We start from the raw sequence: 72,089 nt of genomic DNA, 5'->3' as shown, positions 1-72,089 counted from the left end.
ACACACACACACACACACACACACACACACACACACACACACACACACACACACACACACACACACACACACACACACACACACACACACACAGAAGAAGTGTGAAGAAGAAGTCAAGTAAAAAATGTTTGCCTGCCATTATAGAGATTTTTCGTTAGCGTTCTTGAGGGAAAGAGCTGCCGCACGCACAATCGGCGGGGGTCACAAGCGTGATGACGAATCATAATTTTTTAAGGAAATCGTTTTTATTTTTTGTTATAATTACTGTGAAATGTATCGTGTTTTTGTCATTATTACAACAAATACACACTTGCAACTGATAACACTGGCAATGATTTTATATTTATCGACTATTGAAAAAAAGATCATGCCCCAAATAAGTGGGGGTATAGGCCTACGGCGTACCCCTGCGTCCAACGCCCACTACACCACTGGTTAACACACATACACACACACACACACACACACATACATACACGCACATACACACACACAAACACACACAAGAAAAACCTTGGTTGGTGACACTTTCATTAAGTCTGGTAATCCGTAAAGCCCCTGTCACACTGTCCCGAAATTGACACCCGATGGACACCATCCATCCATCCATCCATCTTCTCCCGCTTATCCGTGGTCGGGTCGCGGGGGTAGCAGTTCCAGCAGAGAGCCCCAAACTTTCTTTTCCCTGGCGACATCAACCAGCTCTGACTGGGGGATCCCAAGGCGCTCCCAGGCCAGCGAAGAGATATAATCCCTCCACCTGGTCCTAGGTCTACCCCTTGGTCTCTTCCCAGCTGGACGTGCCTGGAACACCTCCCTAGGGAGGCGCCCAGGTGGCATCCTAACTAGGTGCCCGAACCACCTCAACTGGCTTCTTTCGACGCGAAGGAGGAGCGGCTCAACTCCGAGTCCCTCCCTGATGACCGAACTTCTCACCTTATCTCTAAGGGAGACACCAGCCACCCGGCGGAGGAAACCCATCTCGGCCGCTTGTATCCGCGATCTCGTTCTTTCGGTCATGACCCATCCTTCATGACCATAGGTGAGGGTAGGAACGAAAATGGCCCCGTAGACAGAGAGCTTTGCCTTCCGGCTCAGCTCCCTTTTCGTCACAACGGTGCGGTAAAGCGACTGCAATACCGCTCCCGCTGCTCCGATTCTCCGGCCCATCTCACGCTCCATTGATCCCTCACTCGAGAACAAGACCCCGAGATACTTGAACTCCTTCACTTGGGGTAAGGACTCATTCCCTACTTGGAGTGGACAGTCCATCGGTCTCCTGCTGAGAACCATGGCCTCAGATTTGGAGGTGCTGATCCTCATCCCAGCCGCTTCACACTCGGTTGCGAACCGATCCAGTGAGTGCTGAAGGTCGCAGACCGATGAAGCCATCAGAACCACATCATCTGCAAAAAGCAGTGGTGCAATCCTTAGTCCACCGAACTGCAGACCCCCCCCCCCCCACGACTACGCCTCGAAATCCGATCCATGTATATTACAAACAGGATTGGTGACAAAGCGCAGCCCTGGCGGAGGCCAACCCTCACCGGAAATGGGTCCGACTTACTGCCGAGGACCCGGACACAGCTCTCGCTTTGGGAGTACAGAGATTGGATGGCCCTGAGTAGAGACCCCCTCACCCGATACTCCCGCAGCACCTCCCACAGTAACTCCCTGGGAACCCGGTCATACGCCTTCTCCAAGTCTACAAAACACATGTAGACCGGATAAGCGTACTCCCAGGCCCCCTCCAGGATCCTTGCGAGAGTAAAAAGCTGATCCGTCGTTCCACGACCAGGACGGAATCCGCATTGTTCCTCCTCAATCTGAGGTTCGACAATCGGCCTGACCCTCCTTTCGAGTACCTTGGAGTAAACTTTCCCGGGGAGGCTGAGTAGTGTGATGCCTCTGTAATTGGCACACACCCTCTGATCCCCCTTTTTGAAAAGGGGGACCACCACCCCGGTCTGCCACTCCTTCGGTACCGTTTCCGACTTCCACGCAACGTTGATGAGACGTGTCAACCATGACAGTCCCTCAACACCCAGAGCCTTCAGCATTTCCGGGCGGATCTCATCCACCCCCGGGGCTTTGCCACTGTGGAGTTGTTTGACGACCTCAGTGACCTCCCCCCGGGAGATTGGCGTTGATCCCCCGTCATACTCCAGCTCTGCCTCTAACATAGAGGGCGGAGTTGTCGGGTTCAGGAGTTCCTCAAAGTGTTCCTTCCAACGTCCCAACACTTCATCAGTTGAGGTCAACAACGTCCCATCCTTACTGTACACAGCTTGGATGGTTCCCTGCTTCCCCCTCCTGAGGTGTCGGACAGTTTTCCAGAACAACTTTGGTGCCGCCCGAAAGTCCTTCTCCATGTCTTCTCCGAACTTCTCCCACACCCGCTGCTTTGCCTCGGCCACGGATGAGGCTGCTGCCCTTCGGGCCTGTCGGTACCTTGCAACTGCTTCGGGAGTCCCCCGGGATAACAAATCCCTGAAGGCCTCCTTCTTCAGTCGGACGGCTTCCCTGACCACCGGTGTCCACCAGGAGGTTCGAGGGTTACCGCCCCTTGAGGCACCTAAGACCTTGAGACCACAGCTCCCCACCGCGGCTTCGGCAATAGAGGCTTTGAACACCGACCACTCTGGTTCAATGTCCCCAACCTCCACAGGAATGCCCGAAAAGCTCCGCCGGAGGTGTGAGTTGAAGGCCTCCTGAACTTGGGCCTCCTCCAGACGTTCCCAGTTCACCCGAACTACACGTTTGGGCTTACCAGGTCTATCCAGAGGCTTCCCCCGCCACTCGACCCAACTCACCACCAGATGGTGATCAGTTGACAACTCCGCCCCTCTCTTTACCCGAGTGTCCAAAACATACGGCCTCAGGTCCGATGATACGATAACGAAATCGATCATGGACCTTCTGCCTAGGGTGCTCTGGTACCACGTACACTTATGAGCATCCTTATGTTCGAACATGGTGTTTGTTATGGCCAATCCATGACTAGCACAGAAGTCCAGTAACAAACCACCACTCCGGTTCAGATCAGGGGGGCCGTTCCTCCCAATCACGCCCCTCCAAGTGTCTCCATCATTGCCCACATGTGCGTTGAAGTCTCCCAGCAAGACTAAGGAGTCCCCTTCAGGAGCCCCATACAGGACTCTTTCCAGGGTCTTCAAGAAGGCCGAATACTCTGAACTGCTGTTGGGTGCATAAGCACACACAACAGTCAGAGTTTTCCCCCCCATAACCCGCAGGCGTAGGGAGGCGACCCTCTCGTCCACTGGGGTAAACTCCAACAACGAAGCACCTAACCGGGGACTTGTGAGTATCCCCACACCCGCCCGGCGCCTCACACCTTGAGCAACTCCGGAGAAGAATAGAGTCCCACCCCTATCCAGAAGTAAGGTTCCAGAGCCGACGCTGTGCGTAGAGGTGAGCCCAACCAGATCCAACTGGTACCGCTCCACCTCCCGCACAAGCTCCGGCTCCTTCCCCCCCAGAGAGGTGACGTTCCACGTCCCCAAAGCCAGCTTCTGCCGCCCGGGTCTGGTCCGTCGAGACCCTCTGCTTTCACTGCCACCCGTCTGGCAGCGCACCCGACCCCATCGATGTTTCCCGTAGGTGGTGGGCCCGCGGGACAGAGAAGCGGAGGTGTTGCCCACGTTGCCTTTTCGGGCTGGGCCCGGCCGGGCTCCGTGGCAAGCCCGGCCACCAGACGCTCGCCGACAAGTCCTCCTTCTGGGCCTGGCTCCAGAAGGGGACCCCGGGCTTCCTCCGGGCCGGGTATCCTCACTTCTTGTTTTTCCTTTCATGAGGTCTTTTGAACCAATCTTAGTCTGGCCCCTTGCCTGAGACCAATTTGCCATGGGAGACCCTACCAGGAACACAAGGTTCCAGACAACACAGCCCCCAGGTTCATCAGGGCACACAAACCTCTCTACCACGGTAAGGTGCTGGTTCTTCAGAGAGGCCGATGGACACACGGATATGGAATTGTGAATTTCACACGAAGATGGCCCCGAACCACACGAAGGCAACATTTACATTACATTTAAGACATACAACTGCAACGAAAGTAACACAAACAATTATGTTACAGTACTATGATACTGCACTGATATCTTCAGACTTTGTTCTTTACTTTCTCCATCTTTATATGTAGAAAATATTACGTTTTCTCCGTAATGTTGTTTCCATAACAACAACAACTTCCTGTCAACTCTCCTTCAAAATAATATATTATATCCTTTTTAGTTTCACAGAACACAAATTGGGTTATTTACATAATATGTTCACATGATTTTGTTGTGCATCAAAACAACCCAATGGACACACGATAAAGGAAACGTTCAAATTCGGCTCTGATCGTAGCAACATCGGGCCGTTCGTGAGGGCATCTTAAGCCATCGTATGACCGCCGGCGGAGTTTCTCAGGCTCCGGCAGCAACTTCGTGAGCGGTGGCAAAATCTTTGGCATGCCAACAAATTGCCGAAGGACCTTGCGAAGGTTCATTTTCGTGTTGAATTCGTGCGTCAATTTTGCCCTTCGTAAGGCCATCGTGAGGGCATCTTGTTATCCTCGGTGCCATCGGGCATTCGCCCCGATCAGAGTGAGGGCGAATGCCCGATGGCACCGATGATAACACGAAGATGACACGAAGATGACACGAAGATGACATGACTTGACAATATGCCCTCACGAGTGCCTTACGAAGTTGCCGCTCACGAAGTTGCTGCCGGAGCCTTAGAAACTCCACCGGCGGTCATACGATGGCTTAAGATGCCCTCACGAATGGCCCGATGTTGCTACGATCAGAGGCGAATTTGAACATTTCCTTTATCGTGTGTCCATCGGGTGTCAATTTCGGGACAGTGTGACAGGGGCTTTACCATGAACATGTGATATTCGAAGAAAAAACAATTAATGATTAATTTCAAAAGCTGCAACCTAAGGGATATAATAAATACATATTAAATCAAATCATGACATTTGCGAATCTTGTCCAAACCTTTACTTAATTATCTTCTTTTTAATATCTTGTTTCAGGTTATTTTAAGCCTTGTTTCCTCACAGCTTTGTCTAATATTAAATATCTGATCCAATGCACCGGAGAGCAACCAAACCTAATTCTAACCTGACTCCTCAGAAAGGCTCTGAAGGTCTGCACCAAGGTGAGGAGCGGCCTCAATGTCCTCACACTCAGGACACTCAGACACACACCTTTACTTCACATGTACCGCTATCCCTCAGCTGACCTCAGTGGCTGCTTTGAAGGATCGATGTAGATGTAGATCTCCTCTCTTCGCTGCAGCAGAGAAAATAAAAACATATATTACATAAAGTCAACTTTGATACAAAGCAGAAATATTATTTATGGCCAAACCAAACATGTCCATGTTGGTCATGTGTGTTAGTTATTGACTGAATGTTGACAAGGGGGTCCCGACAATAGCAGCAACTTACAGACATACATAAACAAAAAGAATATCAAATTAAATATCTCATAAGTGATTTTACACCCTTTTTTCAAATGAAAACTTAATTAGTTCTTCTCCTGATTTTGTCTTGGCTGTGCTCCGGCATTTCGTGTGTGTGTTCTTAAAGCTTATCTTATTGAACCGTCAGGAAGGTTTATGAAGGTCTGTACCAAGGTGAGGATCAGCCAAACTCTCCTCACACACTAACTCAGATTGTTTACACACCTTTTCATCAGATGTGACGCTAACACTGGACTGAATTCAGTGGCTCCTCTAAAGGAACCCTAACATGGCCGTTAGTCCCGTTAGAGAAACCGTTTCCCGTGTGGATCTCCTCTTCTCCCTGCAGCAGAGACGATAAAAACATATATTACATACATCAAGAATGTGTGATTGACAGATGAACCCTGAGGACCATCAGACTCTCATCAGCAGTCTTTTATTTATACTATATTCACTTCTCATTCAGGTAGTTCTCTATTTTCACTGCTGTAAATGGATCACGCATTCAGTCGTATGGTATCATCGTTTATATATTGATGTTTGTGGGGTCAATAAATCAACCTGATGTGAACACTAACACAATGAAGCACATCTGAGAAGACGCAGAGACAACACTCTGGACACATCTGCTTTGTTGGTGTCTGCAAATGAAAAATAAATACAAATTATGTTTTGAACTCACCGTTGTTGTGGAGTATTTTGATGCACTTGCCACGTACAAGCAAAGCCTGAACTGCAGCAAGAAGTACAGCTCCCAAAACCAATGAAGTGATGCCAACAATAACCACGCCTCCTGAGCTGTAGCAGTCCTCGCTCTCTTTCTCTGAAGAACATCATCCACAAATATAAATGTAACTTTACATGTTCAGGACTGACAGCACAACATCACTAAGGACATCGACATCTTCTAAACCCAATTACACACGAAGATTTGAATCACTTCGTATCCAAACTCATCTCACCACAGATGAACACAAAGGTCTGAGCAGAGACCCGATGCTTGATGTCCTCCTGAGAGACCACACAGAGGTAGAGGTCTGTGCTGGTCACCTTAGCGCTGAGAGAGATGTGGTCGTGGTCTTCCTCTGGGTCTCGTTCCTCCTCAGCTTCCAGTCGGTTCCCATCTCCGCTCTGCCACTCTGCTCTAGTGTTCAGAGAAGCACCAGGAACCTCAACTTCATTCTCCCAAAGGGGATAGAAATGTCTTGGTCCAGGTCACAAGGAGTGTCGGAGCCATTTATGTTTATTGTTATTGTATCATTTTATTTTGTTTAGATTTATCATCATTTTGAAAACTCGCAGAATATAAATATATAATATAAATATGTTCATAGGTGACCAGAGGGAGGGCAAAGCGAGCGACAACCCTGTAAAACACACAAAAACATAGGGAAAACGACGGGAGAAAGCACAGAAACACACAACATGGGGACACACACCCGCGCACACACGTATGAATTGTGTACATCGCTACGTATCTCTAGGGTGCGACGAACCAAAAAAGCCTCTTGGCGGTGTATAAAAAGAGTCACAGAAAGTCGGCCATTTTGAATTTGGTGTGTTTCGCCCTCTGTACTTTAGCGAACTCCTCTGAGGGATTGTATCCGATCAACTCCAAATTCAGAGGGTAGCGTCTCGAGACAATGGGGGGAAGAAAGTTATCACGAAACGTAACTTTTTATCGTAGCCGTGATTTGGCGCCCAATTGCACGTTCGCTCGATGCTAGGCGATCCCTCGCCATGGAACACGATGATGTCATAACTTCAACTGACATGCTCAGAACACTAAAAACACCAGACTACGATTACCACTGCTGCCCTGAACAGCTCTACGTCAAATCTGAGGTTACATAATGTGACGTTCCCATGGCAACGCATCCCTCGACCATAAAACACAATGTTGCTGCAACTCCAATAGACACCATCCGATCATCCCCACATTTCACCTGTATATCACCGGTCCATGACTCAACAGCTCTACGTCCAAACTGAGATATCACCATATGCCGTTTCCATGGCAACGCAACCCTCGCTGTAAAACACGATATTGCTATAACTCCTATGAAAATGGTGCTCAAACTTCACGTGTGCTAACAGTACAGCCATCAAGACGTCTACGTGTCAATTTCGAGATTCCGTCAAATGCCGTTGCCATGGGAACACAATGCTCGCCATGAAACACGGTTTTCTCATAACTCCAGTTTACACGCTCCAAATTACCCAAAACGTCACATGTTTGGTAACGATGGAGCCCTCAACACATCTAAGCGTATTATGGGGCATCATCATATGCCGTTGCCATGGCGACAGATCACTTTCCATCAAACACGATGTTTATGTTACTACTGTAACTCCCATGTACGTTGTCCGATCCTCCCGGAAACTTCACACGTTTGCCAGCGGCCGAGTCCTCGACAAACCTGCGTGACCTCGACGTGCGGACAACAGCGGACCTGCACGGAGCGTCGAAGACCCGCTCATCGCTGCTCGCAGCTTTAATTCTTATTGACTTTGTACAAAGAATAAGAAGATTGATGCCATTCATGTCTGTACAAACAATAACTAATTTGAACTGAATATACAGATCTGTTTCAAAAGTTGCAGCACACACTGCTTAGAGACGTCACATGAATATTCTCCTGATCGGTCGTTAAAGTCGAGTTCTGAAAGACAAATGTTCCTTTCTTCCTGATGGTGTTTTATGTTGTAAAATGGAGAGGGGAAAACATGAGCAGAGACACAAATTCACACACGCTTCATTCCATTAGTATCTAGAAAGGCAGAATAATTAATTGGATGTTTATAGCCACAACGTTTCTTTCCACAATAAAATGAACATGACGAAGCATACGATTAGTTTTACGTTTAGTATTAAATTCTAAGAGCCGTTCAAATGCAGCGTCTTTTGCCGCTACAAAGACAAGACGCACGTTGGTCCAACTAAAGTACTCACCAACATCCAGCTCAAAGTAGAATGTCTGAGTAGGCTGCAGACGTGGAAAATAACAGGTGTAGATTCCACTGTCGGACAATTTCACGTTTCTGATGACGATGGCGGCGTTACCGTGCTTCAGTTCTGCTGGAAAATGTGAGACTCGTCCTTTGAACTGCTCACTCTGACCTTGTTGGCCGTTGTTGTAATGGAGGTCTGCATCATAGAGGAAAACCTCCTGCAGAGTTTCTCCTCCAGGACCGACTTTCCTCCAGTCAAAGAGAAGTCTTTCTCGTCGATGGATACGGGAATAAAGCCTCTCCACCTTCTAGAACAACCACTCTGACAGAACCTGGGGGATAAAGCACATTTTAATCAGTATGCGTAAATACATAAATCAGATAAAGGCAGAAAAGTGGATAAAATGTTACCATGCCACCTCAGTTTAAAAGCAAAACATTTCCCTTTGATTGAGGAAGAGAACATATTTACTTGTTTCTTAGGATCGACCCCAATAATTCAGTATGTGTTCATTCAGGTATTCAGTATTTGTTCATTCAGGTATTCAGTATTTGTTCATTCAGGTATTCAGTATTTGTTCATTCAGGTATTCAGTATTTGTTCATTCAGGTATTCAGTATGTGTTCATTCAGGTATTCAGTATTTGTTCATTCAGGTATTCAGTATTTGTTCATTCAGGTATTCAGTATTTGTTCATTCAGGTATTCAGTATTTGTTCATTCAGGTATTCAGTATTTGTTCATTCAGGTATTCAGTATTTGTTCATTCAGGTATTCAGTATTTGTTCATTCAGGTATTCAGTATTTGTTCATTCAGGTATTCAGTATGTGTTCATTCAGGTATTCAGTATTTGTTCATTCAGGTATTCAGTATTTGTTCATTCAGGTATTCAGTATTTGTTCATTCAGGTATTCAGTATTTGTTCATTCAGGTATTCAGTATTTGTTCATTCAGGTATTCAGTATTTGTTCATTCAGGTATTCAGTATTTGTTCATTCAGGTATTCAGTATGTGTTCATTCAGGTATTCAGTATTTGTTCATTCAGGTATTCAGTATTTGGGTGTAAAATAAAAAAGAAATCTGAGTGGTGGGTTCAACCCCTCAGGATAACAAATGTGCATTAATCATGCCACACCTTTTAGTAAATGTCTTATTTACACCCAACATCACAGCTGCTTTTCCTACTTTCTGCTCACGTGTTATTTTAGAGTAAACACCGTCTAACCAACCCAGCGTTTCCTCTGACTCATGCTGATGGAGTAAACTCTCTATATTCTCACACAGTGAGCAAACACTGTCTGTAGATGTATGTGCATTAATGAATAAGGCAACTCAGGCTGTGTCTCAACGCCGTGTATTCACATTAAGCAGGCAATCATACAACTGAGGTATATTCACGTGAGGCAGATATATCTATAACACAGGCACAATACGTCCACAGGGTGGAGCTGCAGCCTAGCCTCAACCACCCTGTAACATCTCCCTTCCTTTTGTTAAGTCACAACACAGGATCAATACTGCCATTAAACTGTTGACCTTCAATCAGAACATTAATCAAATGATTTCAACAACAAATAGTGCACATAGCAGAGACACTTCAATAACAGCCGGATCCGAACACATCAGCAATAAACTCAGAACAATCAATCACATTTGTTTTACAATCTCTCCACTTCCTTTTTTTTTATTTTTTTCAATCTGAGTGCGCACAGTGTGTGTGTGTGTGTGTGTGTGTGTGTGTGTGTGTGTGTGTGTGTGTGTGTGTGTGTGTGTGTGTGTGTGTGTGTGTGTGTGTGTGTGTGTGTGTGTGTGTGTGTGTGTGTGTGTGTGACCTAGAGGTCAAGTCTGTCAGGAGGTCTAATCAGCCGTCCGCTCCGGGAGATGGCCCGGCCCTGTAACTCACGGCATGGTGTTTCCCCAGTCTGCGGGGAAGAGCGCGACGACCCCGGGGGTGATGGCCTTGGAGACTCCTTGGAGACTCCTCGGGGACGCCGACGACCTCTCTGGCGCTCCCCCCACTCGCAGGCTGCTCCGGGGCCGATTCTGGGAGAACTGACGGCTGGAGAAGGGCCGCCTCTGCTGGTCGAAGATCAACCCTGTTGCGCCGATACGTGGTCCCCTCCACACCGACCAGATAGGACCGGAGTCCCAACTGCTGAAGGCACACACCTCTCCTCCATCGGCCCGTCCTGTCTCCTGGGAGTGGCTTCATCCGTATGGGCTGGCCGACGTTCAGCTCCGGCAGATCCTTGGCACATCTGTCATATGTCAGCTTTGCTGCTTGATGTTTCATTTTCAGCTCGTCAGGAACACCCATGACGACCTGAGGCACCAGTAGCTGGTTGGCCACAGGGAGAAGGGTTCTCAGTCTCCGCGACATAAGCCGCTGTGCTGGGCTGCAATGCATACCCTCAGTGGGCGTATTTCTCCAATGCAATATGGCCCTCCAGGGGTCCTCTTTGGCACGGTCTGCCCTTCTGCACAGGCTCTTTACAATTTTCACTGCTGACTCCGCTTTGCCGTTAGCTTTTGGGTGCCTCGGTGAGGACATGACATGCTCAAAACCCCACTCTCTCGCAAACGCCCGGAACTCTCCACCGGCAAACTGGCCTCCACCATCCGAAATGGCCCTGTCTGGGACACCATAGCGTGCAAACTGTGCCTTGCATCTACGGATCGTGGTGTCCACTGATAGGTCAGGGAGGAGGTCGATCCGATGCGGATGATACCGTGATGTTCTGTGCAGGTCCCTCCATTAAAGAGGCTGGTGTTAAATCACAGGCTGTTTCTAACACTACTCAGACTCAGCTCTCTGAACTAAAGCTTCTTCTAGATGTGGATCAAACCAAGGTAATGCTCTTTCTAAAGCTAAACAGACTCCAGAGCCTGTTTTAGATATTGTAACTACGCAAGGAACAAAACTTGAAGTGGTTATACAAATACCTTGGTATCTGGCTTGATGATTGTCTCTCTTTTAAACTTCAGGTCAATAACCTGCTTGGAAAGCTGAGGGTGAGGCTAGGGTTCTTCTACAGGAACACGTCCTGCTTCTCCTGGAGGCCAGGAAGAGGCTCTGTGACCTTTGACCTGTGCTGGACTCTGGGGATTTGTTGTATATGAATGCACCTGCCAATTACCTGAGCAAATTGGATGCTGCGTATCACAGTGCTCTGAGATTTGTCACTAATTGTAAAGCGCTGACTCATCACTGTACACTGTATACCAAGGCAGGTTTACCATCACTCTCTGTACGGAGGCTCAGTCACTGGTACACTTTTATCTATAAAGCTTTGTTGGGTAAACTCCCGTATTATATCTGCTCTCTGATCACACAGAGAGTTGCAAGCAGCTATTGTCTGAGGTCACATGATGTGGTCTTGTTGGATGTGCCAAGAGCAAGGACTGTCTCAGGTGAGACAGCTTTTATGTGCAGCTCCACTTGCTGGAACAATCTTCAGCAAGAATTGAAACTGAGCATCTCATTCCTCTGCATGTTTTTAAAGCTAGGCTAAATGAAATACTTGCCGATACAATGGGCACTTGTAAATGTCTATAACTATGTATCCTGTAAATATAATGTATAATGTCCTTTATTGTTTTATGTTTCATGTGGAACCTGTATGCTGCAGGTCTGCCTTGAAACAGAGATCTATGATCTCAATGGGACCAATCTGGATAAATAAAGGTTTGAAATGAAATGAAATGATCCCCCAAAAGTCAGAATAATGGTCCACCACGAGTAAGAAGTTCTGTGCTGCGTAGCTGTACAGATCCATGCTTACTAGCTGCCAGGGCGTGTGGGGAGCGGGTGTGACATCATAGTCTCTTTCTGTTGTGCGTGTGCATACTCATTGCACACAGAGCACTTTTGCACATAATCCTTGACTTCCCCTTGCATACCGGGCCAGTAAAGTGTATCACGGGCCTGCCTGTAGCACGCCTCGCCCCCCACGTGGTTGTAGTGGATCCGTCTCAGCATTTCCGGGCGCATAGCTTTTGGAATGATGACGCGCTGACTCCTGAAGAGCACGCCATCCTGGGCACTTATCTCATCTCTGAGGGCCCAGTAGTCCCTGACGGCTACAGGGGTCTCCTCGTTGTGTCCTGGCCATCCCTCCAGCACGACAGACTTAAGTGTTTGAAGACACACATCCTCCTCAGTGTGTGTCCGAATCTGTGTCAGGCGTTGGCTGCTGACATTTAAATAGTCTGCCTGCTGAATGGCCGCCGTGTGCCCCTGCTCCTGCTGCATGCTGCAGACCATCTCACGTTGGTACAGTGTGTCTGTTCTCTGTGGCTCTGCTGAGCGTGTCACTTATGTACATCTCAGGGCCTGGCTTGAATACCACCGCAAGGCAGTAGTTCTGAAGTGTGAGGAGCATGCTCTGAAGGCGCTTTGGCGCACTGAGGAGGGGCTTGGTGAAGATGGACACCAGCGGGTGGTGGTCGGTCTCTGCAGTCACATCACTCCTCCCATATAGGTAGTAGTGGAAGCGTTGGCAGGTGAATACGATGCTCAGGCACTCCTTTTCAATCTGTGCGTGATGTTGCTCTGTTTGGGTCAATGCCCGGGAGGCGAATGCGACAGGCTGTCCCCCTTGAAGCAAGCAGCAGCCCAGACCCGCCTGACTGGAGTCGCTCTGTACGGTGACTGGCTTGCGGACGTCATAGTACCTTAGGACTGGCACCGCCGTGACCAGTGCCTTGATTTCCTTCATGGCGGCATCATGTTTGGGCAGCCAGTGCCACATCACATCCTTGTCCAGCAGTCTCCTCAGCGGCTCACATACCGCTGACAAGCGTGGCATGAATCTGGACAGATAGTTCACAAATCCGACACACCGCTGGACCCCTTTTGCATCTGTGGGGTTTGGCATGTCCAGAACCGCCCTGACTTTTTCAGGGTAAGCCTTGAGGCTCTCCGCGGACAGTATGTGGCCGTGGAAGCGGACCTCCTTCACTCGGAACTGCAGCTTTTTCAGGCCCAGTCTCAGTTTTACTTCCCTGCATCTGTCCATCAGAGCGATGAGGTTTGTGTCATGGTCGCGATTGGCCTCATCCTCTGTGTCCCCACAGCCGACTATAAGGATGTCATCGGCTATGGGCTCAATCCCTGTCAAGCCGGCCAGCAGCTCATGCTGCTTCCTGTGATACAGCTCCGGGGCAACTGGCACACCGAAAGGGAGTTTCAGCCAGCGTTTCCTACCCCACGGTGTCCAGAATGTTGTCATCAGGCTGCTTTCTTCATCCAAGCGGCTCTGCAGGAATGCATCACGTGCATCCACCAGGGTGAATATACGTGCCTTTGGCAGCTTATACAACACGTCATCTAAAGTGGGCATAAGGTAGTGGGACCGTTTCAGAGCACGGTTGAGAGCCTTCGGGTCAATGCATAGTCTCAATTTGTCTGGCTTTTTCACTATGACTAGATTGCTAATCCAGTCCGTGGGTTGAGTGACTGTGGTCAAGTGTCCCTCCTCTTCATATCGATCAAGCTGAGCCTTAACAGCTGCCTTGAGGGCCACTGGAACATTCCTGGGAGCACACTGCACTGGTGCCACAGTGCTGTCCAGCTCAAAGTGAATCTCACCGGCAGAGACTCAACAAGGCTGGTGAACACGTCGTGGTAGGTCAGGGATGGGCAAATGGCGGCCCGCGGGCCGCATGCGGCCCCCACCTCCTCTTTTTGCGGCCCTCATATTCATTTATAAACAACGTAATTAATTAAAAAAAAAAAAATTTAAAAAAAGATTATTTGTTTTCCATTTGTTTTACTTGTAGTACTGATACCGTCCACTAGACTCCTAGTTACGTCGCGAGCTGCGTAGATGATTTCAAATACCGCAAAATAATCTGTGACGCATTTGTGTGTATTGTGTTTGTTTCCCGGGGCAACCCTCACAAGAAACACCGGCTGTTGTTCTGCCTGCTGTGACGTTAAGTTGCCTCTTGTAATTATGCCTTTAAGCTTCAAAGTTGTATTTATCATCTGAATTTGGCGAAAAAAGTTTAATATTCTTAAAAATACTTTGTTTATTTGAAATGAGATGAAAACAAACTGTCACGGACCCTGCCGTGTTATCTATGATTACTACGCTTTTCATTCATAATTTCAGCGGAGGGAGGGGGAGTGGTGCTGAGGAACAGCAGAGTGCGGGCGTGTTGACATTCCCCTTATTGTGGAATAAGGAGAATGCAGAGACTGGCTACAAGTGTTTTAGGTTCAAGTTAGACAACTAATGTCTGGGTTCATCTCAATACACACAATTTCCGTGCTTTCCAATACTTTAAAGTAGCTTTATTCCACTGTTTAATAACCTGTTCAATACAAACATGCCACTTGTACAAATGAAATAACATTTCTGTGAACTGATATTTGTTTATTGAGCTTATTAGAGGATGTTCCCTTGTATTGGGGATGTTCCCTTTGATTGTGAAATGTCAATGAAGATGTCAGACTTAGTATATTTGTTAATAATTACATACAACACATGGAATTTTTGTGTGTTCCAAGTGAATCTGCGGCCCCCTGGTGGCCAGTACATCAATTATGTGGCCCCCACCACCATCAAAGTTGCCCATCCCTGTGGTAGGTGCTGACCAGACACTCAGGTCAGGTCTCCCTTCCTGCAGTGCTCCACCTTATTCAGCTCCTCAGGAATGGTGAAGCGTATCAGACCAAGTCTCTCACATGTCTCCCCCGAAAGCAAGGGCCTCTGGCCAGTATGCACCATCTCAAAGTCTGTGCGTCTTACCCCTAATGACGCATTGTGTGCTGTACACCCCTAGTGAGCTCATCCACTCACGGTTGTATAGTTTTAATCTGGTGAGACTCTTCGGAAGAGGCGTTCTAGGCGCCAGTGTCGTCTTCTCCTTGATGCTCATCACATTGCAAGTGGCTCCAGAGTCGAGCTGGCGCCTCTGAACCCCTTTGCAGTGGCAGGTTGACAAACCACTTTTTACCTCGAGTGTTCACAGCCCCCACGCTCTCCGCTGTGTACACGTCTCTCTCATCGCTGTCCTCCAGTTCCCCTGGCAACGGGTCATCCACAGCATTCAACTGGCGTGCCTGCTGGCCTCTTTTCATGCATACTTTTGCAAAATGGTTAGCAGCGCCACACGAGCGGCACGATTGACCAAAAGCAGGGCACAGGTCCCGCCCACGCTTGTGCCGTGTGCCACAGTACTTGCATTCACCAGCGTCTCTCATGCTCTGTGGTTGTGCAGATGTGTTGGTGGACTCGGATGGCCTGCTGCCAGACCTCCGTCCATATGGCTGTCCCTGTGTGGCATTAATGCTGTCCCCAGGTCCGGAGCCGCCCAGTGACATGGTTTTTAACTTGCTGTCCAGGACCTCGGCTGCACGGCACATTTTAATGGCCTCGTCCAATTTAAGGTCCTTTTCCCTTAGTAAGCGACGTCTAGCACCCTCGTCAGTTATCCCGAGAACAAGCCTGTCCCTTATGAGTCCATCTTTTATAGCTCCATATTCACATGAGGCAGCCTTTCCCCTCAGCCTGGGAGCAAACGCATCCAAGAGCTCTCCATCCTCTTGTTTAAGGTTGCCAAACACGTACCTCTCAAAGATGACGTTCTTTGCGGGTGTGAAGTATTGCTCCAGTGCCACCAGTATAGCACCCGCATCTTTTTGTTGGTCCGCGGTGAGTACCAGGTTGTGTTTGTAAACATGTCGGCAGTCGTTCCCCATTAGCCTCCTGAGCGCAGCTGCTTGTACCGGATTTACTTTCTCGCTGAGCCCGGTCGCAAGCAGATAATCCTCAAATTCTGCTCGAAAGCTCACCCAGTTGCCGTGGCTGTCCCCCGCCATCTTCATAGGCTCCGGAGGTGGGATGCTGGATGCCATTGTTCCAACGTGACGCTAATGCTAACAGGCTAACTGAAACTGCTAAACCTCACCAAAAGAAATAAACGCACTCTGTCTCAGCGACGGACAGTAGCATGCAGTCCACAGCTGGGTCCTGTTTGAGCTTCTGACACCATGTCTGTAGATGTATGTGCATTAATGAATAAGGCAACTCAGGCTGTGTCTCAACGCCGTGTATTCACATTGAGCAGGCAATCATACAACTGAGGTAAATTCACGTGAGGCAGATATATCTATAACACAGGCACAATACGTCCACAGGCTGGAGCTGCAGCCTAGCCTCAACCACCCTGTAACAAACACAACATAAACACACTCGGTGTGGCAACTTTTAACGTTTTGCAAACTCCTTGTTGCAGCCAATTTGATGTACTTTAATATTTGTATTTGAAGGTGCTGTGATACTACTGAATTGACCTGGGCATAGGCGGGTACAGCCTACGATTTGGGGAGGACACAGGTGCACAGCATGAGGGATTGGGAATCACCAGAGGGAAGCCACAGTTTTTCAACCGTGCGTGTTTTCGCTTATTTTCTGTTTGTTTTGAGTGAATTTCGGTTTATTTCTTTATCACAGTTAGTTGTTTAGTTATCAGTTAAACACCCGGCTCTTGTTTTGCTGTCATCGTCCTGCGATCCAAATAAACATCTTAAATGCACTCAAAGAGAAGACCTGATTTGCTGTCGACACCACGCGTCTGGAAAAGCTTCACACCATATCCCTCACTGGCAAATAGTTGTTGTTCGGTTGCCTTTACATTTGTTGAAAAACTTGCTTCCAAAGACGGATGGACCCACGAGGACAGCGATGTATTCATTGACTTTTCCCGACTTAAATCCACGTTACGCACCCGCAAGAGGAACGGGGACGGACCAAACATCAAAGTCACGGTAGGAGTATTTATGAATGAATAAAGGGTTGCGGAGGAGAGTGGCCTTCACGCCACGGGATACAGGCAAATCCCATAAAGTAATTCTAGACAAAGCCTCCGTGGATTGCTAAATAATGGCCATGAGTAATGAGGAAAATCAGGAAAGCTGATCAGAAATGAACGCTGCTGTCAATCAAACTGAAAAGGAGGATGGGCTTGGTAAGAGGACAGCTAAACTCACATATACAGCAGCGGAAGCAAAGATATTATCTGCAAAAGGACAGGGATTCTGGGATAAAGCAATTGGAACAAATGATGATTTCAGATGGAAATGTTTAAACTATCAGGTTGCATGAGTCATTGAAACCTTTGTTGCCTGAGGAGGAAATGTTTAAACAAACGGAATGGTTTCAAAATCAAATGCACGATGTTAAAGACACAACATGTGTCCATGCACACAGGGACACATGCACACAGGGACACATGCACACAGGGAGACATGCACACAGGGAGACATGCACACAGGGACACATGCACACAGGGACACATGCACACAGGGAGACATGCACACAGGGACACATGCACACAGGGAGACATGCACACAGGGACACATGCACACAGGGAGACATGCACACAGGGAGACATGCACACAGGGACACATGCACACAGGGAGACATGCACACAGGGACACATGCACACAGTGAACAGCATGCAACACAGGGGAGCACATGGCACACAGGGAAGACATGCACACAGGGACAACAATGCACACAGGAGCACACATGCACACAGGGACACATGTGCACACAGGGAAGACAGGCACACACAGGACACATGCACACAGGGAGACAATGCAACAGGGAGAACAATGCACACAGGGAGGCACATGCCACAGGGGAGACAATGCACAACAGGGACCCATGCACACAGGCACACATGCACCAGGAGACCAAGTGCACACAGGAGACACTGCACACAGGGACACATGCACACAGGGAGACATGCACACAGGGAGACATGGCACACAGGGAGCACATGCACACAGGGACACATGCACACAGGGATAACATGCACACAGGGAGACGATGCACACAGGGACACCAAAAATGCCACCAGGGAAGACATGCACACAGGGACACATGCACACAGGGAACACATGCACACAGGGAGACATGCACACAGGGAGACATGCACACAGGGACACATGCACACAGGGAGACATGCACACAGGGACACATGCACACAGGGACACATGCACACAGGGTGTGGATGATGACATCGATGATGTGTTACATGCAAAGGAGGAGCTGGATAATATTGGGTCAAATGACAGTATTTCTAACATTGATGACAAAACAAATGTGTCAGGCGGAAGCTCTGGCCATTCAAGGTCCTCAAGGTCAACAACGGGCTCTGCACGTATCACGGCAGAGGCTGAAAGGGCTGCACTCCTGGCTTTGGAGGCTCCTCTCAAGGACACGCATGAGCTGGAAGCTCAAGAGGCTCAAATTAGGAAGAAAAGGGAATTGCTTGAAGTGCAAAGTCAGATTGCTGCGCAGACGGCAAAGGTCACAGGACTCAGAAACAGAGGGTCTGACATAGGAACAAATTCATATGTGTCAAAACACAAGTCTGCTCTCAAACCCTCTGCTGTGCCATTTGTTCACACACTTCAAGTTGTACCGTCAATCATCCACCAACAGGAGGCAGTAAACCTACAAAACCCACTCAATCACATCAAAATCCATAGAACCAGTTCAACACTGCAGCTACGATGCCAAGTGGAACAGGGGCACGGCGCAAAGAAACCATTTCACAAGGAACCAGATCAAACACGTATGCTTCAAATCACATCCCAAGCATGCCTCAAAGGTCTCGTCAGTCATGTCCAACTGCGCAGCCATCAAACCAAACAGTGAGGAACCGGACCAAGGCAATATGTTCACCATCATGCTAAAGCAAAACAGCATGACTAGTGCAACAGCAGTCTTCATCATCACTACCCCCAAGGGACACACCAGTGTTTGATGGAAACCCTCTTGAGTACAACTTATTTGTCAGAACCTTTGAAAATGGAGTGGAAGGAAAAGCTGCTAGCCGTGTAGACTGCTTATACTACCTGGAGCAGTACACTCGAGGGCAACCTAGAGAGCTGGTCAAGAGCTGTCAACACATGCCATCTGACTGGGGGTATCAAAGGGCAAGAATGCTTTGAGAAGAACGCTTTGGAAATGAGCAAAACATAGCCACTGCATATATGGAATAAGCACTTGGACCACTGAAGTCAGAGGACATCAAAGCCTTACAAGCATTTTCACTATTCCTACGCGTCTGCTGTAACGCTATGGAGGACATAAGCTACATGTCAGAAATGAATATGCCATCAAACATACGTGCTATAATCATGAAGTTACCATACAAAGGGGGGGAAATGGAGACACATTGCTTTTGAACATCAGGAGAGACGCCATCGTCAAGCAGGTTTCAGGGACTTGGTCAATTCTATTGAGAGACAAGTGTCTATTGCATCTGACCCACTGTATGGAGACATTCAAGACACAGTTGTCTCATTCTCAGAATTCAAAGTTGGAAATAAAGTGTCACAGGGACGCATAAAGGAGAAAGGAAGCAGTTTCGCTACATCTGTGGCAGCTGTTAACTCTGAAACTCAAAAGGAGAAATACTTACCTGATAAGTCAACAAAGGGACCTTGTCTGCTGTGGGAAGAGGGCCACAGATTGGAAGTGTGCCCCAAGATGGAAAAGAAGCAGCATCGGGATAAAATTGATTTCCTAAAAAAGAAAGGTGCTTGTTTTGGATGTCTATCAGTTGGACACATGAGTAAAGATTGTCACAGTCGGCTGTCTTGTAAGTTGTGTAACCTGAAACATCCTAGCATTCTCCATATCCATGCAAAGGACACACAGCAAGAAACAACATGGATGAGTCAAGCCACTACTCCCAAGACATGTGGCCATATAGGAGCCGGAGCACAGCATTGCGTCCTGTCAATTGTGCCTGTAACGATCAAGGCAAAGAAAGGCAGCACAATTCTAAAGACCTATGCATTTCTAGATCCCGGCAGCTCATCTACTTTCTGCTCTGAGCAACTGATGAGGAAGCTAAAGGTGAGAGGAAGGAACGCTACTTTCCTGATGAAAACAATGAATAAAGAAAGCTTTGTCAACAGTCACGTCATCTCAGGACTAGAGGTCAATGGTAACATCTATATTGAGTTGCCTGACACCCAACGCAAGATGCCTGTGACTCGTAATAACATCCCACAACAGGAAGACTTGTATGCTTGGCCATACTTGGACTCTGTGGACATTCCTGCTATCGATGCTGATGTGGAGCTGATTGCAACTAACTCTCCAGAAGTAATGGAGCCATGGGAAGTGGTAAACAGCAGGGGTAAAGGACCCGCTGTTAGAACCCTATTGGGATGGGTTGTCAACGGACCATTGAGAGGAGGCTTTGAGAGCTGGAGTAGCTGCCCCACAGTCACAGCCAACCGCATATCCATTGCTCACGTAGAGGAACTGCTGGTGAAGCAGTACAACCATGACTTCGATGAGAAATCAGCAGAAGACAAGCCAGAAATGTCCATAGAAGATCTTAAGTTCATGCAAATTGCCAACACTTCAGCTGAATCAACAACGGACATTACCGCTTGAAGTTGCCTTTTAGAGAAGAGGACAATGTTGTCATGCCCAACAACCGCCATCTTGCTGAGCAAAGGGTCCTCTGCCTAAAAAGGAAATTGGAGAGAAATCCAACATTCAAAGAGCAATACACCAACTTTCTTGGTGATGTCATAAACAACGGCTATGCAGAGAGTGTGCCAGAGCATCAGGTGAAAGGAAAAGAAGGAAAGGTGTGGTACATCCCGCATCATGGGGTGTACCATCCTAAAAAGAAAACCCTGAGTGGTATTTGACTGTGCGGCAAGCTACAAAGGTGTGTCACTCAACGCTAAACTACTCCAGGGACCTGACTTGACAAATTCCTTGCTCGGAGTTCTCACAAGGTTTCGCCTAAACTCTATAGCCGTTATGGCTGACATAAAAGCTATGTATCATCAAGTCCAAGTGGCAAAACAGGATGTAGACTTTCTTCGCTTCCTATGGTGGCCAAGAGGTGATCTGACACAGCCGCTCACTGAGTACAGAATGACTGTTCGTCTGTTTGGTGCAATATCATCGCCCAGCTGTGCCAGTTTTGCCCTTAGAAAAACGGCTGAAGACCACAAAGCAGACTTCGCAGTTCATGTAACAGACACCATCAAGCAGAACTTTTATGTGGACGATTGCTTGAAATCCTTTTCTTCAGAGGCAGAAGCCATGTCTTTGGTTACAGACCTGACCGCTCTATGCCAGTTGGGAGGATTCCAACTGCTGTAATGGGTCAGCAACAGCAGGTCAGTGTTGGAAGCCATTGATGTGGAGAAAAGAGCCAAGGAAGTGAAAGAACTGGATTTCGACAGAGACAGCCTTCCTGTCGAACGAACCCTGGGACTGCAGTGGTGCGCAGAAACTGACACCTTTAGGTTCAAGATGGCAGTCCAAGAAAGACCATTCACAAGAAGAGGTATCCTGTCGGTGGTGAGCTACGACCCCATTGGATTTTTAGCACCCTTCACCTTACCTGTCAAGATAATGCTGCAACACCTCTGTAAGTTGAGCTACAGTTGGGATGAGCACATTCCTCCAAACTACCAGTTGCAGTGGGTGGGGTGGCCAGAAGATCTAAGAAGACTCAGCACTTTCAGTGTGCCGAGATGTTTTAAACCCAAAGGATTTGGACAGCTCACAAGTGCCCAACTACATCATTTCTCTGACGCCAGCGAGAACGGCTATGGCACAGTTTCATACTTGAGGCTGCAGAGTGATGATGAGAAGATCCATGTAACTTTCGTTCTAGGAAAGGCACGAGTTGCTCCTCTAAAGAATGTGACAATCCCAAGGATGGAACTAACAGCTGCTGTGCTGGCAGCGGGAGTTGACAGACTCCTGAAAGCAGAGTTGCAACTAGAGCTGGAAAACTCAATCTTCTGGACAGACAGCACAACAGTGTTAAAGTATATCAGGAACGAAACAAAGCGCTTTCACACCTTTGTTGCCAATAGGGTCTCTGCTATAAGAGAAGCCACAGACATCTCACAATGGAGGTACGTTGACACAAAGCGGAACCCAGCTGATGAGGCCTCTCGTGGGGTGAACGTTGAACAGCTTCTCACTTGCAGCAGATGGATCCATGGCCCAGAGTTTATTTCCAAGAGTGAAGAAGAATGGCCTCTTAACATCTTGGATTCAACTTCCATCAGCAGTGATGACCCAGAGGTTAGAGGAGAAGTTTCAGTTCATACTGTCATCATTAACGATGCAGCAAATAACATCTGTGATGAAGACCCACAGAACGCAGTGAATCAGATGGATTCAGGGGTATGTACCACTGTTGCAAGAGAGACAACGGTGGCCAAAGGACAAGAGGAACTTTGTCACAGGAGACATTGTCATCGTAGCGGACTCTAGTGCCTCTCGCGGATCCTGGCTGTTGGGCAAGGTACTGCAGACCTTTCCCGACAGACTTGTGCGGTCGGTTAAAGTCCGGACGAAGTACAACATCCTGGAGCGACCAATCACGAAGATCTGTCTTCTATTGGAAGCTGAATAAAGACTGAAACCCAACTTCTATTATTGGGGTTACCAACCCTATTGGATTATCGACATGAACATTATGGATTGAGAATACTGATATGGACTATTCTATTTGGCTGCAATGTCTTGTATGTTGTTGAATTGTTATGTTATTACACAGTAACAATTAGGAGCCGGTGTGTTGCAGCCAATTTGATGTATTTTAATATTTGTAGATGAAGGTGCTGTGATACTACTGAATTGACCTGGGCATAGGCGGGTACAGCCTACGATTTGGGGAGGACACAGGTGCACAGCATGAGGGATTGGGAATCACCAGAGGGAAGCCACAGTTTTTCAACCGTGCGTGTTTTCGCTTATTTTCTGTTTGTTTTGAGTGAATTTCGGTTTATTTCTTTATCACAGTTAGTTGTTTAGTTATCAGTTAAACACCCGGCTCTTGTTTTGCTGTCATCGTCCTGCGATCCAAATAAACATCTTAAATGCACTCAAAGAGAAGACCTGATTTGCTGTCGACACCACGCGTCTGGAAAAGCTTCACACCATATCCCTCACTGGCAAATAGTTGTTGTTCGGTTGCCTTTACAAGAAGGTTACACTGAACGTCTACTTTGTTTATTCATACAGCACATTTCAACACAAGGCACCTCAAAGGGCTTTATAAAAGAAAGACATTAAGAAACACATTATAACATGTCCTTTAAAACCAGTCATTACAAAGCAAAGAGAATCAAATAAACACAACACATGAATAACACAGGTTTGGTACGACCTGTGTGAGGTACGACGAGTATAGAAGAATTAGAGGATGAAACCCATGCACACACAGGGAGTTGAACCTCTGCACTTAACCCATCCTAGTACTGGGAGCAGTGGGCAGCGTGCAGCCTTGCTCAAGGGCACCTCGGCAGTGACCAGGGGGGGAACTGGCACCTCTCCCAGATCAGAGGGTCTTCTCCATGTTGTCTTCAGCCATCGTTTGTTCTGTTAAATGTCTCCTCGTCTCTTGTCTTGGTTTCTGTCTGTGTTCATGTTGCACGTGGAGCTGCTGTGAGGATATTTGGAAATAATCATTTGATTATCTTGGCAACATATTACATTCACAAAGGTTTATTTCTCATGTCATCTACATGTATAGGATTATGCAATGACATGGCACTTGATGATAACAGATCAATTACAGAACCTTTCTGATGTTTTGGTGGAAATGAAGTTATTGATATTGACATTATGGATTCTTCCTAAATGCAAAAATGTGTGTTAAGTAAAGCTTGCATTGAAATCACCTTATCTTGATAAGTGAAACATGGATAGAATAAATAGATACATGATAATAATAAATGTTTAGTGACTGTTACAACACTACCAAGCTCTAGTGGTAATTTAAAAAAATATATATTATATTCAAATGTATAATAATAAGTATACATTCATATATTCTATATATACAATTACTTTATTTAAGTAATGGTAACTGGCTATTTTACATAAATGCTATTGCTTTTTTTACTTCTAGTGTTATTTTGAATGCAGGACTTGTACTTGTAACTTAGTATTCTTCTTAGACTGTAGTATTGATGGTTTTACTTCAATACATGATCTGAGTACTTCCTCCACCTCTGCTGGCTTCTGCAAAGCTGCTGTTATTGATGTTTTCCCGTTACAATTGTAGGTTAAATAAATACATTAAAAAAACACACCCACAGCGAGTCACAGGAAACTCCTCCCCTTTCAGTCTCAGTCAGAAGAAACAGGAAATAACCTAACGACGATACAGAGTTTACATCTACATATTTCTGACATTTAACTACAAATATAGTTATTCACAGTGAGCTAAGTGTACTCCATTTAAACTAGTGTTGTTCCAGAGGGAAAACATGTTTGTTGTCGCTCTTCACTTTCTCTTCATGCTGACATGTGGAGTTACACTGGGACAGGAAGCCGGTAAGAAGCTGCTCTCAACTGCTTTATTATGCTGAAGCTAATGCTAACGTTGCAACAGAATTCATTAATTCAAGTGAAGCTAACGTTAGCCAACTAGCTTAGCTCCTAGCTAAAGATTCAAACTTAAAAAGCTTAATTGTTTAAAGCACAATAGTTACAGCGAAGTGTTGACGTCTGTCTTATACATTAATATGATATTATACATGTGTGCATATTCATTATAATGTGTGATATCGTTATTAGAGCTAATTTTAAAGAGCTATCAAAGTGTCCCATAACTTCTTGTCATTACTGAAGTAGAAAAGTGCTGTTAAAGTGATGTAAGGCCGAGGCTATATACAGGACGGTCTTGTACACAACGCCAAATGGCTATATACAGGACCGTCCTGTACACAGCTCTCTGAAATTGCTATATACAGGACGGTCTTGTACACAACGCCAAATGGCTATATACAGGACGGTCCTGTATATAAGGTCTCTGAAATGGCTATATACAGGACCGTCCTGCAGCTAACGTCAAATGACTATATACAGACCGGGCTATTATAGCATGCTTAAAGAGCCTGTGACACGAGTTTCCCCCATCATCCAAACCCATCAATTTGAGTAAATATTGTGCCCTTGAAAACCGTTACTGAACTGATTTTGGATATTTGTACTTTGATAACCATTAATCTTCCCTTCAATGTTGACAATTTTCTGGATCTTCTCGCGGATTCTTCAAGTCCCGCCAAATGATGGGTGACGTCATTGCGGGCACAGCGCTCCAGCTGCACCGTTCAGGATCCCAGCTTCTGCATGTAAACCTGATGTAAATGCACGACGGTGCACACAGCAGCGAGCTCAGACAGCGATGACAGTTTAATTTTGAACGTGTCTGAGAGCTCATGAGGCTGAAGGATTGGTTTATGTTGTATCTGTTAGAAGTTTAGGAATGAGGTGCGTCAATATGGGCGATCATATGGTCATGTAGTCAGTGGTGGACTGGGACTAAAAATCATCCCGGGACTCTCGACCGGCCCACTTCGGTACCGCTAGTAAATTGTCAACGGGGGGAGTGGGCGATGTCAGGGGCGGCGGGTGCTGTAGATAGTACATGTAAATATGTGTGTCACTGCATCCTGGTAAAATACAAATATAATGTATAATGTCTGTGTCTTTGACATTAGCGCTGCTAGCCACCTGTGCCCTGCACTACGAAGCCAGTTCAACAGACCCTGGATATGTTTGAGTAACAAACTAACAACAACAAACTAACAAACAAGATCTCGCTAAGCGGTCCTACGACGCTGGTTATCAACTCGGTAAATCAAGCCAGGGTTTCTCTCTCCAGCTGAGAGCGCGTTCACGTCTAAGACACGAGTGGATCTGACTTTAATTACATTTGTCTCGAGTGTTTCGTCAACATAATGTGTTGCTTAAAATAATACTTCTGCATACAGTCTGTGACACTGTGAGTGTTGCACGGCCAGATGAGGCTGGAGAAGCTGACTCAGATAAGGAAATATATCATATATTATGATATTATATGATCGATGATCTGATTGATGATGTAATATGAATGATAAGTGCGACACGTCGGCGTCTTCTCTGCATACGGCAGTTTAAACTGTATTTATTTTATCCTGTAATATGACTTGAGAGATTTAAACTCCGCACACTGAGTTGATCTCTTTTCTATAGACGCCGGAGGCGGGCAGCGTCAGGTAAAAGAAGTTATTTAGCCTTCTCAAACCTGAGCCTCACGCGCCGCCTATGGGGGATGTGCTAGTTACTTATCCGACCGGCCCACTTCGGTACCGGCCCATCGGGATTCGTCCCGATGGCCAGTCCGCCACTGCACCCAGCCCACGTAAACTGTCAACGGGGGAGCCTCGCTGCGGGGAAACGGTGGACCTAGTGTCCCGATCGGAGTGGGAATAATAATAATAATCCGTGCATTTTATCTATTAATTTCCCCAACATTGTGGTAAAAAAACCACACGTTTAATCCATGTTGTTGGTGTACTACTACAACTACAAAAAGCATCGGTTTGTTTTCTCATCAGGAAATGCAGACCGGCTCAAACAAACGATTTTTAATCATCATATTCACGATCATTTAAAGTATCATATGTTCGCCGAATTGACATGAAAGCACTAATAAATGTAGTTTCATCCACTTGAGTTTACAACTACAAAAATAATCGATTTGTTTTTATATCACATCCGACGGGAGGAAATTCAGCAGCTCTCACTACCGATTTTTAATCCTAATGTAATCATCATCTTCACCACGATCATTTATGTTTATGTCGCCGAATTGACATGAAAGCACTGACACATATGAATATACTGTAGTCAACTTCATTAAAACGTTATTAACGTGCCTAATCTCAGTAATTCACCATTTCTACGCATGACAACACACTTTGTCCGTGTTTGGCTCTCGAAGCGTTCCCGCATTGACGTCACTTCCGGCTTCCCCCAAAACTTCAAAATGAGTCGATGGAATTTCCCCGCGATGTTCGAAATTATTGATATTTAACGGAACGGTATTGCTTTTTCTTTTTTAAACTGACGGTTCGGGATTACTAGTAGCCCAATATTTCATTGCACAACAGTTGTTGGAATGCTGTCACAGGCTCTTTAAGGGACATGGGAAAAAAGAAAAAAAACGGAGAGAGAAAAAAAAGTTCGTTTCTCGCGCGCACAAGAATGAAAATCTTGTGGGCATGAGGAAGAATCTCGTGAGCACAAGAAACTAAGGCCAAGGAGGAAGTGGAGCACACAGGAGGAGACAACCATTTCATTGCAGACTGTTTACTTGCAGTACATTTGGGGGGGGGGTGCTAGTGAACTGTCAATGTGGCGGGAGCCTCGCTGCGGGGAAACGGTGGACCTCTGTCGCCTGTCAGTGCCACTTCAATGATGCCGTTTAAAAACATAAAAATGTAAGAGCGGTGCAAGCCGTCAGTGAACCGAGCCGGCCGTCAACGGCCCTTGACGACCGGCCGTTCTGTGATTCTCCAGATTCTACAGATGGCCAGTCCGCCCCACACACAGCTCTACACACATCGAACTGCGGACACGTGCAGCAGCGTTCTGAATCAGCTGCAGTTTTCTGATGGATTGTTTTGTCAGCCCTGTGAATACACTATTGCAGTAGTCGAGTCTACTAATGATAAAAGCATGGACAAGCTTTTCTAAGTCCTGTTGTGACATTAGTTTTTTAATCCTCGATATGTTCTTCAGGCTGTACTCAGCATTGAATCAAAACGCACCAGCTTTAAATCTTAATAAGTTTGTGAGGCGTTTTGCTGAACAAGATGGTAATCGCCGCATTCAGCTGTTATAGGCATGCCAACTTGATGCTCTGCTCACGGATGACTCGATGAGCATAATAAACTGTTAAGACGATGACCATACGTGTGTAAAAAAAAAAAAAAATTCTTTGTGGGGGTCTGTCCCCAAAAAACAGTTTTAAGTCCTGAGAAAGTCAAATAAGACGTACAACTTCACTGCCCAGCCAAAAAAAGGTAACCACTTTGATTTAACTAGGCCAGTAGGTAAGGACTTTCCACTGGATCATAACTGCAGCGATGTATATATTTTAGCTGGATACACGTTTTTTAACCCTAACTGATGCAGTTAGTCACTTCTTTAATGTTTGTTCTTTCTGATGTAAAGTCAAGGTTGTAAGTGTTTGCAATGAAGTTGTGGGGCACTGAACTATTCCTTTGATTCTGTTGATATATGATAGTAATTACTTGTCTTTCAAATGTGAAGGAGGGGGAGCAAGCATCTTGTGGAACATTCATCATTAACTCCTCCAAAAAATATAGTTTATTTAATAATAACACTGAATATGTGAATCATAACAGTGATTGACAGCCGATAGGAATAATATGATTGTTAATAGTATCATATTCATTTAGACAAACATCGACGAGACAGTTAATTAATGTACTTATTGCAGCAGTCTGAATCAACCTGATCTCACCAGAATGCGTGACTCCACCACGACTCCTTAACACCGCATTGCGTGGTGGAGTCACGCATTCTGCTACATTTACATGTCGGCACCAAAAACAAACAATGTAAAGTGAATGAGGCTCTTTTGTCGTGGTGCACACACGCATTTCTACAAATGTCCCAGGAGAAGCCTAAACAGAGAGACCGACCCATTGCTGTTCAGCGTGGATTATCAAACGCACACATTTATAAACTCTAAAGGATTTAATCTCAATCTAAAATACTGATTTCTTGGCAGCGGTGTGTTATCGAGTCTTAACAACCTCTTAAACTTCTAATTTGACCAATCAGAATTTAGTATTCAGCTAAGATGTTTAATACAAAATAATAATATATAGTAAGGTAAAATATGTAATGGAGAAGATAAAGTAATGTGTGCACTACATGAATATATAAAAACATGTATGTTACAATCAGAGTTTGCGTTAACCTATTATTTTTTTAACAATGACGGAAAAATCTGAAAGTCGTCCGTCATTTTGACGGATTAGAACAAACTCAGAACAGCGCCACAGTTTCCCCGCAGCGAGGCTCCGGTGTTATGCCGTGTTATGCATGCCCGCCCAAAAGGAAATTATACCGTTTCCAAACCTAACTTTGCCGAACAGATAATTGAAATGTCTGTGAGTATTTGCTTTACGCTGTGCACGCTCCCGCGAGGTGCAGTGGACATGCATTACACGGCGCTAACAGTCCCCTGTTGACAATTTACGAGCGTGGTCCCCCCCCGGCAGAGTTGTGTACAGGCTGACCGACGGGTAATAATGGATTTTGACGGAATTGTTACGATCCAGCGAAAAATTCTAGCGCAACCTCTGATTACAATAGAGTTGTGCATTAATATTAATAATGATATCACTCAGATTATTAAAGCAGCAACAATCACATGTAATGAGAAAAGAGCAAACAGATGTTACAAAGCTGTCAAATAATAAACAAACTTTCTGATTAAATTAGTTCCACAAGAACAGAGGATTCTTCAGACTGAAAACAAGTTACTTCTTTTCCTCATTCTATTCATGTTTATTTCCTCACTGACATGACGTGTCTCAAAGTAAATAAAAAATATGTCAAACTTTGATTTCAGTTTTGACAAGGACTCCGTTTCTCCCCTCGGTTTTCACGCTTTTTACGTTTACTCTGTTAATTGATGAAGAAAAAATCTGACACGTCTTCACTTCAGCGGGCACCATCTTTAAATTCATCTCTTTGCTTTCAAAGGTAGCACTTTGATGTTCTCAGTAGTAACCACATGACTTAAAGGGGACCTATTGTGCATAATCCTCTTCTCCATGTATCTTCTACATCAACATGTGTCCCCTCTGTGGAAAGAGACTCTGAAAGTTTCAGGAACAAAGATTCTCTCTCTTTTTGTCCCGATCCATTTATATAAAAACCTGTCTGAAAATCAGTTGATCAGATTTTGGCCGCTTGAGTAACCATTAGCCAATCACCAACCAAGGTAACCCCCCCCGAATCTCCTCCTAAAGTACCATTGAGTTCTTTTTAACCAAATATCTCTCAGAGGGGCGTGGGTAGTGGCTCCTTATTTTCATCTAAAGTAACGGACAGAGAATCAGCACTTTTGAAACAGAGGGGATTATGGGATGCTGCAATGATCTGTTTGGTATTTCAGACAAACACTCCAGAGACATGTTCTGTATATATGTGAGACCAATAATATATTGATGGAAAACAGTGTAATAATAATAATACCTTTAATAGCAGCACATTAACATAAGAACAAGCTATGTAGATGGACTCAGTGTGAATGCGTTGGTGGGCACTCAGCGCACCAATCGTAATAAAGGTTTGCTCACACCAGTAGGGTTTCTCTCCGGTGTGAAGGCGTCGGTGGACCTGTAGGATGTAGGCCCGAGCAAAGGTCTTCCCACAAAGGTCACACCAGTACGGTTTCTCTCCAGTGTGAGTACGCTGGTGACGATTTAGTGCACATAGCCTTGGGAAAGCTTTTCCACATTGGTTGCAGCTGTATGGTTTCTCTCCAGAATGAATACGTCTGTGTTTCTTCAGGTCACTACTGGTGGTGAAAGATTTCTCACATTGGTCACAGCTGAATGGTTTCTCTCCAGTGTGAATGTAATTGTGAGTTTTCAAATGAGATTTTTTGGAGAAAGCCGCCCCACATTGTTCGCAGATATATGGTTTCTCTCCAGTATGAATGCCACAATGGGCTCTTAAATCATCAGCTAATGAAAAAGCTTTCCCACATTGGCCACAGATGTGTGGTTTCTCTCCAGTGTGGGATATGTTATATCTGTTGAGGTGACACTTCTGTTTGAAAGCTTTCCCACATTGGTCACAGCTGTAGGGTTTCTCTCCGCTGTGAACTCTCTGGTGAATCAATAGATATCCAGACGTTGCAAAGGACTTGTCACAGTGCTGACAGCTGTGACTTCGGGGACCCTCTCTTGTTCTCGGTTTCTAAAGAAAACAGACAGAGAGAGACTCAGTTAGGTGCCAGAAATAACATTTAGAGAATGTCAGTGTAATATAAACTTGGATGTATAATAAGAACTGGAAACAGCTCATTCGATCCTATGAGAGTTGCTCATTGGTGCAGTAAGCCAAAATGGCCTGACGCTCTCGAGAGCAAATCGTCACAAATTACCCATCATGCCTTGCTCTCGAGAACATGCGCAGTTGAGTTTCCCCGTAAGCCCCACCCCCGATCTCCCACCCAGTAGAATGAATGGAGAAGATATATTTGGATTCAGCTCTAAAAACATTTGATAACTTTTAAAACCTAATGATTCAAATAAGCACTATAAAAGTGTTGTAGTACCAGCGACTATCAATATTTGCATAAGCGAACCGTGCTGTAGTTCCTTTTTAGCCCAACATTAGCCACCTTTAGCTTAGCGGTAGTGACATGAAGTCATGTGACTGTGCTGTAGTTCCTTTATAGCCAAACATTAGCCACCTTTAGCTCAGCGGTGGCAACGTGAAGTCATGTGACCGTGCTGTAGTTCCTTTATAGCCCAACTTTAGCCACCTTTAGCTTAGCGGTGGTGACGTGAAGTCATGTGACTGCTGTAGTTCCTTTATAGCCCAACATTAGCTTATTTTAGCTTAGCGGTGGTGACGTGAAGTCATGTGACCGTGCTGTAGTTCCTTTATAGCCCAACTTTTACATCAGAAATCATAACGTGGTTTTAATATGTGGAGATAATTCTGATCGAAGTTCGGTCATCCGGGAGGGACTCGGAGTTGAGCCGCTCCTCCTTCGCGTCGAAAGGAGCCAGTTGAGGTGGTTCGGGCACCTAGTTAGGATGCCACCTGGGCGCCTCCCTAGGGAGGTGTTCCAGGCACGTCCAGCTGGGAAAAGACCAAGGGGTAGACCTAGGACCAGGTGGAGGGATTATATCTCTTCGCTGGCCTGGGAGCGCCTTGGGATCCCCCAGTCAGAGCTGGTTGATGTCGCCAGGGAAAGAAAGTTTGGGGCTCTCTGCTGGAACTGCTGCCCCTGAGACCCGACCATGGATAAGCGGGAGAAGATTGATGGATGAATGTACTCGGGTACAAGTTTATGGTACTTCTACTTCACTTGAGTATTTCAGTTATTTGCTACTCTGTACTTGCACTCCACTAGAGTTCAGAGGTGAATGGTGTACTTCTACTCCACTATAGGGCTGTGCATCTTCACTGGTCTCACGATTCGATTACGATTATCCTGTCAACGATTAGATTAAATTCGATATCACGATTCATCACCATTCATACCAATGCGTTGCATCCTCAATTTTCTATATTACTGCACATGGCTTATTTTTCATCAATGCATACATGCAGTAAATACATATGAAATCTCTTTTTATTATTTAGAAAGTTCTTCAGAAATCAATAACATAAATGTCTTGACATAAATTTATAAACCAAAATAAATGAATTGTATAGGTCTAGTCTCCGTGTGTGAAGTTGTTCCATCCTCAAAAACAAAAATAATGCTTCGGCAGTCTAGCTGCAGCTTCTAGCAACAGTCTTCTGTTAAAAAAAGGACACTGAATTTGAACACAGCAGACCACAGGAGTATTTACAATAGCATATAAACAAAAATACTGCATGTGGGTGCACACTTACATTCTCTGTTTTACTGTTACATAAATCCCATGAATGTATGAGATTAAGTTAGCTTCATTGTATCTCAGTGATTAAGTGAATAATAAAGTTTCTATCGGGTCACTATCAGCCTGTCACTCATTATTTTCAGGGAGGGGGCGGGGCTTGGAGGAACGGAGAGGAAACGGTGATCGCGGAAGCTTTTTTCCTCCTGCCTTCACAAACTTCACACACGTATCGTCTGAAAATGTCTAGAGGACATTCATACTTTGCAATCCAAGACTTGACTAAAACCACCAAAAACCTGACATGATTGTTACGCGATTATTTTTGAAAAACATAAATCCCTGTCTCTGAGCCGCAGCGGCACGGAGTGATTCAGAGCGGGTCATTCTGCTTTTGGTTCTGGACTGGTGTTCTTGTGTTTGTGGATAAAACAGACTGCTCCGTGTTCGGTGTTGCTGTGCCGCTGTCACGTCTGCTCCCTGATCTCTACGTCACCGACCGATTTGATATTAAAGTGACAGAAAAAAAAAAGTTATAGTAAAGCCGCGGCCGGAAAATCAGGAAGCAACGTTACTACGCGATAATCGATTATCTTAGAGTTTGAAGTCTTTCGAACTCTAAAGCTAATAATAAATACAAGCTAATAACTAGATCCACTAGTTATCAGTGGATCTTTATCCCTACTGATTTAGTTATCCACTGATAATTAATTCAGTTTAGTTATCTCTTACCTTGTAACTGGTATCAACTGTGCAAGATGCAGAGTTGTGCATCAACATCATATTTTCAACCCATATGCTCATTTTCCCATCAAAATATTAATATAAAATTAGTGCCGTCAAAATTATCGCGTTAACGGCGGTAATTAATTTTTTGAATTAATTGCGTTAAAATATTTAACGCATTTAATACATGTGCAGAATGGCCCGCCCCATACGTGCCACCAGTGGCAGCGCCAGGGTACGGCGGGGGTAGGCTACACCCATACCAAGAAATGGCTCAGCCCCACCATGAGACACGATGTTAAAGTAAGCAACATAAAGTCTGCCAATTCGCGCGGAGTAAATTGCACAGACAGCAGTTAGTCAGATTGATTTCAGTCGCCATGGTTTTGAAAACTTTTGTCACGTATTGATCGTCTTCTCAATAGAACATCTTTGATAACGGCGTGGTGTTGTTGCAGGAAGTCCCGACGGAGCATACTCTTGCTGTAGTTCAGTAACACATAACTGGTACGCAGGTTATGTGCGTAATCTGAAATGCGTACCGTCACTTGTGTCACAAAGCGCATTTGCGTACCGACGTACTTGTGAAGCTTTTCCAGAAGGCGGTTCGATCACCGGACGACAGAGTCGGTCTCCGTGTGCACAGACAGGCTGCTGTTAACGTCTGTCTGTACAACGGAACTGAGCCAAAACTACGCCAACCGGCTGCGGAGGGAGACTCCCCCCCTCACTGGAGAACTGCGCTAAAACAGCTGATCACAACGTTCACACTCTGTGGTCACGAAGTACTCCACTAGCCCCCCCCCCCCTCTGTCGACTTTCCTGAAGTACTCCCCCGTTGATAGAAATCAACACGTAATGAATTAAGACCCCACGGTTTGATGATTGATAGGTGTGTGGGTTGTCTTTCATGTTGACATGCAGAAAAAAATGTTATAATAACCATAGATACTGTGTGTTAAATGGATATATCCGCCTTCTTTCATTTATCTTTCCATTCCCAACAATATACATAAATAAATGGAATATTTTGGACATAGTTCGAATGGTGATTAATCATGATTAATTAATGTTTAAGCTGTGATTAATCTGATTAAAAATTGTAATCGTTTGACAGCCCTAATACAAATATGTAAAGTTTTTAAATGCCATTGAAAGAGGTGTGTCATATGCAGCCAGTGTAGTTCTTTGATCCAGCATTGAGTTTGAGTGATTAGGTCACATGACCTAGCAGTTATTGAAGAAATATGCAAATGGTTCCATCAAAATATTAATAAAACTTATTTAAAAAGTATTAAAATGCAATAAAAAGAGGTGTGTTCAATAAATGTATGCTCTAGAGCAGTGGTTCTCAACTGGTCAGGTCTCAGGACCCACCTTTTCCTTAGTCAATAGGTTGCGACCCAACATTTTTAACCACTCAAATCTATTCAACAAAAAAATCGTGCATTAATTATATGCTTTTCAGCATACAATATTAATTAAAATGAGCTTTTTAGAAATACTAACATATAAACTACGCATTATGGTACACTCTGAGAAGAAAATAAATAAATCTATTACTACCCGACATATTAATAATATGTTATGCCATTGTTTGTTTTTCACTTTGTTCAGCTTGTTGCTCCTCACAGAGAGAGGAGCAAAGAGGAGATAGTCTGTGTGAATTACTTTAAATTGTGGGTAAGGGTAGATAGCCCCCATTGTTCTGTGACCTGTCAATCATCAGACCGGGAGTCATATTTCATTATGTGTTCATTTATATCTGAAGTTGTACCCATGGATGTATAAAGAGTAGTTCTACATCAAAGTTATTTTCCGTGGGGACTTCCAGCAACAATCTTGATTGGCCAGAAGACTCAAACAAATCAGCAAAGATGTTTTATTGAGAAGATGAAACTACGTGACAGAAGTTTTCAAAACCGTTTATGGTCTCTGGTACTTCCAGTCCAACGCCTACTGAATGCACAGTTGGAAAATCGTGCCTTCAAAATAAAAGTTTGACTTTTTCCCAAAAAAAACAATATATTTTTTCTTCACTCGCACATCTGCGACCCACGGAACGGGTCTGCGACCCACTTTTTGGTCGTGAACCACCAGCTGTGTCGATTTATTAACCCTCTGGAGTCGGTGGACGCGCCGGCGCTTCCAGGTGCGCATACATTTACGTAATTAATCATATCTTTTTGATTATAAGGAGTAGAAATATGATTCAGATATCTGCGGAATCGCTGGAAGAGTAGCTTTCCGGTGGTATCTCCTGTGAGACTGTAACCAGGGCACAGCCGCCAATATGGCCACTCAAAGCAGCTTGACTTTACACTGTGTGGGATTGGTGGATTTGCGTGTCCGTCAAGGAAATCTCAGCCGGCAGCCATCATGGTCTGAAATGACCAATGGACATCGAGAAATCACTAAGGACCTACCCACCAAGTAAAAAAAACATAAACCACGTGTCTCCCATCAGTTTACGTCTATGAGGAGAGAGAGAGAGAGAGAGAGAGAGAGAGAGAGAGAGAGAGAGAGAGAAAATGGCTAAAAAAAAATAGTACAGTTGTCAACTTCGCTAGAGATTTTTTCCGCAAGCAGCAGTCAAGATAGAGCCTCTGAAACTGAAGTGTTCAACACTTCTGAAGAAGAAGAACACAAAGACAACAACAAGGATCCATTTGGACATGGGTAAGTGTACATATTACAGTAATAGTGTACTGGCAATGTGTGGGGAATACCACGAAAATGAACAATAGGTCTATTGATATATATTTGTTATCGATAGTCATGAACTTTTTCTTGGGACAAAATAGACTCCATTAGCAAACGTTTACTCTGTGTTAACGTTATGTTGGTGTGTAAAGTGAGATTACATGTGTAGATGATTAAATTAATCATTTATTCGTCCCACAACGGAGACATTTACAGTGACATGTTTTTGCCATCGATTATTGTATCATACTCCTTTTCCAATCTCCCAAACTTTATTGTTATGTGTGCATTGTTATTTGTGGTTGAGCAACATTTTACTCGAACTTTATTTCAATGAAATTAGTTGTAATTATTGTCCTACATTTTAATTTGTTTTACAGAGATGTTTCACAGCTGTCTGGTCCTAGTGGCCCACAGGCGGCGTTTATCCAGCAGCCACAACATCCATCTGTGCCGGCCCCCAGGTCAAGATCTACTGTGGCTCAAGGGCCTTCACTAGAGCCATCACCACCAAGGACCAGCAGACCAGCATCACTACAGCTGCCTCCACCTCCATCTGCGGCTGCCACCAGGTCAAGATACACCTCAGCACAAAGGCTCCACCACAGCCATCACCTTCAACCCAGCCAGCAAGGAGGTCTCATGGAGGTCTCGTATAGCACTTGTACACCCCACCTACACAGCAGCCCATGCACCATCACCCCCACCTACATAGCAGCCAGACCCACTGTCTTGAAAGACAGACAAAGACCATGACACTGTCTTGACATTTATAATGAATAGTTGGTTGAAAGTTCTGATGTTCAATATTGTAAATAGTATATTATAGTATAAATAACATATTTATAATAAATTGTTGGTTGAAAAAAATAAATCAATTTGTATTTGTACACATCACATGAATCTTGGTATGTAATATGAAGTCATTATTCAGTCCTGATGTATCTCAGTCCCTGCTGTGGTGAAAGTAGAGTGATAAACACCTATTTTACTAAAAATTCGAAATCTTTTTTTTTCATTTTAGACATGAATAACACATTTATATAGAGTGTAATTCAAATATTTCACTACTTTTGTGATCCTAGGACTTTGGTAACCAAATCTAAAAGACCAAAACAATTCGATCACAAAATCGGATGTCAAATTTTAAGCTTTTGAGCTACTTATCTCATCAAACAGTGCTCTAAGGTGAGTACTATGCATATATAGCAGGGGTGCCCAACCAGTCGATCGCGATCGACCGGTCGATCGCAGGGAGATTCCCAGTCGATCGCGAGATGTGTCTAAAAATAGAACAACAATATTCAGTTTTATCGTTAATGTCCTATAACATAATCTTCCTGTGCCAGAATAATGCACTTGAACGCATCAAAGCTTTGTGATTGGCCGGCGTGACCCCATGTGTCGGGGCGTGGCTTCTGGGCAGTGGGCATAGTTCGCTGATGTTGTCCATGTCAACAGGAGTGACAGTCCGCACACACACAAGACCGCAATTATGGCAGAAGCAAAAAAGCCCAAAATATATAATTTTCACTCCGAGGGGGAGGATGATTATTTTTGTATCTATTCCAATTCAAAGTCCATCTGTCTCATCTGCGAGCGTGGCTTTATCGAAGACGGGTAATTTAGGAGCGGCATTTCAAAACAGTGCACAAACGCTACAAGACAGAATTCCCTCCTAATTCTGCCCTACGCTCCCAAAAGGGGAGGGGCCTGAGAGGACAGCTGAAGGGGAGGGGCCTGAGAGGACAGCTGAAGGGGAGGGGCCTGAGAGGACAGCTGAAGGGGAGGGGCCTGAGAGGACAGCTAAATGCACAGCAGTCCATTTTCACCAGGCCCAACAACAAGAGCAAGGCTGCTACCAGAGCATCTGATCGTGTCAGTCACGTTCTTTTGCGAAACACATGAAGTCTTTCAAAGACGGCGAAGTTGTGAAAGAATCATTCCTGGAGGCTGCCGACGCGCTTTTGGGGGAACAGTAAAAATAACTGTAGCATTTCAACAGGTTTTTGATATCATAAAACTCAAGTTAGATACCGTTATTAATCAGCTGTAAGTTTGAGTTTGTTTGAACATCATTATAATTATTGTACAAAATGGTATAAGAATGCAAACTTAAATTGATTATAGTCTATTATCAATTCAGGTTAAGAAGCTAGTGTTGCTTTCATCCTTTTTTAAAAAAAGGCATTTCTTTTTATAATCTACTAAAATGCAACAAAAAAGGGTTTGATTCTATTAATGTTGTCTCTTTTATTGCACGTTGGCAGCAGATTCCTGAGCAGCTTCAGATCTGAGTCGTCTTATTAGTAAGCTTAATTGATACTTTTGTAGCAACACTATTTTCATATAATGGCAAAGAAAGGGTTCAGAGTCTTTTCTTTTTTTCCTGTGTCATATGTGGCAGCACTGTTCAATGTATCTTGAAAACATTACCCACTGTAGTGACGTGTGAATAAACTCCAACTCTGTATCAACAACACTGTTGTGTAACTTCAGTTAAATACTTGTATGTGTGTAGATTAGAAAGAGGTAAGGTAAAGGATCTGCAGTATTTTATGAAGTATTAATCGTACATAGGTCAGTTTTATACAAGTAGAAGTGTGTATTTACCTGGCAGAAGGCTGTCAGTAATGGCGACGCCTCTCTATTTGGACTGGTAGATCTCGGCAGACTGGCAACTTTAAAAGTAGCTCTCGGTTCAAAAAAGGTTGGGCACCCCTGATATATAGCAAGACCAGAGATTGTCCTGAACATTTTGATATGTAACACATGGGGTGCCATGTTAGAAGAAATACATTAAAAAAGGTAATTTAAGAAAACGTCTAAAAATCGAGAAAATACCCTTAGACTCCAGAGGGATATAAAGAACATTTTTCTTGTGTAATTGTACAAGTCATTTGTTGATGGTCCCTAAGTGAAAGCCTCTTTTCGCGAAGAAGATCTCCCTGTCGCAATACAGCCAGCAGCAGGGGAAACTGACGCTGCTGGCGGGTCCGCGAATGACTGTCGAATATCAAACCTAAAACTAACTTCACCGCGGTCCAGTAGACCCGAAGCATACAGAGGAACGCTTATTTGACTTTCGAAATAAAACGCCTCTCGTATTTCCTGTTTACTCTCCTCGTGTTTTTAGTTTTAAAGTTATTTGTCCCCGGATGAAGCGTTGAACACTCACCTGAGAGTCCGAGGCTGCTGCTTGTTCTACGGGGGTCTTGCTGTCCTCCTCCATGCCGCGTGCAGTGCTCCTGCTCCGGCTGTGTGTGTCAAATAAACCCTGTGCTCCTCCTCCTTCAAATCTCGTGGAACCTGTGTGTTCACGTGATCAAATCTCGTTCGGTGTGCTGCGTTCAGAAACACTGGTATTTCTTTTTCTGTTTTTCTATTATTTGGGTTACTTAATACAAAAGTGATTTACACTGGGCTGCAACAACTATTTTTTTCATTATTATGGTTGTTTATTTGTTTTTCTTTTGTTGATGTATCACGTTGTCCCATTCTTTTATTGCATGACTGAGTTTTTATTTATTTCTCAAAATCTTATTTCATCTTGATTCTGAAGAAGTTGTTTGATATGGTGATGCCATTAAAGCTCCTTTGAATCTGTGTATTATTTGTGTTAATTAATACAATAGTGATTTACACTGGGATGCCACAACTTTATGAAGTGACTAATGCTACAGCCAGGCTCTTGTTTTAGCAGAAAAAGGGAAAATACTGTCACCCCTAAAGGGGGGTTCTGTAGTCGAGAGACTTTAAAGACTACATTTCCCACGGCACCTGCCTTTTAAGAGACAGACACCACAGAGATTATAACCGTTAGTTATATAATGCAACGTTAAAGAAAGAAGTTGTTTATTCTTTTATTTGAGTTTTGCATCTTTGTTTGGTTTTGTTAGACTGTTGTCAAGGTCTATTCTATATTGTAATGGATTATGATTATCAGAGAATTGAATACTATGACGTTACATATATAACATATAAATAATAACATTGTGTGTCTCATCACTAAATGATCAGTCATGTGACCACACAGGGGGTGACCAGTGATCATGGCTCTATTGCACTTTGATAGGGTCAGTTATCTCATGAATAAGCGTATCCATTGTAACTGTATGAAAGCCCTCTCTTCAGTCTGAGTAGTTGCACTCTGCTGTGTATCTATGGGGGTGCATAAGGGTGCATTGCACCCTCAGTTGAGTCGTTATGCACCCTCATTTGAAAAATGAAAAGTAAAAAAATAAAACATTAGAAGTGAAAAAAATTACATTTTGCCTACTATTACTAACAATAGTAATAATAATAATAATAATAATAATAATAATAATAAGAAGAAGAAGAAGAAGAAGAAGAAGAAGAAGAAGAAGAAGAAGAAGAAGAAGAAGAAGAAGAAGAAGAAGAAGAAGAAGAAGAAGAAGAAGAAGAAGCAGAATATAGTTGAAATAAAATAAATTGTAATTGTGGTTGAATAGCATTGTCTGCTGCATTTATTTGATCAATTTAAACGGTAAGTAACGTTATTATGTCAGGTGCGCATGACCTGTGCCGCTGCACATTCATCATCTGCAAGGTGCTGACACAGCAGTCAGTGATGGATCAGAACATGGTTAAAACAACCAGCCCTTATCGCCAGCAGCAACACTGCATCTACTGCAAGTAATAACAGTTCAGATCATGGGGACATTACGCTACTGTCGTGGACACGAACGTCCTCCTGCCCGACTCGCCGGCTTTGCCCGCCTCGCCCACAGAGGCAGAGCAGCCACAGCCGTCTTCGTTACCCCAAACACCGCCACCCCTCGGCGGCCCGCAAGTGCCAGAGGACCTCTGCAAAACAGAGCCTGCCCAGGTATATTTAAAAAGGTACCCAACTCGCCTGTACAGTGGGGTGAGGCGCTCATTTTGCAGCTCATGGTTTCAAAACAGAGATTGCATAGCATCTTCTGCTATGCATGTAGACATTTCGGTTCAAGTAAGTCCGATGCCTTCACCACAACAACTGGCGCCATGCTCTTATAGTCTATGTGATAAGGGACTGAGAAGGCATAATCAGGCAAAGAGCACAAAGATCCATAGATCTCTTCATGTTGCTCTCAAAGTGCACCAGATTGATGCTTTTAACTTCAATATTTAAAAAAAAATCTTCCCGGGGGAGCATGACCCCGGACCCCCCCAGAGGCGGTGAGGACCCCCATATGCCCCTTTCACACCAGCGCCTTTTCAGCTCCGACTCGGAGCTAGAGCCTGCAAAGCGCCCGGTTTTCCTGTTCACACCGCAGCGGCGCCGGCTCTTAGCTCCGGAATCCGCTTCATTTCCAGCTCCAAAAAATTGTCGCTCCAGAGGCAAGAGCTTTGGAGCTAAGAGGCGACGTCGCTTACGTCTCTCTTACGTCGAGGCGTGCAGGAAACTAAACCCACCTCCCCTGAACATGGGTCGACTGTTATGCCTGCCTACTAGAGATGTTAAGATTCACCGATTCACATCGGTGCACCGGCATAAACGTTCAAGATGCGAGTACACCGGTTGAAAGAGTGCACATCGGCTACAGTTTGGGTTGAACCGGGTTGAACTCGCGATGCATCGATTGCGTAGCGTCTTTGCATCGGTAAAAAACCGATTCATTCATATAAAATCCCCTCATCTTGTCAACGCTCAGCAGAGACGATCTTTGATATTTGCTTCGCCACTACGGAGGCCGAGAGTCTCAGTTATCAACCCACACGGAAGTTGAGGAGAAAGAGAAACACAGCGCACCGAAAAATACCTACAAATCAAACGTTTGGCAACACTTCGGATTGTTCCAGAAAGACGGTGTAATAATCCTTTATGCTATATAGCTGACCGCAGGTCATGAGAGTGATCAGGTATCCGTAGACCTTTGTATGAGGTATCTTTATCACTCAACAGGTCTACAGCCATGATACATAGATCCGTCCTAGATGCGGGCTTGCATGCACACAGTATCACTCCGCAGCCGCACCCCATCAGTAACGTCCTGATGGTATGTGTGCGCGGCACTATATACTACAGACGGTCAACTTGAAAAATCGCTCGCAAATTGTTAACGATGCCGAGCCGCTTTAAAGTACACAAGTAGTACGAGGAACTTAGCGACGCACATAAAGAGGCGACATGGGGTCTGCGGCTGAAAAGAGAAACCTGAAAGTTAGACATGAGTTCAATCACTCAGTGAGGCGTTCTGTCAGAGAGAGGTGTTTAGTTTACAGCAGCCTGTGACGGCCAATAACAGTTCAAATGTCTTCCTCACTGTGAGCAGTTATGAAATACCTGTTTGTGAAAGGTTATTTGTGTTCTTTATTGTTCCTATAGAACCCCCTGCTTTCTGCTCACTGGTGAGTCAGCCTATGAGTGTTCAGCACATCAGGCAGCAGCTGTATGGCATGGCACTATGGTAGCTGTTATTTGCACATTGTTAATCATGAGCAATGCATCCTTACATTGTTTATCTGTGAGGTGTTATACAATTGTACTCTGGAGAGCTTTTAAAGGAAAAAAAATAAACGGCATGATGGGATGTGCAGTACCAAATATGTAAAGCACTTTTTTGTTAATGTATGATTTGCTGCATATAAGGAATAAAACTAAAATCCTCTGTCGTTTTGCATCGTGTTGTATCGCATCGTATCGCATCGCACCGAATCGCATAATGTTGAATCAAATCGTATCGAACTGTATCGCAACAGGGGTGAATCGTATCGTATCGCATCGCCTGGTGTTTCAAATGTATCGTTAATGTATCGTATCGTGGCAACGTATCGAGATGCGCATCGCATCGGCCTCAGTGATGGCACATCCCTACTGCCTACAAGCAGTAGTGCCTATAAACACACTTTATAAAGTCAGGCAGCACTAACCAGGCTTCGTGTGGTTCTGTTTATCTGTGCCTTACTTTGACCATCCGTTCACTGTTATCGATCATTGTGGAGAGAGGCAGACGTGTTGTTTTGTATTATTGCAGCTATCGGATGCAAGTAGTCAGTTTAGCTTCGGTTGCTATGCCAACATCACCCGTTTGATACCAGAGAAACTTTCATAACAGCGTTGTGATACCAAACAGTGTCAATTCAGACTGACACACATTCACTTAGGCTAAGGGGAACTGGGGATATGCATCAGCTGCTTGTGTGAGTCGGACAGTGAATACTTTAGAGCGGCCGCTGCAGTGTGAGCTAACCGGGAGCTAACGGGAGCTAACGGGAGAATACACTCCGTGGAAGAGCAGCCAGCACTGCAGCGGTCGGTAAATGCTGCAGAAACACATTAATAAACAATGAACCACGGCACTCTGGAGCAAAGTATAAGGTTGGAGAAGTCGTTATTCAATTTATTCTGGCTTCGTGTGATTAAAAGCAACACGATCATCGACCCGACGCGGTTGTTGTTGTTGTTGTGAGCGCCGTAATGGCTGCCGTTGGGGGGAAAATCAGCGATGTAAACGGTGACGTCATGACGCAGCTCTGGGGCGCCAGTGGGCGGTGTGAACAGAGCGGGAGCTGAAAAGGGAAACCGGAGCTGAACCAGAAAAGCTCCCGCTCTGAGCTAGAAACTGAAAAGCGCTGGTGTGAAAGCCGCAACAGAGGGTGTTAGGTACACTCCCCACTTAGAAAAATAGCACTTTACCACTGCACCCTCTCTAATCTCAGATGCACCCTTAGTCATTTTGTTCTGGAACCGGGCCTGCTCTCGGTATGCTGTGCGCCTCTTTTGAAAAACATGATTAAAGACTCAGAAGGACAACTCTTTGACTAGTTTATTTCAAGAATTCCCATCACAATATGTAGAAAGATTTTCATTTTATATTGGTTAAACACGAGTCTCACAACATCAACAGAAGCCAAACAAGTCATCACAACAAGTCAATGAACAGATAACGAGGTAGAGATGTCACTAAAGCGGCTTGATGGAAACATCTGATTCTGTCTGGATCACGTTTTCAAAGCATATCATTTGTACAAAGAAACATTAGCTTGAACCAATAAAAGTTAAACTAACAAAAACGCTTCAGAAAAGTTTATTTGCACATTTGGAAAACATGATATTCAATGTAAATATAGAATAAAGGAACACACTCACACACAGCATTCCCCCCCCCCCCCTGTGGGACTAAAGCAATCTGATTCTGATAAACGGAAATATGACAAAGATACACACATGTTTGTTATAATGAGACAGCAGGAGCTGCAGAGGTTACATGCAGTTTATTTTCCCTTTAAGAGATAAGAAATATGGAGTTAATGATCCTCTCTATCTCCACCTGCTCTGATCCACTGTCACACACACCTTCAGCGTTAATATCTTCACTTCCTCCACAGTGTTAATGTATGGAAACATCCTCTCAGTGAAAGTGTGTGAGAAGGTGTGTATGTGTGTGTAGGTGTCAGGATCAGAGAACGACAACTTTCCTCTGTTCCAGTCCAGATGCACTCTGACCCTCTGGAGCTCCTTCTTCAGGCGGAGACGAGTTTCTGGACCTGATGGTGACCATGCTGAGTATTCACCTCCATATACACTTATTACCCATAATCCAGACTGTATGACTCCCTTCCTCTGGACAGACTCTGCTGACACACCCAGTGCCCAGTGTGTACTGTCTGTAAACTGGACATCCCAGCTGTGAGTCCCTGAGTCAAAGCCCTCGGAGCCCAGGACAGACCATTCATAATCAAACCTCTCTGGATTATCAGGAAGTTCCTGTTCCTCTCCTCTCACTCTCACTCTGGTCAGATCTTCAGACAGGATGAGTAATGGTTACGACCCGCCTCCCTACTCAATAGTAGTGGCTCGTGAGGCAGTCCGCAACATAAAACAAAAGTACACAACACATAGGCACTAAACGGTGATCATACATTTATTGCCACAATCTTAAAAACATACACTGGAGGACAGGTAAACAAACAAAAAGACGGAGGGGACTTGGGCCAACCACACCATGGGCCGTAGGATCCAGAGCCTTCCTCCGCTACCCAAAATCACACAGAACCTAACGGGAGAAATAAAGCCGCGAAAACCTAACGCTAACACGTCCTCCAGGAAACACAACAAAAAGGCAAAATAGCTCTGCCACAGCAGAGATATCCGGAGTAGTGATCGGCCTCCTTCTCCTTCAGTCTCCTCTTTTATGTTCGGCTGATTGTCAGCTGGGAGCACCTGGGGAAGGCGGAGCCAGCTGTACCTGCACAGCAGAGAGAACAACAAAAAGGGGGGGAGTACGTAACAGTAATGGATGAGCAGTGTTTGGGTCCAGGATGAGAGGAGAGTAGGACACCATGTCCTTCATCTTGCTCCAGATGTTGAAGCTGAGGTTGCCCAGGTGTTTGGCCTGGTCTATCAGAGCTCCCGAGGGCCGCTGTGGATCCTCCAGCAGGGGGCGCTGCAGCCTCTCCACTGCAGCCTTGTCGTTGTGCAGGAAGGAGACGTCTTCAGCTCTCAGCTCCTCCTCTGTGGCTCTGACTGTGTGTGAAAGAGCTGTTATCTCTCTGCTCACAGCCTCCATCTTCTCCTCCACCATCCTCCTCTACTGCTCCTCGTCCTCCTCTTCTGCTCCTCTTCCTCCCTCAGTGCAGCCATCCTGGCCTCCTCTTCCTCTTCTAGAAACTGGTGAAGCTTCTTGAACTGCTCCTTAATCTGCGTCTCTGTGCGTCGGGCCTGGACCTTCAGGTGTCCTGCTGTCTGATCAAACTCCACTTTAACTTCTTCAAAGAGCTCCAGTTTCTCCTGAAAGGGCTGCAGAGCTTCCTGGAGCTCCTCTCTGAGATCCTGAGCAGCTTCCTCCATGGGTCTGAATCTGTGGTTTTTGTGTGTTCTTGAATCTCTGCAGACGAGACACACTGGCTGCTGATGGTCCAGACAGAAGAGTCTGAGTCTCTCAGAGTGCAGACTGCAGAGAGCCTCTGGAGGCCTCTGACCTCTCTCCAGTAAGAAGGTCTCACTCAGGTTCTTCAAAGCCAGGTTACAGGGAGGATGATCCACCAATGATCTTGCCTTACAAACTGGACACTCCTTTACTTCTTTCCCCGTCCACCAGGTCTTCAGACAGGCTTTACAGAAGCTGTGGCAGCAGGACAGAACAACAGGATCTCTAAAGACGTCCTGACAGACCGGACAGCAGAGATCTTCCTCTAACCTGGAAGCCATGTTGTCTCTGAGTGAAGCTGAAACACAGCAGACAGGAAGTGCAGTCAGTCACCGTCTGATCGTCTGACTCTCAGTCCGTCTGTCTCTCTGCAGTGAGGAAGAATAAAGAAGTGTTTCCTGGTTAGTATCTCTGTTCACCTGCAACACACAGGTGAGTCTCCTTCCACAAACACCAGCCACTCATCAGCCCTCTGTAAACTGGTTTAACCTGATTTCATCTCTGCAGTACGGGACAGTTTAACCCTATAGTAGCTCATAGAGTATCATTCAGTTGTACAGTCTTAATGAAGCCTCTAAAGTGTAGCAGGACTTTCAGCTCCTCAAAGGAATTACCTTTGTTTTTTGTGACTTGGAACATTAGCCGCTTTTAGCTTAGCGGTGGTGATGTGAAGTCATGTGACCGTGCTGTAGTTCCTTTATAGCCCAACATTAGCCGCTTTTAGCTTAGCGGTGGTGACGTGAAGTCATGTGACCGTGCTGTAGTTCCTTATAGCCCAACTTTTACTTCACAAATCATAAGTGGTTTTAATATGTGGAGATAATTCTGATGAACAAAATGTGTAAGTATCTTAAACGTTTGTTTAACATGATTATTTTCTGCAATAATCCAACGGAAAAATCCAATTGGCTTTTAATTGAGGAAACCAGGGCGGATTTAAATTAAAATATAGTTTTCTTAAAATTCTAGTCCAAAATGTTTCTATAAAATCCTCTGCACGGCCTGTGTTGTTTTGTTTTTTTTGTGTAGAATATATCCCTTATCTTATTTCAGTACATCAGAAACTATTCCTCACCATTTTATTAGTATTTGTTAGTTTCTATTGGTTAAATCAATCAATCAATGTTTATTTATATAGCCCAATATCACAAATGTTACATTTGTCTCAGTGGTCTTCACAGTGTGTACAGAATATCAGTATGACAATATGACACCCTCTGTCCTTAGACCCTCACATCGTACAAGGAAAAACTTCCAAAGAAAACCCAGTTTAAAGGGAAAAATGGGAGAAACCTCAGGGAGAGCAACAGAGGAGGGATCCCTCTCCCAGGACGGACAGACGTGCAATAGATGCCGTGTGTAAATTGAAAAGATAATACATTTGCAACATAGGTAGTCCAGATGTTTGGAAATGCATGTGTGTATAATAGGAAGATGAATCCACGAGGATATCCATCCAGGACCTATGATCCAGGACCACAGCCACGACTCAAGATCCAGCGCTCGCGATCCAGGACACAGGACCGCAGGATCATCCATGACTCCGGATCCCAGCGTATATAGACACCAAAAAGAAAGACATTTGGGGAAGCTGGGTTAATCGGAACATGAGTGTACACGGGTACAGACAGAGAGAAGGAAGAAGCAAGATGTCCCCCGACAAACTAAGCCTATATCAGCAAAACTAGGGGCTGAATCTAATCAGCCCTAACTATAAGCTTTATCAAAAAGGAAGGTCTTAAGCGCACTCTTAAAAACGGATAGGGTGTCTGCCGCCCGAACACAAACTGGAAGCTGATTCCACAAATGTGGAGCTTGATAAGAAAAGGCTCTGGCTCCCATTGTACTTTTAGAGATTCTAGGAACAACCAACAACCCTGCATTCTTGGAACGCAATGCCCTAGTAGGACAGTAGGGTATAATGAGTTCTTTAAGGTAAGATGGCGCCTGCCCATTAAGGGCTTTGTAGGCGAGAAGAAGAATTTTAAATTCTATCCTGTGTTCTATAGGGAGCCAGTGTAAGGCAGCCAGAACAGGAGTAATGTGGTCCCTTTTCCTAACTCTGGTTAGTACACGAGCCGCAGCATTTTGAATCAGCTGAAGCCACTTGATTGACTTCTTAGTACTCCCTGATAATAAAGAGTTACAATAATCCAGCCTAGAAGTAACAAATGCATGGACTAGTTTCTCTGCATCGTTTTGAGGCAAGATATGCCTGATTTTTGCAATGTTACGTAGATGGAAGTAGGCGGTCCTTGAAATTGATTTTATGTGGGCGTTAAAGGATAAATCCTGATCAAATATAACACCAAGATTCCTTACAGTCTCACTGGAGGCCAAATTAATGCCATCCATAGTTAGTATGTCTTTAGATCATTTGTTTCGTAGATTCTTCGGGCCAAGTACAATAACTTCAGTTTTGGTCGTGTTTAACATCAAAAAGTTTAAGGTCATCCACGTTTTTAAGTCCTTAAGGCAGTCTTGAATTTTATTTAGATGATTAATTTCATCAGGCTTGATTGATAAATATAGTTGAGTATCATCCGCAGAACAATGAAAGTTTACAGAATGATTCCTTATAATACTGCCAAACGGAAGCATATATAATGTGAACAAAATAGGTCCGAGCACTGAGCCCTGTGGCACTCCATGGCTAACTTTGGTTTGCGTGGAAGATTCATCGTTAACACGTACAAACTGAGAGCGTTCAGATAGATAGGACCTAAACCAGCCTAAAGCAGTTCCCTGTATGCCAACTAAGTGCTCTAGTCTTTGCAATAGGATATCATGGTCGATAGTATCAAATGCAGCACTGAGATCGAGCAAAACAAGAATAGAGACAAGTCCCTTGTCTGAGGCTATTAGAATATCATTTGTGACTTTAACCAGAGCTGTCTCTGTGCTATGATGTGTTCTAAAGCCAGACTGAAAATCTTCAAATAAATCATTGTTTTTTAAGTAACAGCTGTTTTGCGACCGCTTTCTCAAGAATCTTTGAGAGGAACGGAAGATTAGAAATAGGTCTATAGTTGGCTAAAACCTCTGGATCGAGGTTGTGCTTTTTAAGAAGCGGTTTTATCACTGCTACTTTGAATGATTGTGGAACATAGCCTGATAATAAAGACATATTCATAATATTTAATAAAGAAGTGCTAATTAATGGAAAAACTTCCTTCAACAGCTGAGTTGGAATTGGGTCTAACATGCACGTTGATGGTTTAGAAGAGAGAATCATTGAATGTAATTGTTCAAGGTTTATGGCTGAAAAGCATTCTAGTTTACTATCTAGTGTAATATTAGAACTTACGTTTCCGGGAGCTGTTGATAACACTATACTGGTCAAAGGCAAGAGGTCATTAATTTTGTTTCCAAGAGTAACAATTTTATCGTTAAAAAAGCACATACAATCATTACTACTGAGTGCTATGGGAATAGAAGGCTCAATGGAGCTGTGGCTCTCTGTCAGCCTGGCTACAGTGCTGAAAAGAAATCTTGCATTATTCTTATTCTCATCTATTAATGAAGAGTAGTAGGCTGCTCTCGCTTTACGCAGTGCTTTCTTATATTCATTGAGAGTAATATGCCAAATTAAACGAGATTCTTCAAGTTTAGTGGTACGCCATATCCTTTCAAGTTGTCTAGACTTTTGCTTTAATTTGCGGGTTTCGGCATTATGCCATGGAGCTAATCTATGTTGTTTTATTTTCTTCTTTTTCAAAGGAGCAACAGAGTCTAATTGTATTTGCAGCGCATCTGTAGCACTATCAACAACATGATAAATTTGGGGTGGTGTACATTTTGTATAAGTTTCCTCCCCTACATGCAGACATGCTATCGAGTTATGTATTGGTGGAATCTCTTCCTTAAATGTGGCTATAGCACTAACAGATAGGTTTCTGCTGCAAGAGCTTTTGACTAATGCTTTGTAGTCTCGTAATAGTACTTCAAAAGTTACTAAGAAATGGTCGGATAAAGCAGGATTATGCGGTTCGACTAATAGTTGCTCAATTTCAATACCATAAGTCAGAACAAGGTCGAGAGTGTGATTATAGCAGTGGGTTGGTTTATTTACACTCTGACAGAAACCAACAGAATCTAATATAGAGTTAAATGCAACAGTAAGGCTATTTTTATCATCGTCAACATGAATATTAAAGTCACCTACGATAATTACTTTATCTGTTTTAAGAACCAAAGTTGATAAAAACTCAGAGAATTCTGATAAGAATTCTGAATAAGGACCTGGTGCACGATACACTGTAACAAATAAGATTGGCAGCAAAGTTTTCCAGGTCGGATGCGTATAGACACAACTCCCCGCATCAGCTCACAATCCAGCACTATTGTATGCCGTGGCACAGGGATCAAGCCCATCTCCATGCCCCTCATCAGCACAACATCCACCATGCAAGAGCCTACACCTAACGGTTTCTTATCCAACACGGCAGAACAACACATGGCTGGAGCATGTGATGAAAAACGAGGCTTCCCCTTAGGTTCCAGCAATGGACACTGTTCCTTCCAATGACCCCCTCCTCTGCAATAATGACATAGGCCCACTTTGGCCCCCTCGGGTCGCCCCGTACCTGTAACTCTACGGGAGGAGCCTGGTGAAAACTTTGCACCACCGCGGGCATAGCCATCATCTTCTCCACGTTTCCAATCACCCCTAGAACACTTCACAGTAAAACTGCCCTTATGTGTCAACACAAAATCGTCCGCTAATTCAGCAGCTCTAAGCGTGGTGGAAGGTTTCTGCTTAGTCCAAAGCATTTTCGCCACAAACAGCTGAATAGGCCTCCTGTGCTCGCCCAGTGAGTACACACTGAAGTAACAGCACTATGTCCGAATCTGACCAGTTTCTTGCCTCTGCTATGCGTTCAAACAGAGTACAAAAATGTCATGGTCATGCTCATTAAACTTTGGCACTAACCGCAAGTAAGAAATAATATCGCCACTACCTGATGCCGACCTATCAGAACCATCCTCCAACGGAGAAAACGTGCCCTCTCCAATCAACCTCAACCTCTCCTGATTAAACGGCCAAAAGCTCCTTTTGCTGCTCGAACGTCAAACCAGCCGTCTGAACCACTACCGGCACGACCCCTGCCGCACCAGACTCACTCTTCTGCAGCACCCCCTGCTCAAACAAAGATGACAGCTTTAATCTCATGTTTCCGCTTGCTCCCTCCAACAGCAATTGTATAATGCTCTGCTATTTCGACCAACTGCGTCTTTTGGCAATCATCTAAGAAAGACACTGAGGGCGCATCCACAAACGCTGACAAAGAAGCCATAATATATTACCTATGCCCAATCAGAAAGCAAAGTATTACACTGTCAACACGCCTGGGCAAAAGACAAAACCCAACAGAGACTTTTCCCTCTAACTGCCTAACCAAAATCGTACTAATCTCACCTAGTCTTCATGTGGCGGGTAATTACGCACTGGAAGCCAGCGGAGTTATGGAGCGACCTGCACGCAGGTAACGCCAAGAAATCACGCGGCTGTGCCCCCGAGACAGCTGTCCGAAAACAGCTGACACCAGAGGCGGACTGGCCATCTGTAGAATCTGGAGAACCACAGTACGGCCGGTCGTCAAGGGCCGTTGACGGCCGGCCCTTTAAAAAAAAAAAGTTTAACGTCATCATTTAAGTTGCGCTGACGGCCGACAGCGGCCGCTAATGCAGTTGTGTGGTTCTTATGTCAAATAATCACACGTGAAGAAGAAAAAAGACCGGCCACACGAAGAGAAGGGATTAAACGCCGCGGCAGACAGGGAGAATGAAAAAACATGGATACAAATCTAAGAAAACAAAAAGAAAGAGGTGGGGCCGAGAAGGCAAGAGAAAAAAAAGGTGAAGTCACTCGCAGGTGAAGCATATGTCGCAAATTGACTGACCTTTTCTGCTACAAGCACTATCAGCAGCAGCTTAGAACAAGTGCAAGATGATGAAGAGAATGATGAGGGCGCGAGTTCAGATATACAGCCAGCCTCCTGCGTTCATGATGAGGGACAGAGTTGAGCTGCTGGAAAAACCAGCTCAACTGGCACACGTGCAGGGCAAGAGGTGGGTGAGAATTATCCCTTGAACTCAGTGGCGTTTTCTCCTGGAGGCCAAGGGAAGCCAGGATTCCCTTGTTTTTTTGGATTGTAGTTATAATTTTAATAAATAAATAAAAACACTTAAATAATAAACAGCGGATTTCTAACATTTGACATTTCATGTGGCCGGACTGGGTCAGTTTCCAGGGCTGAATTTTAGTCCCAGTCCGCCCCTGGCTCTCAGTCTAGCTTTGCTGAGGATTAAGCTCTGTACTGTCAACCCAGTCTCACAGCATTTCGTGTTCACCAACACGATTTTTAATCTATTGATTCGTGTTCACCATCACGATTTGCCCCTTTTTTTCGTGTTGCACAGCACGATTTTAAAAGCAATGTATTTCTACTGGTAACGTGTTTCGTGCCTGCAGGCTGCAGCACGTCTTTTTCTCCGGTCGGGTCGTGGAAGACCGGAAGCTGTGTGGTTCATAAAAACATGTTCTTACTCAATATCAAGCCACAGTTATTGCTTTTATTTTAAATCGTATAATTTCGGACTTTTGTTGTCGTCAGTGAGGAAAATAAATGGGGCTCAGAGCCTCAGGATACTGAAATCTGTATTTTTGAAATCTTTTTTTCCTTCTAATTTGTTATTCTTTTCAAAATAACACACTGTTATTTACTCACCAATAACACACAATTATCCTTGCTTTTATTTATTGGTTTAATTCCATAATCTCGGGCTTTTTCGGCGTCCGTCAGGAACTGAATTTCAAAATAAAAATAACCGGAAACAGACGTAGGCATTTCGAGCAATTACCCAAGATCCTCAGCTATGGTTTTAAGCTCGCTGATTGGATGTGTTATCCGCAATGCATGCTGGGATTTGGTGTTTATATTATATGAAATCCGGAAAACATTTTAAAAGTATAAAATAATACTTAATTCCGAGTGCTCTTGCTTTTCTCTTTGAAAGTCATCACATAACGGCATTGTAATACACGGTTCGGCTGCATTACATATTACAGATCTGCCGTAGTTCTTTATTTAGAGAGCCCTGATGAGAAGACCTTTGGAAAAACTGGAAGAAATGGCGCCGAAACCGAATACTTGACGTGGATCATAAATATATCAACAATTAAACGACATCTTCAATTTCTCTTCACACAATACGTCTCCTTGTAGTATCAACACTAATTCGGCTGACTTTTACATTTGATCTAGTTCACAGATAGGTTATATTTACACCATAACGGTGCACAGCTGATAGAAAAGGACTGTAGTTTTTAAAGATATTACTGATTTTCTTTGAATGTAAGAATGTAAATACTGAGTCTGAAATAGTATAGCAATATGCTGTAAAATGATGTGAAAGCATGCATGCAACTATACATCTTCAGATGTTGTACATACACACTAATAATACAAAGTTATTATGGCTGTGTGCACCTTGTGTGCACCTCCTAGTGGTTAAAGCACGTTATTGAATTATTGTTTTTATGTGTTATATTTGATTAAAAAAATATTAAGAGTACATACTTTCATAGGGGGAAAGTATAAATATAGAAATATAGAATATAAAAAATCAAGAAGATACTATAAGTGATCTCTACAATAAAACAGTTTAGTGCAGGATGTACACAGATATTAATAGGAGGAGGTGCAAAACAGAAAAACGGATTAACCTTTATTTAAACATTAAATATTAAATATTAAGCCTGACAAAGTAATTAACGTCTAATATATTGCTTTCCTGCAATGTTAACTATGTTGAAGCACTTATTTTAACTGATATTATACACATTAATTATACTCTTATGTAGATAGAATAAGAAATGTGCAGAATATGACAGTTTAATGGTGGAGGTACACACACATTGATAGATGTCTTGTAATGCACTGTTGAGGAACCTGTGACCCAAGTTTTTCATTCATTGCATAACTATCAAATATCTCTCCTGATTGTTGGCACTTGACAATCACCTTACCTGAATGTTACTCAGGTGTAACTAAAGTCTGATTTAAGGGTTGTTTATATTTCACATCATTAATCAGAATCTGCAAAGTAACTCAAATAAATGCAGTGGAGTAAAAATACCAGGTTAACCTCTGAATTGTCGTGGAGTAGAATTACAAAGTAGCAATGAGCTGTCATGTGGGTATATATTAATGCTGCGCTTTATGGACACAAGTGATTTTCACCCATTTATGAATTATATGTTTTACATTTGATAACACCAATGTGTTTAATACTGGCAACTTCTAATTGTGGGAAAAACGAAAACGTTCAGTCGAGACGTCCCATAGAACATTTTGCGAAACACAATAGCCAGCATGTGTAGTTCTGGAGGGGCGTTCGATTCCAGTTTTGGATAGTCTGGCGTGGTTTCGTTCCATTTCACACAGCTGTTGGACGCTCTGCGTAACCTTACAGGAACTGTAGTCCTAAACGATAGCTGGGGATTATGGGTAGTGTAGTGTCTTCGGCCATCCTAAACTCAGAAATGTTGACAATCGCAATGATGCTCGAAATGTCCCTTATAGGCCTACGTCTGTTTCCGGTTATTTTTATTTTGAAATTCAGTTCCTGACGGACACCAAAAAAGCCCGAGATTATGGAATTAGGATAATTGTGTGTTATTGGTGAGTAAATAACAGTGTGTTATTTTGAAAAGAATGACAAATTAGAAGGAAAAAAATATTTAAAAATACAGATTTCAGTATCCTGAGGCTCTGAGCCCCATTTATTTTCCTCACTGACGGCAACAAAAGTCCGAAATTATACGATTTAAAATAAAAGCAATAATTGTGGCTTGATATTGAGTAAGAACACGTTTTTATGAACCACACAGCTTCCGGTCTTCCACGACCCGACCGGAGAAAAAGACGTGCTGCAGCCTGCAGGCACGAAACACGTTACCAGTAGAAATACATTGCTTTTAAAATCGTGCTGTGCAACACGAAAAAAAAGGGGCAAATCGTGATGGTGAACACGAATCAATAGATTAAAAATCGTGTTGGTGAACACGAAATGCCGTGAGACTGGGTTGGTACTGTAGGTGCAGGACACAGATGTTACATCCACTGTTTTTTATTTAACACCTACAGTCGGAGAGCACAATGCACCAGGTGGAAGGCACGCAGAACACGCCTGAGGGAGCATCACAAGAAATGCTTATCCGGGCACATGGAACACTTAAAACAGGTAAGGATGATGGGTCTGATTTTCAAATGTGATTCAATATTATCACAAGTGCGCTTCTTACATCATATTTTTGAGTTTTCAATAAAGAAAATGTGTTTAGGAGTGTAGTGTTAATGCTCTTAGGCTCTTTGTAAACCTCATGTTCTGGAGAAATGGTGATAAATGCTTCCATCTGTGATGTTTAGCCTACAGGAAGTCCAAACCAAGAGGGGGAGACATCCTCAACACCAGAACTACCATGTGAGCTACCTGCAGCTTCCAAGAGATTAGTAAGTTTCAATCAAGTATTAAAACATAATACAATATGTCAGTATTTAATTGGAGAAAAAAAAAAGAGAAAAAAAAAAAAAATTCATTGAGAAACGTTCAACTTGTCATAAAGCTGTCTCACTTCTGATGTCTGCATGTGACCTACATAATTAAATGAGACCACTTACAAAATATGAGCTATTTACATATATTGACAATTGGTTTCTTCACACACACATATTCCTGTCATTCACTCACATTGCATTTAGCTGACGCTTTTATCCAAAGCGACTTACAATAAGTGCGTTCGACCAACAAAAATACAAACTTGAAGAAAACAGAATCATAAAGTACATCAGGTTTCATAGAGCAAAAACATTTCAAGTGCTACTCAACTGGCTTTAGAGGAGCCAGTCCTTTATTAGTATATAAGTGCTTTGTTAATAGTTCTATTGCTCGAAGTGGAGTCGAGAGAGATGAGTTTCAGTCTGGAAGGTGTGTAAGCTTTCTGCTGTCCTGATGTCAATGGGGAGCTCATTCCACCATCTTGGAGCCAGGATAGCAAACCCACGTGTTTCTGCTGATGGGAACTTGGGTCCCCCTCGCAGCGAGGGTGCAGCGAGTCGTCTGGCTGATGCAGAGCGGAATGCACGTGCTGGGGTGTACGGTTTAACCATGTCCTGGATGTAGGAAGGGCTAGATCCATTCGCAGCATAGTATGCAAGTACCAGTGTCTTGAAATGGATTCTAGCAGTTACCGGAAGCCAGTGGAGGGAGCGGAGGAGCGGCGTGGTGTGGGAACATTTAGGAAGGTTGAAGACCAGACGAGCCGCTGCATTCTGGATGAGCTGCAGAGGTCGGATGGCACATGCAGGTAGACCAGCCAGGAGGGAGTTGCAGTAGTCTAGTGAGGTGACGAGAGCCTGGACCAGAACCTGCGTGGCTCTCTGGGTCAGCTGGGGACGCGTCCTTCTGATGCTGTAGAGCGTGTATCTGCAGCAGCGGGTTGTAGCAGCGATGTTTGCAGTGAAGGACAGTTTGTTATCTAGGGTCTCACCCAGAGTCCTTGCAGTCTGAGTCGGGGAAACAACAGAGGGGCCGATGTTGATTGTTAGGTCAAGTGTAGGGTTGGGTATCGTTTGAATTTCCACGATTCTGATTCCAATTCCGGTTCTTAACGGTTCTCAATTCCGATTCATTGAGGGGCAGGGTAAAAAAAATGATACATGCTTCTTCCACCAAAAAAAAAATTACATTTATTCGAGAAACTTTTACACAGGTTAGTTTACAATAATATTCACATGAATCAGTCCGTTTATATTCACTGCTATGTAACTGTAACCTGAGAACCACTGAAGCTACAACAGTTCAACTTTTAAAGGAACCGGTTCTCAGAACCAGTTCTCGGTACCCAACCCTAGTCAAGAGTAGGGGTGTTGAAAATAATCGTTTCTACGATGCATTGCGATGCGGACGTGGACGATTCGGTCTCGATGCAGTGACGGAAGATAATCGGTTATAGAGTTACGTTGCTTCCTGATTTTCCGGCCGCGGCTTTACTATAACGTTTTTTCTGTCACTTTAATATCAAATCGGTCGGTGACGCAGAGATCAGGGAACAGACGTGACAGCGGCACAGCAACACCGAACACCGAGCAGTCTGCTTTATCCACCAACACAAGAACACCAGTCCAGAACCAAAAGCAGAATGACCTGCTCTGAATCACTCTGTGTCGCTGCGGCTCAGAGACACAGACAGGGATTTATGTTTTTCAAAAATAATCACGTTACAGTCATGTCAGGTTTCTGGTGGATTTAATTAAGTCTTGGATTGCAGAGTATGAATGTCCTCTAGCAATTTGCAGACGATATATACGTGTGTAAAGTTTGTGAAGGCAGGAGGAAAAAAGCTTCCGCGATCACCGTCTCCTCTCCGTTCCTCCAAGCCCCGCCCCCTCCCTGAAAATAATGAGTGACAGGCTGACAGTGACCCGTTAGAAACTTTGTTATTCACTTAATCACTGAGATATAATGAAGCTAATTTAAACTCATACATTCATGGGATTCATGCAACAATAAGACAGAGAATGTGAGTGTGCACCCACATGCAGTATTTTTGTTTGTATATGCTGTTGTAAATACTCCTGTTGTCTGCCGTGTTCAGACTCAAGTCCTGTGGGTGATGCCACCTTCAGGACATTCAGTGTCCTTTCTTAACAGAAGGCCGTGGCTAGAAGCTGCAGCTAGACTGCAGAAGCATTAGCTTTTTGTTTTTGAGGATGGAACAACTTCACACACGGAGGCTAGACCTATACAATTCATTTATTTTGGTTTATAAATTAATGTCAAGACATTTATGTTATTGATTTCTGAAGCACTTTCTAAATAATAAAAAGAGAGTTCATATGTATTTACTGCATGTATGCATTGATGAAGAATAAGCCATGTGCAGTAATATAGAAAAGTGAGGATGCAACGCATTGGTATGAATCGTGATGCACCGGGATATCGAATCTTGAGGCCAGTGAAGATGCACAGCCCTAGTCAAGAGTGGGACAATTTTTTCCCGGAAGGAAAAGCAGTTCAGTCTTGTCGAGGTTGAGCTTGAGGTGGTGAGCAGATATCCACCGAGAGATGTCTGCTAGACAAGCAGAGATGCGAGCGACGACCTGGATCTCTGAGCGGGGAAAGGACAGAATGAATTGGGTGTCGTCAGCGTAGCAGTGGTATGAAAAACCATGCGGGTTAATGACTGATCCGAGCGAGTTTGTGTACAGGGAGAAGAGGAGAGGACCAAGAACAGAGCCCTGAGGGACCCCTGTAGTTAATTGACAAGGGTCGGACTCGGACCCTCTCCCAGTTACACTGTTGGTATGGTCTTTGAGGTATGAGGTGAGTAGGGAAAGTGCAGAGCCTGAAACTCCAAGTTCTTGGAGAGTGTGAAGGAGGATCTGATGGTAATATTTGGAAATATAGCATTATTCCAATTGAATATTCTCTTTAAGGGAATGAAGGTGAATACCCGTCGTTTAAAAATAGTAGAGATAAACAAATCCCACTTGTTAAACCTATAAAAGAGGGGCAAAAGGGGCAGCTCTCTGAATGCCGATAGGCAGGAGAGAGGGCACGCCGTTTAGTCCCTGACTTTACTCAATCTGACAGAACACTCAGTACTGAGTGTGTCAGAGAGGAATGGGAGACATCCCTCAAATAAAAACGAATAAAAGAACAGGGGGAAGACCAAGATGCAGCATTGCAAATATCTTCCACTGTCATTCCTCCATGCAACGCCATAGAGGTTGAAATTCCTCTGGTGCTGTGCGCTTTGATGTTTTCTGGGGGATCCACCCAGAGGAGACATACGCCTGTGATACAGCCTCACAGAGGCGCTGTGCCGACAGAGGCTGCCCTATTGAGTGCTCTCTGTAATGCACAAACAGGCGCTGAGACTTGCGCAACGTGGCTGTGCGTGCAATATAACATGACAGCGCACGTACAGGACAGAGGAGATGAGATGTGGCTTCTTCCTCCGATGTGTGAGGAGGAGGGAAGAAGCCATCCAAAGTGATCCCTCTCGATCTAAAAGAGCTTGTGATCACCTTTGGCATAAAAGCCGGGTTAGGGCGCAAAACAGCTGAGCTGCCATCTCCTTGGATCCGGAGACATGACGGAGCCACAGAGAGAGCAGACACATCACTCACCCTTTAGCTGATGTCAGAGCCAGGAGCAGAGCTACTTTGGCTGACAAGAACTTCAGGGGGACCTGATCCAAAGGTTCACATGGAGCTTTACTCAGTGCGCGTAACACTAAGCCAAAAACCCATTGAGGCGCCAAAGCGCGTGACCCAGGTCTGAGTCTCTGTGCTCCCGTAGAAAACGTTTTGTCAGAGGGTGACTACACACCGTGCTGACCCCAAACCTACGTGGCAAGATGAAATGGCAGCAGCATGTTTTTACCGTGCTATAAGCCAATTCCTGTCCAGCAACAGCTGGAGGAACGACAGCACGAGGCAGGGGGCCAACGGGGTCCAGGCTTCTCCCTGCACACCCCACGGAGCGCTGTCCATTTGGCTGTGTGGGATGTGTGTTCAGCAGCTGATCCAACACCTCCCTGGCGATTTATGTAGGCCGCCGCTGCTTTGTTGTCTGTTCGAATCAACACATGTTGATTGTACAGCAACGGGACGAAGTGCTGGAGCACTTTCCATACGGAGAGTAATTCCAGCACCTTATATGGAGAGACATGTGACCCGGCCACTGCCCCCCCACTGCCTGCGACATGCACGTTCCTCAGCCTGCGAGAGATGCGTCTGTGAACACTGCGGTGTGTGACGTCACAGAGGAGACGCAATGTACACCATGCGTCTCCTCTGACGCACGGGGTCGATGCACAGGCGAATAGACCACCTGGAGTCTCCTCACTATGAAGGAGACCCAGGGGGATCACCACGTGACCAGCTGGTATCATGCCTAACAGCTGCATCACGGAGAGGGCCGTCACCGCCCCGCGGGGTGTGACGTGCCGGAGGAGAGCTGTCACTTTCTCCCCTCTCCGCTGTGAGAGTCGCGCTCTCATGCGGGCTGAGCTCAATTCCACTCCCAGTTAAAAAGATAACCTGGGAGGGACGAGGACAGCTCTTCTTCCAGTTGATAATGAAACCCCGGTTTGACAGATGAGATACGAGCTGTATCGTCTGTAAGCCACTTCCTCCCTTCCTGCAGCGAGCCAGCCACAGCCGGTCGTCCAGGTAAAATAACACTCATCCCCATTCTGAGCAGCTGCTCCCACCGGCTCCACCCACTTTTTCAAAGTGGGTGGAGCCAGGAATGAGAAACGCAGGAAATTCTGTGTTTCGGGACGATGGTTACGTGGAGGACTGCATTCTTCAGGACTATGGATGTGCACCTCCCTGGTGAACACTCCAGCACCTGTTTGATCGTCAGCATGGGACAAGGCCATTCCCTTGTTGGACACTGACAGATGAGGATGGGTCTCATTCCCCCCACCCAGTCTCCTTCGGGACCAGAAAATACCGGGAGTAAAAACCCTGATTTTCTTCCCCTTGAGGAACCCTGGAAAAAAGCTTCCTTTTAACAAGAGTTCCTGCCGCTCTGCACGGAGCGCGAGACACTGGTCCCGGGATGACAGGGTTCCCTGTATCCCGTAGAACTGCGTGGGGGAGAGGCGAACTGCAGAGACTATCCTCCGCCCATCCGCCTGCTCATCCATCTGTCCATCAGACACACGCGCCGCCACCCTGAGTACCATCCAGTACTCTGATAGCGCCAGGTGTACATTCTCTGGATGTGCTGTGGTTGGTGGCAAACCACGCCAGAGCCCTCCACACGCTGCATTTCACACAGGCTCTCATTATGTCGCCGTTTAGGAGAAGACTCGTAAACTGCGCATTCACGCTCAGCACCACTAAAGGATGAGCGGAGGTGTGTGCAGTGCTGTCCACACGAGGCGTAATAATGGCCCTCTGTGGGCTTATTACGACCGTGGGTAGGAGGTACGTCTGAGACAGAGGAAAAATCCGTGCTGCCTAAACCCAAAAAGTTTAAAGGTAGACGGATTGAATAGTACGCCCTGCTGTTTTATTAACCGATAAGTTAAAAAACCCAACCGGCTGAGGCAGCGAGCCATGCTGCCAAGTAACCAATAGGCTATTGGCAGCCGGCTTAACCGGGGAGCCTTGCTGCATATTATCTTCCATCTGTGCATTGAACACACGCGCCGCCACTCAGCGCGCCAACCTGCTCTGGATGTGCTGTGGTTGTCATGGTGACGAGCCACGCCAGAGCCCTCCAGACGCTGCACCTCACACAGGCTCTCATTATGTCCACTGTAACACATTTTCCTGTCAAACAACAGTAAAGCGCCGGCAGTCTCTTCACAGACGCCTGCACTTCACTGCCATACCACAGTACTCATACTGTGAAATGATCTTACAGCCTTTCTCATTAACAGTAAAATACCGGCAGCAGAGACGCCAGCAATACACTGAAATTATACAGTATTCATACTGTTGAACAATTTCAGCTTATTACTGTAACAAATTAAATAATTCACAGAAACATTCTGGTTAGGGGGCTGCCAGTAGATTAGTGCCGAAAACCGGATGAAAAATAACAGTAATTGCTTACAGTGTTAAACTGGACACCGAGGTGCATTCACGCTCAACACCCCTAAGGGATGAGCGGAGCTGTGTGCAGTGCTGTCCTCACTGTAATAATGGCACTCGTGGGCTCATTACCGTGTGTAGGCGGTAGGTTTGGGACAGAGGAGAAAAACTGAGCTGCCTAAAAACCAATAGGTTTTAAAGACAGCCTATTCATGCAGCGAGCCATGCTGCCTATAACCGACAGGTCAGGGGCAGCCGGCTTACCCGGTGGGCCTTGCTGCTTATTATTATTAATCTGTCCATCGAACACACGCGTCGCCATTCTGAGTAATATTCTGAGAGCGTGCGACATGCTCCGGATGTGCTGTGGTTGTCATGGTGACGAGCCACGTCAGAGCCCTCGCCGCCGTTGCCCGTGAAGCAACCCAAGAGGGGCCCGGACCGAAAAGCTGCGAGGGGGCCTCCACACGCTGCATCTCACACCGGCTCTCATCCTGTCTCTGTTTAGGAGAAGGCTCGTAAACCGGACATTGAGGCGCGTTCACGCTCAACCCTGCTGAGGAATGAGCGGAGGTGTGTGCAGTGCTATTCACACAGTGCGTAATAACAGCCCTGGGCTCCTTGCGACCGTGTGTAGTAGGCACATCTGGGACAGAGGGGGAAAAAAACCGTGCTGCCTGCTAACCGACAGGTTAGGAGCATCAGGTTTAAACGTCAAGCCTTGCTGTCAAATAACCGCCTGGTTAAATACAGCTGGCCTGCGTCACGAGCCCTGCTGCCTGCTGACTGACAGGTTACAGCCGGCTCTTGCACCTCCACACGCAACAAGTCCTCCAACTCATACGACCAAATGGGTCGATTGTTTAAGCCCTTATTACGACCAAATATGTCGTTTGTTCAAGCGCTTAATACGACCTATAATTACGTTTTAAAATTGTCGGCCTCGAGTGCTCCCGTTGAATGCAAACGTTACAGAGGGTTGTTTATTCACAAATAACCCTCTCTGTAAAATCCTAAATTGTAGGATAGTTTGGCCATTAAAACGCTTTATGATTAGATTTCTAGCGAGAAGTATATATTGTACTTTTAGAATCCACGTCCAGACGATATGTAGGATCTATAGTTTGATAGATATTACGAAGATGATTTGAGGTTTCGTCAGGAGAACGTGTATATGCGGCAGCTTCCATGTAAAGTTACGGGTTGAAAACAGTATTTCCGGTCTCGACGTTTTCATAATAAAACCAATATCTGCACTACTCATCCACTAAAAAACATCAGTTTATCCTAGTTAATTATACGAAATTAATTGGTTTAAATTGTGTATAATGCTTTTGTGTTTTTCCCATAGGTTTTTCTCTTTCGATTCTGAGAGACACATTTCTTTTTTCAGAGGTTTTGATAGGCTAAAATCACGCCGCAATGCACGTCGGGATATGGTGTTTATGTGATATGAAATCGGAAAACATTAAAAAAAATAATAATAATACTTTATTCCGAGTGTTCTTGCTTTTCTCTTTGAAAGTCATCACATAGCGGCATTGCAATACACGGTTCGGCTGCATTACATATTACATATCTGCCCTAGATATGTATTTATAGAGCCCTGATCAGAAGACCTTTGGACAAACTGGAAGAGATGCCGCCAAAACTGAATACGTGACGTGGACCATAAATATATCAACAATTAAACAACATCTTCCATTTCTTTTCACACAATACGTCTCCTTGCAGTATCAACACTAATTCGGCTGACTTTTATACTTGATCCAATTAGTAGATAGTCTGTATTTACATCATAACGGTGCACAGCTGATAGAAAGGGACTTTTTTGTAGTTTTTAAAGATATTACTGATTTTCTGAACTACCTTTCCAACTCCTCATGCAGTTGACTGTTACAGGTCTATACAAGTTAATGGTACAATGCATAAGCTTCACATCGAGAGACTGAAACTGTATTTTCCTTTACCGTTCTGTTTTAAACTCACAATAAAGTGAATAGTCATATTATGTACGATATTATTATGTTTTAACTAGACCACTGGTCTAAACCGCACCTCCTAGTGGTTAAAGCACGTTATTGAATTTAGTTGAATAAGTTATATTTGATGAAAACATTTAAATATTAAGAGTAGCCTACATACAAAATAGGGGTCAATGATAGAAATATAGAATGGAAAATATCTAGAAGATACTGTAGCGATCTCTACAATAAAACAGTTTAGTGCAGGACGTCCAAAGATATTAACAGGAGGATGTGCAAAACAGACAAACTGATAAGGCTGAATTTTACTCAGGTGTAACTAAAGTCTGATTTAAGGGTTGTTTATATTTCACATCATTAATCAGAATCTGCAAAGTAACAAAAATAAATGTAGTAGAGTCAAAATACCAGGTTAACCTCTGAATTGTAGTGGAGTAGAACAAAGTAGTACATGCTGCTGTAACAAAAACATTTCCCAACTTGGGATCAACAAAGTATCTTAACTTAAGATGATCGATGGCTGCTGCCATATTTGCTAAATGTGCATCTGAACCTTGACAAGTGCATGTTTCAGGCTTATCAATGAACAACAGGAGGGGTCACAGACATAAGACCAGCTGTTAAATAAAGCTCTTCTGACCTTAGCTGGCATGTGGTATTAATGCTGCCCATCATGGACACAAGCAATTTTCACCCCTGTATTAATTATATGTTTTAAATGTGATAACACCAATGTGTTTCCTGTCCCCTAAACCTCCATTATGTATACAGTTTAATACTGGCAACTTGTAATTGTGGGAAATACGAAAACGTCTTTTAAAACTACATTTCCCAGTGCCATAGAACATGTTGCGAAACACACAATAGCCAGCATGTGTAATTCTGGGGGCGAGGGCCGGGCTGGACCCGTCCAAGTCCAGTTTTGGATAGTCTGGCGTGGTTCCATTCCATTTCAAAGAGCTTTGACGCTCAGCGTAACCTTGTCGCACTGCCACTCCAACATCCAATCACAGAGCTTGAGGGCTAATCACGGGGTTTGTAAAGCAAGGCGGATGTTGTAGTCCCAAACGATAGCTGGGGATTCTGGGTAGTGTAGTGTCTTCGGAAACTCTGTAGTGTCTAAACTCCGAAAAAACTATTTGTTTCTCCGAATCGAAGGTTAAAAACAGAAAAGCATTGCACACAATTTAAACCAATCAGTGTTGTGTAATTAACAAGGATAAACTGATGTTTTTTAGTGGATGAGTAATGGAGATATCACTGCGTAATCATTTGACAGTGTGGGGAATACTTCCGGTTTTATTATGAAAACTTCGAGACCGGAAAAAACTGTTTTCACCCACGCTAACTTTACATGGAAGCTGCCCCATAGACACGTTCTCCTGGCGAGACCTCAGATCATCTTCGTATATCTATCAAACTGTAGATCCTACACATCCACTGGACGTGGATTATAAAAGTACAATATACACTTCTCGCTAGAAATCTAATCAAAAAGCATTTTAATGCCAAACTATTCCACAATTTAGGATTTTCCAGAGAGGGTTATTTGTGAATAAACGACCCTCCGGAGCGTTTGCAATCGACAGGAGCATGTTGTTTCTTACACGACCACTAGAGGGGCTACACTTTAAAACGTGTCTCTGGGTCGTATTTAGCTGCTGAACAATCAACCTATATGGTCGTTTTTTGTAGGAGGACAGGCTGGATTTAAGACCAATGCATCAGCACAATATGAAATGGACAATGCTAATGCTCATGCACATTTAAGAACTGATATAGCCTACCCGTTGTTGGTGCCCTCCGACGCCTCCGGAACGTGCTCCTGGTGACTCGCAGAACATTGTCGTTGCGCTGTGCTGCGAGATCCCTTCTGGCAACGTCAAGCGCATTAAAAACGCGATTCATTACACTGTTGAATTCCTGAGTGCCATTTTCGTTTTCGTCTGTCATAATGTTCCCAAGGTGTACCACACCACTGATTAGATTTGCCAGAAATGAAATGTAACAGACACGAGACTTACATTATAAGCAGTGGCCGATGGCCTATTGGGCGCTAGGGCACCGCCCTTCCTAAACCACACACAAAAACATTATTATTATTATTATTATTATTATTAATAATAATAATAATCATCATAATCATAAAGTGTCAATGTTTGTGTGTTTAAAATATGGAATGGATCCAGAAATATGTGTAATATGTTATTTTCACAGAGCACGCGCCCCTTAAGCCCCGCCCCCGAGTAAGTTGCAAGTTCTCCCACTTAAAAAGATGAGAGAGGCCTGTAATTTTCATCCTAGGTACACTTCAACTATGAGAGACAGAATGGGGGGAAAGCATCCAGGAAATCACATTGTAGGATTTGTAATGAATTAATTGGTAAATTCCTCAGTATAATAAGTATTTGGTCACCTACTAACTGGCTCTCACAGACCTGTACCTTCTCCTCTCAGAGCCTCCTCTGTCCTCCACTCGTTAACTGTATTAATGGAACCTGTTTGAACTCGTTATCAGTATAAAAGACACCTGTCCACAACCTCAAACAGTCACACTCCAAACTCCACTATGGCCAAGACCAGAGAGCTGTCAAAGGACACCAGAAACACAATGGTAGACCTGCACCAGGCTGGGAAGACTGCATCTGCAATAGGTAAGCAGCTTGGTGTGAAGAAATCAACTGTGGGAGCAATTATTAGAAAATGGAAGACAAACAAGACCACTGATAATCTCCCTCGATCTGGGGCTCCACGCAAGATCTCACCCCGTGGGGTCAAAGTGATCACAAGACCGGTGAGCAAAGATCCAGAACCACACGGGGGGACCGAGTCCATGACCTGCAGAGAGCTGGGACCAGAGTAACAAAGGCTACCATCAGTAACACACTACGCCGCCAGGGACTCAAGTCCTGCAGTGCCAGACGTGTCCCCCTGCTTAAGCCAGGACATGTCCAGGCCCGTCTGAAGTCTGCTAGAGAGCATTTAGATGATCCAGAAGAGGATTGGGAGAATGTCGGTCAGATGAAACCAAAATAGAACTGTTTGGTCAAAACTCAGCTAGACGTGTTTGTAGGAGAAAGAATGCTGAGTTGCATCCAAAGAACACCTACTGTGAAACATGGGGGTGGAAACATCATGCTTTGGGGCTGTGTTTCTGCAGAGGGACCAGGACGACTGATCCGTGTAAAGGAAAGAATGAATGGGGCCATTAGGCCGCAAGGTGAACCTCGAAAAGTCCTCTAGAAAAGAAATCCCGCTCCACAGAAGTGGAACTACACAATCTTTAGTTCATAAAAAAGAACGAGTCATGCTTATCCACCAAAAAAAAGTTTGTCGCTAAAATTTCTGCCAATTCTTCTAGGCACGTAATTATTGGCTGAACTAGTGTAAGGAAATATTTGTATGTATTCATGCAAACTGTGAAGAAGCTTAAAAGGGGGAAATGATTTGTGTAGAAAACTGTGGGCTGGTTTTGGGCCTGCTAACATGTGGTTTTTGAGGACAAAGGAAGGTGGGGAGCTGAAGCAAGACCCCACTGTGGTCTCTGGAATGTGATGGGGGGATGTGTGTATGTGTGGAGGCTGGAGACAGTGAGGGTCAGAGGTGTTTGTTTGAGATGACTGGAAAAGACGACCAGTTGTCCTTAAACTCCACCCCTTCCTGTATCATTTGGTATGAAAGCCTATCCAGCTTGCTGTTCTGTCTCTCTCTTCTCGCGTCGCTCGGACTGGAAGGTCGTGGCGGCCTGTGGGCAGGAGCCAGGAGTAGGCCAACTCCTGACATTATACATATGATACGATATGGTTGTGTATGGTAATGTATTTGATTGTATTGCATTGTATATTACCATTAAAGTGGATTATTGTTTAACGGTTAAGTGTATGCTCTGGATTTCCTTCCTGTAAGATTTTCAGCTTGTTTAGCGACGCGCGGAGATTTGAAAATGCGGACTAGTTATCCACTCAAATCTCTATCACTAGTCCCTTCAAAGCGTAATAATATCTTGGTCCAAAGTAGTGCCACGGTTTGTCACGTGATCGTGCTACACCAATTGGGTAGCTGCATATTGTCAATAGAAGTGAAAGATGGCCGCCTACATGGTTGCGCTAAACCAGACCAAATGGATTCTAAACAGTGCTGTATGCTTGTTTTATGTCATGTTTTGTCATATGTCTTAATACATCACTAAGTCCGAGGTATTTGCGTTATATACGCGGTATTTGTGAGAGGTTTTACTATCTGGGAACAGAGTTGACCATCGAATCAACATTGACTAGCAGCGTTTATCAGCCAACTCCAGCTACAAACAATTTCCCCACGGGAATTAATAAAGTATATCAAACTCAAATTTATCAAACTATCATTCCTGGACTACCATGTTCGCATCGCTAGGTTCATTGTCTGAGCTCGTGGATTATTCCATTAGACTGAGGACTTTTTGTCTGTCTGTTGTTACCCTGTACACGTTAAATGCACTCTTAAAATGACTTGATTTCATACATAGCTGCGTCCAAGAAGAAGGTTAACTTGTTACGTTAAGTAATTTAGATCAATAAAAAGCAGTACTTCCAGACTGAAGACTTTTCTTTTTGTCGCTGCTTTTAATTGAACTATTCATATCTTAGACTGCACTGTAACTTTTATCCATGTATTTTTTCTTTTAATGTTTATTTTATTAGCTTTTCTTTTTAATGACTGATTTTAAATGCCATTTTCTTAATGTCTTTCATTTTTTGTAAAGCACTTTGAATTGCCTTGTGTTGCCAAGTGCTATATAAATAAACTTGCCTTGCCTAACTTATACCAATGTCCATTGATTCATTTATTTACTCATTCATCCCTCCACAAATGAAAACAACACTGATGAACCATAACGAGATTTATTACAAATATAAAAAGGTATGACGTAGAAAACAGTAGAAAACAGAATAAGGACATGTAATGGAGTATAATTGATTGGTGTCAGGTGATCGTGATCCGCAGCCACGGCTGGGCGGAGCGGCTGATTGGTGCTGTGATTGCCTCAGCTGGTTAAAAGAGTCCTGCTGATTATACTCTGTGTTCTGGTTTGGTTGTGAAGCCACACGGTTTTTTGACCGCTGCATTGCACTGCAGAGAAGAGACTATTTGTTTATTTAAAGGACGAACACTGTTTCAACCTCGTCTGGTAAGATACGATAACTTTGAAATAAATGTACCAAAAACAAACGTATCTCTGAGTGATGTGTGAGCGCGTCGGCCAGGCGCTAAAACCAAAAGAACAGAAAAGAGCTTAAGAAAGGTGGAAAGAAGGCTCTTTTATTCCTATTCCTCACTGTCAGTGTCAGGGCAGTCATCGTTCTCTTCCTCTGTTTCTTTTTTATTTGCACAATTTGAGCAACGACATAAGTCTGTGCAACAGAGTCCTGCAGAGAAGCATGTTAACTAGTGAACTAGTGCGCTGCATAATCTCTGACATGTTAACTAGTCACACACAATAAGCACAACTAGTTAACTAGTGGCACACATGTGTCTGCACTAGTTAACTAGTAGCACCCAGAATAACTCACTAGTTAACTAGTAAAGGCAACATGTTCACTAGTTAACTAGTTGACGCCTCTATGGCAAGCCTTTTGAGTATTTATTCAATTTCCTTGATATCAGACGGCAGCGGCCTTCACTAGTTGGCTCCTTGATTTCACTTGTTGGATATATGGTCAAACTAGTTAGGCACTCTGCTTTACTAGTTAAATAAAACATTTCACTAGTCGCTCTATTTCAGCAACTAGTGGCCCTTTTGTCCGACTAGTTACCACGTACGCCTTACGAGTGACGCCAGGAGCAGCACTAGTAACGCCAAAGTCCCGACATGTAAGCTTTTTGATGAACTAGTGGCCCTCTGACCGTACTAGTGACTATGGCAAGCCTTTTGAGTATTTATTCAATTTCCTTGATATCAGACGGCAGCGGCCTACACTAGTTGGCTCTTTGATTTCACTTGTTGGATATATGGTCAAACTAGTCAGGCACTCTGCTTTACTAGTGACGCCAGGAGCAGCACTATTGACGCCAAAGTCCCAACGTGTAAGCTTTTTGATGAACTAGTGGCCCTCTGACCGTACTAGTGACCCTAAAAGTCTTACAAGTTAACTAGTGCGCTGCAAAATCTCCGACATGTTAACTAGTCACACAAAATAAGCACGACTAGTTAACTAGTGGCACACATTTGTTTACTATCGTTATGCTGTTTTTAACATCTGTCCAGTGTTTCAGCTTTATTCATTTCATGAGCACCGCTGATAAAATGTCCCACGATCACTTCCTCTACTTTTGTGTCTCGAGTGCCGGTGTTCTCACACACAAGCGTGCGCACATTCGCACCAACAAAAACACACACAAAGCGGACACACACACACACACACACACACACACACACACACACACACACACACACACACACACACACACACACACACACACACACACACACACACACACACACACACACACACACAAAGCGGAGCAAAGCCGAAGCAGAAACATGTATTTCTCTGGGCAAAACACACTGACTGACTTCCCACGGACAATATGTGAACAGTAGGCACTAAATACCCGACTGATGCACCTCACGTCTTCAAGACGTTGCGAAAAACATCGCAGGAGAAAGCCCCCTCAGGCTCTCCCTCACAGAGCTGAACTGACCAATCAGAATCTGGGTCCCGCCTGCTTCATTTGCATATATAGGCTGACTAGTGAACGTGTATGGCCTTCACGTTCACTAGTGAGCCATATGAACTGCAACTAGTTAACTAGTGGATGCATATCGGTCTCCTATTGGCTCTTAAGATAGACCTCGCCCATCAATCTTCACAGAAGTTCAAACACAAACATGGGAACCCAGAAATAGGTGTAATATGTGATTTTCACAGAGCACGCGTCCCTTAAGCCCCGCCCCCGAGCTCCCACTCTCGGCTCAGTAGAACGAATGGAGACAGAAAATAAATCTAGATTCAGCTTTTAGTGCATTTTACAACTTTAAGGACTTAATGATTATAATAAGGGCTATCAAATAGTTTATACTGAAATACTGAATGAACTTTACTTTTGAAATGATTTCTCACAAAAACCTTTCTAAATTATAGTAAATTATTAAAAAAGTTTTAGTCAATACGTTTTTCTGCCTAAAATAGTAAACTATATGAAACACCAGATGCATGGCAATTAACCCATTTTACCCGCTATTTAAATTTACTTTGGTTAGTTAATACAAATATTGATATTATATAAATATATATATATATAAAGCATATAATTGATGCAGTCTTTCTGAACACTTTTATAAAAAAATACTGCAAATGAAGAATATTTAAATGTCTGCACAGATAGTGCCCTAACTTACAGCAGTTGAAAAGATTTGTGGAAGGATAAATTCTTCATGAACTTCAATGGATCTCTAGATAAAGGGCGTCGTATGGTTGCTTGTATTATCCTCAGATAGTGGTTTGTTTAAATAACTAGTGACATTTTAATAAATATTGCAAACAAGGGCTCCAAAAAAGGCATATATATATATATATATATATATATATAACCTGGCCGGCCTAGCCAGTGTGTATTTCTTCAAGCACCACAAGATTCATAGTTTATAAAGTACAATTCTGGGCCATTGATTGTGTCATTTCTCCAAACACATACAGTAGAAATGCCTGTTTTTGAAGCCTTAAAATGGTGCAGGAAAAGGACTTTACATTGGGTTATACTTAAAGACAGGACTATTCAGTTAAGAGAAGAGAGAAAAGGAAAGCAAACTGTTATAATGGGTGATGTAACAGTAATGACATAATATGAGGTCCTTGGCACTCAGACTCTAGGGGTCATGTTGTGATCATGGGGCTTCACCCTCACAGCATCAGGGCAATGTCATATGGACTCAGACGCTGGAAGTGTGCTGGAGGCGCTGACTGGGCCTGATGGAAGGAAGAGGCTGAAGAATCTGCGAGGAAAGAACAAGCGGCTGAGAAATAATCATATATTAAAAGACAGCAGCTTCATAAGAAGCCAGAGTGACAGAGTGTGTCAGTGTGCTGAAGGATAGACCAGCTAGCCAGACTCTAAAGACTTTCCAAGGTGTACATGCTGCTGCCGGAGTACTGACTGGAAGTGTTGCTGATATCATGTCCACCATATCCTCTTAAAACACTCTGTCCAACGATATCAGTCTCAGGGAGGAAGGGTTTTAACGCTTACTCACAATAGCAGAGAAGCATGCATTCTTGACATACATTGATACATTGACAGAGGAT

At 44.3% G+C, this 72,089-nt stretch overlaps 2 protein-coding genes across 2 annotated transcripts; both read right to left on the bottom strand.

The window, feature by feature from the left end:
* Positions 1-27,413: 27,413 nt before the first annotated feature.
* Positions 27,414-39,588, bottom strand: LOC117442284 (zinc finger protein 436-like). The gene is made up of 3 exons (XM_071202392.1): positions 39,503-39,588; positions 30,527-31,255; positions 27,414-27,422 (listed from the first exon to the last, which is right to left on the bottom strand). Exons 1-3 carry the CDS (start codon positions 39,554-39,556, stop codon positions 27,414-27,416), a joined length of 792 nt encoding a protein of 263 aa, XP_071058493.1. The 5' UTR covers positions 39,557-39,588.
* A 5,002-nt stretch (positions 39,589-44,590) lies between these two features.
* On the bottom strand, positions 44,591-46,558 carry LOC117442283 (nuclear factor 7, brain-like). The gene is given in 3 exon segments (XM_034078285.2): positions 44,591-45,084; positions 45,560-45,878; positions 45,881-46,558. Coding segments are annotated over 3 exon segments (1,413 nt in total). The 5' UTR covers positions 46,481-46,558.
* Between the last annotated feature and the right edge of the window lie 25,531 nt (positions 46,559-72,089).

Source organism: Pseudochaenichthys georgianus, unplaced genomic scaffold (genome assembly GCF_902827115.2).
Source record: "Pseudochaenichthys georgianus unplaced genomic scaffold, fPseGeo1.2 scaffold_406_arrow_ctg1, whole genome shotgun sequence".
NCBI lineage: Eukaryota > Metazoa > Chordata > Actinopteri > Perciformes > Channichthyidae > Pseudochaenichthys > Pseudochaenichthys georgianus.
This window is presented reverse-complemented; position numbering and strand designations above follow the sequence as displayed.

Bases quoted from the DNA above. Each gene is read 5' to 3' on its own strand.
- LOC117442284 (XM_071202392.1), bottom strand. From the start codon at position 39,556: ATGGAGGAGGACAGCAAGACCCCCGTAGAACAAGCAGCAGCCTCGGAC. The intron at 31,256-39,502 runs GTGAGTGTTCAA...TGTTTTCTTTAG, and splicing joins CAGCAGCCTCGGACTCTCAG to AAACCGAGAACAAGAGAGGG.